Source organism: Pseudophryne corroboree, chromosome 9 (assembly GCF_028390025.1).
Source record: "Pseudophryne corroboree isolate aPseCor3 chromosome 9, aPseCor3.hap2, whole genome shotgun sequence".
NCBI classification, from domain to species: Eukaryota; Metazoa; Chordata; class Amphibia; order Anura; family Myobatrachidae; genus Pseudophryne; species Pseudophryne corroboree.
The window spans coordinates 463,534,114-463,598,828 of NC_086452.1; the positions used below are offsets into that span (position 1 = coordinate 463,534,114).

Below are 64,715 nucleotides of genomic sequence, written 5' to 3' on the forward strand. Positions count from 1 at the left end.
AATGCATGCACAATATTGGTGGCGTTGTCCGATATCACAAATCCCCAGGAGAGTCCAATTGGGGTAAGCCATTCTGCAATGATGTTCCTCAGTTTCCGTAAGAGGTTGTCAACTGTGTGCCTCTTACGGAAAGCGATGATACATAGCGTAGCCTGCCTAAGAACTAGTTGGCGTTTGTGAGATGCTGCTACTGGTGCAGTCATATAGTCCTTAGTCTTCCCTGTTCCACTTGTCCACATGTCCATGTTTAAGTGGACATTGGATACAACCGCATTTTGTAGGACGCTGGTGACTCTTTTTCTGACATCTGTGTACATTCTCGGTATCGCCTGCCTAGAGAAGTGGAACCTAGATGGGATTTGATACCGGGGACACAGTACCTCAAACAATTCTCTAAGTCCCACTGAACTAATGGTGGATACCGGACGCACGTCTAACACCAACATAGCTGTCAAGTCCTCAGTTATCCGCTTTGCAAAAGGATGACTGCTGTCATATTTCATCTTCCTCACAAAGGACTGTTGAACAGTCAATTGCTTACTGGAAGTGGTACAAGTGGTCTTCCGACTTCCCCTCTGGGATGATCGACTCCCAGCAGCAACAACAGCAGTGGTAGCAACAGCAGGCGTACCACTCAAGGATCCTACGGAGGAATCCCGGTTAGGAGAGGACTCCTCAGTCTTGACAGTGACATGGCCTGCAGGACTACTGACGTTCCTGACTGAGGAAGTTGATGTTGAGGGAGTTGGTGGTGTGGGTTGCAGGAGCTTGGGTACAGGAGGAAGAAGGGATTTAGGTGTCAGTGGACTGCTTACGCTCTTACCCAAAGTTTCACAACTTGACACTGACTTCAGATGAATGCGCAGCAGGTGACGTATAAGGGAGGATGTTCCTAGGTGGTTAACATCCTTACCCCTACTTATTACAAATTGACAGAGGCAACAGATGGCTTGACACCTGTTGTCCGGATTTGTGGAGAAATAATTCCACACCAAAGAGGTGGCTTTTTTGGTAGTTTGCCCAGGCATCACAATGGGCTTCTTCATCCCACGGACAACAGGTGTCTCCCCCGGTGCCTAACTTAAACAAACCACATCAGAATCCTCATCGTCAACTTCCTCATTAGCGCCAGCAACACCCATATCCTCATCCTGGTGTACTTCAACAGTGACATCTTCAATTTGAATATCAGGAACTGGATTGTGGGTGCTCATTCCAGCACTTGCAGGGGGCGTGCAAATGGTGGAAGGAGCCACCTCTTCCCGTCCAGTGTTGGGAAGGTCAGGCATTGCAACCGCCGACACATTTGGACTCTCCTTGGGGATTTGTGATACCATTTCAGAACGCACAGTTCTTTTCTGTGCTCTTTCCAGCTTAACTCTTTTAATTTTTCTAGCTGGAGGATGAGGGCTTCCATCATCATGTGACGCTGAACCACTAGCCATGAACATAGGCCAGGGCCTCAGCCGTTCCTTGCCACTCCGTGTCGTAAATGGCATATTGGCAAGTTTATGTTTCTCCTCAGACGATTAAAATTTCTTTTTTTTAGTTCTTTTTACTGAACTTTGGCTTTTTGGATTTTACATGCCCTCTACTATCACATTGGGCATCAGCCTTGGCAGACGACGTTGATGGCATTTCATCGTCTATATCATGGCTAGTGGCAGCAGCTTCAGCACTAGGAGGAAGTAGTTCTTGATCTTTCCCTATTTTATCCTCCAAATTTTTGTTCTCCATTATTTTTTGGGAGTTATATAAGACAATATGCGGCACAGGAATGACTGGAATAACTGATGGACAGGACACTACCACTGGTCTGATGCAGCACAACACAGCAACACTGTAAGGGACTTGTTGTTGTTGTTTTTGTTGTTGTTGTTGTTGTTGTTATTATTATATGGCAGCAGTGGACATATAGCAGCAGCGTATACCACTGTGACTGCCTCATCACTGGAATGACTGATGGACAGGACACTACCACTGGTCTGATGCAAAACAACACAACAACACTGTACGGGACTTGTGGTTGTTGTTGTTATTATTATTATAATACTGTAGCAGTGGACATATAGCAGCAGCGTATACCACTGTGACTGCCTCGTCACTGGAATGACTGATGGACAGGACACTACCACTGGTCTGATGCAGCACAACACAACACCACTTTATACAGCTACACTGGATACATGGCAGCAGAGGACACTAACACTGTGACTGGCTGGACTGATGCAGCACAATACACTGACTACACTGGACTGGACAGCACAACACAGCACCACTGTATACAGCTACACTGGATATATGGCAGCAGAGAACACCAACACTGTGACTGGCTGGACTGATGCAGCACAATACACTGACAACACTGGACTGGACTGAGCAGCACAACACAGCACAAGACTCGCGACCCCACCTTCCCGCCCCCACACAGACATTGAACACTGAGGACACGTCCTTTCAATACACTCTCCGAGACTGGAATGAAAATGGCCGCGACATGCAGCTACTTATATGGAATCCAAATCCCGCGGGAATCCGACAGCGGGATGATGACGTTTTGCCGTGTTCGGGTTTCCGAGTCAGGCGGGAAAACCCGAGCTTGGCTCGGAACCGAACTCGGAAGGCAAAGTCCGGTAGGGTTCGGTTCTCTGAAAACCGAACCCGCTCATCTCTAGAGATTACAGATGTTAGTTAAGGTTGGGATGAGCATCGGAGACAGAGCTTTACTTATTTGTGAGGGTAAAGGATCAAGGGGAGAGGTAGTAAAGAAGCAGGATTAATAGAGTGATGATACTTCATCTTCATTTGTGGGATCAAATGAAGAGAGAGTGCCAGAGGGTTCAAGTAAAGAACTGAGCAGGACACTGGCTGATGAAGACCATACCATTTCATCTCGGATCTTATCAATCTTCTCCTTGAAGTAGGAAGCAAGAGCTTGTGCCTTGATAGTGGCTGGTGGGGTAGGTGAGGGAGGATTCAGAAGTGATTTAAATGTATTAAAGAGTTGTTTGGGGTTTTAGGCTTGAGCAGAGATTAGAGTTTGGAAATATGTTGTTTGGCAGTGTCCAGGGAATTTCGATAAGAGTGGTAGATAGTCTTATATGTGAGGAAGTCACTTGAAATACGAGATTTTTACACCACGGATGTTCAAGTTTACGTGTGAGTTTTTGTAGATGTCTTGCTAATTTAGAGTGCCATGGTTGACATATAGGCCTACGTTAAGTGTGATGGGTAGCTGGAGCCACTTCATCAAGGGCTATTTCTAGAGTCTGGTTCGGGTGTGATACACCCATTTCAGGAGAGGTGAATGCAGAAATAGGTGAAAGCAGTTGTTGGAGTGAGGTGGCAAGTTCTTGAAGATTAATTGTGTTAATATTTCTGCGGGTTTGAGGAGGATTGGAGGACTTCAGCAACACAAATTTTGAATTAATGGAGGAGAGCATGCAGGTGATAAGATTGTGATCTAAGAGGGGGAAAGGAGAGTTAGTGAGTTCAGAAACGAAGCATAGTCTGGTGAATACTAGATCGAGGCAGTGGCCCTCCTGATGAGTAGAGGAGTCAGTCCATTGGGAGAGGCCGAGAGAGGAGGTTAGAGAGAGTAGTTTGGAGGCATGAGCAGCAGATTTTGGACAATCAATAGCAATATTGAAATCACCCATGATGATGGTGGAGATGTCAGAGGATAGGAAGTGAGGGAGCCAGGCAGAAAAATCTTCCAGAAATTGTTTGGGGTGCCCAGGTGGACGATAGCTGCAACACACACACAGAGAGAAAGGAGTGTAAACCCTGATGGAATGTACCTCAAATTATGTAAATGTGAGTGATGGAATCTGTGGTAGAGCAGTGTATGCGAAAGATTGGGAAAGTAATAATCCAACCCCACCTCCTTCATGGTTACCAGGCCTGGAGGTGTGTGTGAAGTGGAGACCACCATGTGACAGTGCTGCAGGCGAGGCCATGTCTGACTGTGTAAGCCATGTTTCTGTTATAGTCGGTGTCTAACCATATCCTTCCCGTCCCTCCACCCCAACCCTAACCCCCCTTCAGATGCCTAAACCTAAACTCCCACCCCACGAGCTTGTTGTATTGGGTGTAACAGTCATGTTGTAGACATTGGATGGTCACACCTCCTCCGTAATCAAGCATTTGGAAACTCTCCTGTAGAATACCTGCGGCTGATGGAAAAACAGTGGGCGGGATGACTCCCACACAGATGTGCATACACAGGTGTACACTCACATTAGCATAAGGAAGTAATCAGACCCACCACATTTGTATCTGTTTCAGTGACAATGGAGGAGATGGATCATATCTTGGAGAGAGAGATAAAGTACCAACTAGTCAGCTCCAAACTGCCATGTTACAGGTTGTGTTTGAAAAAATGAGTGTTAGCAGATTGGTTGGTACTTTTTCTCTCTCTCTCCACACTTTGATACATTTCACCCAATGCCATAATGTGATAATGCCATATTGTGAGACACAGGCAGTTGTGGCATGGGGTCTTACAAGTTGGCCGTCACAGCTCCTACCAAGAGGCCAGGAACTCTCCATCTGGAGATCCTTGCCTCGGCACGGCAAACCACTGTCCTATAGAAATAGCTGCCATTGCCGACCCCTCCCCACCACCAGACAGCTTCAGACGGTCAACCTCTTGATATGGGAGGGGCAAGACTCATAGTGCCCCACCCCCTTTCTACTATGTCATATAGGGTCATCAGTCCATCCAGAGAAGTATCAAGGGGGTTTCTAGGTAATCACAACCCCCCCCCAACCCCCACCCTACGTGCACTAGCGCCAGCCTACTGCTAAGCGTGTGCAGTGCCAGATTCTCACGAGAAGTCCTTCAGAAATGCAAGATACTCCTCTGTTATGTCGGGGAAATAAGTCGCAAGGACAGCGGCTATCGCTACCCCTGTCCCTGCGAGTTACATTTACTACATAGCAGGGATACCTCATGTAAAAACAGTGGAGGTAAGTATTTTATAGAATGAATACCTGTAGGGCAGGCATGTCCAAACTGCGACCCTCCAGCTGTTGTGAAACTACATATCCCAGCATGCCCTGACACAGTTTTGCTGTCAGAGAATGCTAAAGCTGTGTCAGGGCATGCTGGGATGTGTAGTTTCTCAACAGCTGGAGGGCCGCAGTTTGGACATGCCTGCTGTAGGGCATGCTTTATTGAAAACGTAGAGAATAGGATGGATGGTGGTCAAGCATAAGTGCTGTCCACGTTTTTTAAGGAGAATATTTTTAATTCTGTTCTGGTAACATATCTGGGGCCGGTGTTACCAGAACAAGGAGTACCACCTTGTTTGTTAAAAATTAGGTACTTCCAAAGGGATTACTTTAAGGATGCGCTGCCACTCATGGGCCAGTGCTTTGTGCATGCTCCACAAGCTAAAATGTGCCAGCCAGCCCCTGGCGGGGAATCAGCGAGAATACAAGTGGGCGATACTAGACAGGCACTCAGGTCATGTCACCCCTTCTGTGGCCGGAGAAGAGGTATTACATTTTATCATCAACTAGGTTAGTGGTCCCCAGTACAAATAGAATCTACACTAATCAACAGTAATACTAAAACCACCTACTATTGTGTAGGTTCCCCTTGTGCCACCACAACAGCTCTGACTAACGAGGCATGGACTCCACAAGACATCTGAAGGTGTCCTGTGGTATCTGGCACCAAATCCTGTAAGTAGCGAGGTATAGCCTGGCTCAGACTTGTTATTCCAGCACACCTCACAGACGCTCTGAGTGAGATCTGGGGAATGTGGAGGCCAAGTCATGGCCTTGATCTCATCGTCATGTTCCTCAGACCATTCCTAAGCAATGGTTGCAGTGTCAAAATACACTGGGATTAACCCCTGGTGTCCCCCAGCACACCAAGCTGTACCTGTACCAAAACAAGACTAGGAATTCAGACCTGATCACAGCAGCAAATTTGTTAGCTAATGGGCAAAACCATGTGCACTGCAGGTAGGGCAGATGTAACATGTGCAGAGAGAGTTAGATTTGGGTGGGGTGTGTTCAAACTGAAATCTAAATTGCAGTGTAAAAATACAGCAGCCAGTATTTACCCTGCACAGAAACAATATAACCCACCCAAATCTAACGCTCTGCACGTTACATCTGCCCCCCTGCACTGCACACGGTTTTGCCCATTAGCTAACAAATTTGCTGCTGTGATCAGGTGTGAATTAGGCCCTTAGTTACATACATTTGGAAATATTTGATAAAGCCACCTGGCCCCGACAAGGCTCCTCTGACGCTGTTGGTCCCTAACTCTCGGTCTGGGCCCGGGGTGCAGAACCCCACAAACCGGCAAAAGACCAGCTACCCCAGGGCAGCACAATGCGAGATGGTAAAGTGTTAGTATGTGTTAATAAAAGGAAAACAAAAATCTATATACAAAAATTAATATAATAGTGAAGGTGTAGTTAAAAGACCAGGAGGATTAATAAATGTGTTAAAGAGGGTATGTGTCAGGACGCATTATCCTGCTGAGGGAGGTCACTCCAATCAGAGAATACTGATGCCATAAAGGGGTGTAATTGGTCTGCAACAATGTATACTAGGTGATATGCGTCAAAGAAACGTCCACATGACTGGCAAGGCCCAAGGTTCCCCAGCAGAACATTGCGCAGAGCATCACACTGCCTCTTCCGGCTTGCCTCCTCTTTCCATAGTGCACACTGGTGCCATCTCTTCCCCAGGTAAATGACGCACACTCACCTGGCCGTCCACATGATGCGAAAGAAACTGATTCATCAGATCAGGCCTCCTTCTTCCATTGCTCCACGCAGAGACTGCCTTAAGCATAGGCAAACTAGGCAAATGCCTAGGGCATTTGGTATGCTTAGGGGCACCAGCAGCTTCTGCTGATTAAAATAAGAATTTACTTACCGATAATTCTATTTCTCGTAGTCCGTAGTGGATGCTGGGGACTCCGTCAGGACCATGGGGAATAGCGGGCTCCGCAGGAGACAGGGCACATCTAAAAAGCTTTTTAGGTCACATGGTGTGTACTGGCTCCTCCCCCTATGACCCTCCTCCAAGCCTCAGTTAGGTACTGTGCCCGGACGAGCGTACACAATAAGGAAGGATCTTGAATCCCGGGTAAGACTCATACCAGCCACACCAATCACACCGTACAACTTGTGATCTGAACCCAGTTAACAGTATGATAACAAAACGAAGTAGCCTCCGAAAAGATGGCTCACAACAATAGTAATAACCCGATTTTTGTAACAATAACTATGTACAAGCATTGCAGACAATCCGCACTTGGGATGGGCGCCCAGCATCCACTACGGACTACGAGAAATAGAATTATCGGTAAGTAAATTCTTATTTTCTCTAACGTCCTAGTGGATGCTGGGGACTCCGTCAGGACCATGGGGATTATACCAAAGCTCCCAAACGGGCGGGAGAGTGCGGATGACTCTGCAGCACCGAATGAGAGAACTCCAGGTCCTCCTTAGCCAGAGTATCAAAATTTGTAAAATTTTACAAACGTGTTCTCCCCTGACCACGTAGCTGCTCGGCAAAGTTGTAATGCCGAGACTCCTCGGGCAGCCGCCCAGGATGAGCCCACCTTCCTTGTGGAATGGGCATCTACATATTTCGTCTGTGGCAGGCCTGCCACAGAATGTGCAAGCTGAATTGTACTACAAATCCAGCGTGCAATAGACTGCTTAGAAGCATGAGCACCCAGCTTGTTGGGTGTAGACAGTATAAACAGCAAGTCAGACTTTCTGACTCCAGCCGTCCTAACTATATATATATATATATATTTTTAGGGCCCTGACCACGTCTAGTAACTTGGAGTCCTCCAAGTCCCTAGTAGCCGCAGGCACCACAAGAGGTTGTTTCAGGTGAAAACGCTGACACCCCTTCATGAAGAAACTGGAGACGAGTCCCAGTTCTGTCCTGTTCAAATGGAAAATTTTAATATGGGCTTTTGTAAGACAAAGCCGCCCATTCTGACAATCGCCTGGCCGAGGCCAGGGCTAACAACATGGTCACTTCCCATGTGAGATATTTGTCAACAGCATGGTCACTTTCCATGTGAGATATTTCAAATCCACAGATTTGAGCGGTTCAAACCAATATGATTTTAAGAAATCCCAACACTATGTTGAGATCTCACGGTGCCCCTAGGGGCACAAAAAAGCTGTATATGCAATACATCCTTTACAATCTGGACTTCAGGAACAGAAGTCAATTCTTTCTGGAAGAAAATCTACAGGGCCGAAATTTAAATGTTAATGAACCCCAATTTGAGGTCCAAAACACTCCTGTTTTCAGGAAGTGTAGAAATCGACCTAGTTGAATTTCCGTCGTGGAGCCTTCCTGGCCTCACCCACGCAACATATTTTCACCACATGTGGTGATGACGTTGTGCGGTCACCTCCTTCCTGGCTTTGACCAGGGTAGGTATGACCTCTTATGGAATGCCTTTTCCCCTCAGGATCCGGCATTCAACCGCCATGCCGTCAAACGCAGCCGCGGTAAGTCTTGGAATAGACATGGTACTTGCTGAATCAAGTCCCTTCTTAGCTCCCCAGGCCCTTAGTCCTCTGTGAGCATTTCTTGAAGTTCCGGGTACCAAGTCCCTCTTGGCCAATCCGGAGCCACTAGTATAGTTCATACTCCTCTATGTCTTATAATTCTCAATACCCTGGTTATGAGAAACAGAGGAGGGAACACATACACAGACTGGTACACCCACGGTGTTACCAGAACATCCACAGCTATCGCCTGAAGGTCTCATGACCTGGCAGAATACCTGTCCCGTTTTTGTTCGGGCGGGACGCCATCATGTCCACCTTTGGTCTTTGCCAACGGTCCACAATCATGTTGAAAAACTTCCCTATGAAGTTTCCACTCTCCCGGGTGGAGGTCATGCCTGCTGAGGAAGTCTGCTTCCCAGTCGTCCACTCCCGGAAAGAACACTGCTGACAGTGCTATCGCATGATTTTCCGCCTAGCGAAAAATCCTTGCAGTTTTCACTGCCCTCCTGCTTCTTGTGCCGCCCTTCTGTTTACGTGGGCGACTGCCGTGATGTTATCCCACTGGATCAATACCGGCTGACCTTGAAGCAGAGGTCTAGCTAAGTTTAGAGCATTATAAATTTGCTCTAAGCTTATTTATGCGGAGAGAATTCTCCAGACTTAATCACACTTCCCTGGAAATTTTTTCCCTGTGTGACTGTTCCCCAGCCTCTCAGGCTGGCCTCCGTGGTCACCGGCATCCAATCCTGAATGCCGAATCTGCGGCCCTCTAGAAGATGAGCACTCTGTAATCACCACAGGAGAGACACCCTTTTCCTTGGATATAGGGTTATCCGCTGATGCATCTGAGGATGCGATCCGGACCATTTGTCCAGCAGATCCCACTGAAGAGTTCTTGCGGGAAATCTGCCGAATGGAATTGCTTCGTAATAAGCCACCATTTTTACCAGGACTCTTGTGCAATGATGCACTGACACTTTTCCTGGTTTTAGGAGGATCCCGATTAGCTCGGATAACTCCCTGGTTTTCTCCACTGGGAGAAACACGTTTTTCTGGACTGTGTCCAGAATCTTCCCTAGGAACAGTAGACGTGTCGTCGGAAAAAGCTGCGATTTTGGAATATTTAGAATCCACTCGTGCTGTCGTAGAACTACTTAAGATAGTGCTACTCCGACCTCCAACTGTTCTCTGGACCTTGCCCTTATCAGGAAAGCGTCCATGTTTCTTTTAAGAAAAATCATCATTCCGGCCATTACCTTAGTAAAGACCCGGGGCGCCGTGGACCATCCAAACGGCAGCGTCTGAACTGATAGTGACAGTTCTGTACCAGGAACCTGAAGTACCCTTGGTGAGAAGGGCAAATTTGGACCTGTAGGTAAACGTCCCTGATATCCAGTGACATCATATCGTCCCCTTCTTCCTGGTTCGCTATCACTGCTCCGAGTGACTCCATCTTGATTTGAACGCTTGTATGTAAGTGTTCAAATATTTCAGATCTCACCGAGCCGGTTGGCTTCAGTACCACAATATAGTGTGGAATACTACCCCCTTCCTTGTTGTAAGAAGGGTACTTTGATTATCACCTGCTGGGAATACAGCCTGTGAATTGTGTGAGGGGGAGACGTCTCGAATTTCCAATGTACACCTGGGATATTACATGTAGGATCCCGGAGTTCCCTTGCGAGTGTTGCTGAAACTCTTGAGATGACCCCCTACCGCACCTGAGTCCGCTTGTACGGCCCCAGCGTTATGCTGCGGACTTGGCAGAAGCCGTGAGGAGCTTCTGTTCCTGGGAATGAGCTGCTTGCAGCAGTCTTCTTCCCTTTCCTCTCCCCCTGGGCAGATATGACTGGCCTTCGCCCGCCTGCCCGTATGGGGACGAAAGGACTGAGACTGAAAAGACTGTGTCCTTTTCTGCCAATATGTGACTCGGGGTAACAAAAGGTGGATTTTTCAGCTGTTGCCATGGCCACCAGGTCCAATGGACCGCCCCTTTATACGGCAATACTTCCATATGCCGTCTGGAATCTGCCTCACCTGACCACTGTCGTGTCTTCGTCTGGCAGATATGTACATCACATTTACTCTTGATGCCAGAATGCAAATATGCCTCTGCGCATCACACATATATAGAAATGCATCCTTAAAATGCTCTATAGACAATAAAATCCTGTCCCTGTCAAGGGTATCAAAATTTTCAGTCAGGAAATCCGACCAAGCCCCCTCAGCGCTGCACATCCAGGCTGAGGCGATTGCTGGTCGTAGTATAACACCAGTATGTGTGTATATACTGTTATGATATTTTCCAGCTTCCTATCAGCTGGCTCCTTGAGGGCGGCCGTATCTGGAAACGGTAACGCCATGTTTTTTATAAGCGTGTGAGCGCCTTGTCCACCCTAAGGTGTGTTTTCCAACTCGCCCTTACTACTGGCGGGAAAAAGGGTATACCGCCCATAACTTTCTGTCGGAGGAACCCCACGTATCATCACACACTTCATTTAATTTATCTGATTTAGGCAAAACTACAAGTAGTTTTTTCCCACCCTACAAAATACCCTTATTTGTGGTACTTGTGGTATCAGAAATACGTAACACCTCCTTCATTGCCCTTAACATGTAACTTGTGGCCCTAAAGGAAAAATACGTTTGTTTCTTCACCGTCGACACTGGGGTCAGTGTCCGTGTCAGTGTCTGTCGACCGACTGAGGTAAATGGGCGTTTTTACAAGCCCCTGACGGTGTCTGAGACGCCTGGACCGATACTAATTTGTCCGCCGGCTGTCTCATGTCGTCAACCGGCTTGCAGCGTGTTGACATTATCACGTAATTCCATAAGTAAGCCATCCATTCTGGTGTCGACTCCCTAGAGAGTGACATCACCATTACAGGCAATTTTCTCCGTCTCCTCACCAACATTTTCCTCATACATGTCGACACACACGTACCGACCTACAGCACACACATACAGGGAATGCTCTGATAGAGGACAGGACCCACTAGCCCTTTGGGGAGACAGAGGGAGAGTTTGCCAGCACACACCAAAAGCGCCATAATGTATATAACAACCCTAGAAGGTGTTGTTTCTATATATGGGCTCTTAATATATAATTATATCGCCAATTTATGCCCCCCTTCTCTTTAACCCTGTTTCTGTAGTGCAGGGGAGAGTGGGAGCCTTCCTCACCAGCGGAGCTGGTCAGGAAAATGGCGCTGAGTGCTGAGGAGAATAAGCTCCGCCCCTTTCACGGCGGGCTTTTCTCCCGGTTATTAGGAAAACTGGCCTGGGTTAAATACATACATATAGCCTTAATGGCTATATGTGATGTATTTATTTGCCAAATAGGTATTTATATTGCTGCCCAGGGCGCCCCCAGCAGCGCCCTGCACCCTCCGTGACCGTGTCAGTGAGCCGTGTAGCAACAATGGCGCACAGCTGCAGTGCTGTGCGCTACCTCTCTGAAGACTGTGAAGTCTTCTGCCGCCTGTTTCCGGACCTCCGTTCCGCCGTCTTTCTTCAGCGTCTGTAAGGGGGATCGGCGGCGCGGCTCCGGGACGAACCCCAGGCTGACCTGTGTTCCGACTCCCTCTGGAGCTCAGTGTCCAGTAGCCTAAAACTTCAATCCTCCTGCACGCAGGTGAGTTGCAAGTCTCTCCCCTAAGTCCCTCGTTGCAGTGATCCTGTCGCCAGCAGGAATCACTGATTAGAAACCTAAAAAAAAAAACTTTACTAAACAGCTCCTTAAGAGAGCCATCCAGTTTGCACCCTTCTCGGACGGGCACAAAAACCTAACTGAGGCTTGGAGGAGGGTCATAGGGGGAGGAGCCAGTACACACCATGTGACCTAAAAAGCTTTTTAGATGTGCCCTGTCTCCTGCGGAGCCCGCTATTCCCCATGGTCCTGACGGAGTCCCCAGCATCCACTAGGACGTTAGAGAAAATATGTGGCATGCCTATATTCTGTGTGTGGCTGTATCTGCATACGAAATGCTACGTTGCAGGGTATTCCTGGAAATCACTGTAATGTAGCATTTCATATGCAGATGCAGTCGCCCACAGAATATAGGCATGCTGCATATCATTTTAATCAGAAGCTGCTTGTGCATCCTAGCCACATCGCAATGCAAATAAGATGCATTTTCATAAACAAAAGGCGCCCGACGTTAGAGCTGCCAGCTGACTCATGCCAGGGATCTCCTGCAGAACTAGTGGTGGTGCTAGGGGGCACCAGCCAAAATCTTGCCTAGGGCATCATATTGGTTATGGCCGGCTCTGGCTCCACGGTCCAGTTCTGATGCTCACGTGCACATTGTACCCACTTTCTGTGGTGGACAGAGGTCAGCATGGCCACTAGGACCGGTACGCGGGTACACACCCCCATCCCCCGCAAGCTGCGATGCACTGTGTGTTCTGACACCTACCATCACCAGCATTATTTTTTTCAGCAGTTTGTGCTACGGTAGCGGTTCTGTGAGATAAGAGCAGACTGGATAGCCTTCTTTCCACACATGACCCTGTCGCCCAATCACCAGATGTCCCTCCTTGGATCACTCCCATACCCCCCTACAAGACCTGTCGCTTTGGAGATTGCTCTAACCCAGTTGTTTGCCATAACAATCTGGTCAAAGGGCCTAATTCAGACCTGATCGCAAAAGCAAAATCTTTCTCTAATGGGCAAAACCATGCGCACTGCAGGTGGGGCAGATAAAAACATGTGCAGAGAGAGTTAGATTTGGGTGAGTTATTTTGTTTCTGTGCAGGGTAAATACTGGCTGCTTTATTTTTACACTGCAATTTAGATTTGTAAGAACACACCCCACCCAAATCTAACTTTCTCTGCACGTTACATCTGCCCCACCTGCAGTGCAACATGGTTTTGCCCATTAGAGAAAGATTTTGCTTTCGCGATCAGGTCTGAATTAGGCCCAAAGTCACTCAGATCCTTGCGCTTGCGCATTTTATTCTACTTGGAACACATCAACTTTAAGAACGGACTGTTCATGACATGTTTAATATATCGCACCCCTGACGGCTGCCATTGTAGCAAGATAATCAGTGTTATTCATTTCACCTGTCACTGGTATTAATGTTATGTCTGATGACTTTATAACCATATCGCATCCTGTATTCCACATGTGCCTATTGAAGCGAAGGTCCCAGAAACTCATCACAGGGAACCTAGACGTGGTTATCCTGAGCCACAGGTGGTAGAGATACTGCCTGGTTTATACAAGTACCATTTCCTATTACACACGTCAAGTAGATAAAAAAAAATCCCATTACCTTTTCTTCTATATACTGCTCTCCAACTATAAACATTCTTAGCAGGTTTTGGACAATATTCCCGGGCTTATGGAAAGTTCCAGGCACCTGATGTTCCACACTCATAGAATGTGACGGCAGATAAGAACCACTTGGCCCATATCATCTGCCCCCTTTCTCTCTCTCTCTCCCCTAAACACACTGATGCAATCAGCTAGAGCAAAGGTTCTCAAACTCGGTCCTCGGGGGCCCACACAGTGCATGTTTTGCAGGTCTCCTCACAGAATCGCAAGTGAAATAATAAGAATTTACTCACCGGTAATTCTATTTCTCATAGTCCGTAGTGGATGCTGGGGACTCCGTAAGGACCATGGGGATTAGCGGCTCCGCAGGAGACTGGGCACAACTACAAAGAAAGCTTTTAGACTACTGGTGTGCACTGGCTCCTCCCACTAAGACCCTCCTCCAGACCTCAGTTAGGATACTGTGCCCGGAAGAGCTGACACAATTAGGAAGGATTTTGAATCCCGGGTAAGACTCATACCAGCCACACCAATCACACCGTATAACTCGTGATACTATACCCAGTTAACAGCATGATAACAACTGAGCCTCTCAACAGATAGCTCAACAATAACCCTTTAATTAAGCAATAACTATATACAAGTATTGCAGACAATCCGCACTTGGGATGGGCGCCCAGCATCCACTACGGACTATGAGAAATAGAATTACCGGTGAGTAAATTCTTATTTTCTCTAACGTCCTAAGTGGATGCTGGGGACTCCGTAAGGACCATGGGGATTATACCAAAGCTCCCAAACGGGCGGGAGAGTGCGGATGACTCTGCAGCACCGAATGAGAGAACTCCAGGTCCTCCTCAGCCAGGGTATCAAATTTGTAGAATTTAGCAAACGTGTTTGCCCCTGACCAAGTAGCAGCTCGGCAAAGTTGAAGAGCCGAGACCCCTCGGGCAGCCGCCCACTTTCCTCGTGGAATGGGCTTTTACTGATTTAGGATGCGGCAGTCCAGCCGCAGAATGTGCAAGCTGAATCGTACTACAGATCCAGCGAGCAATAGTCTGCTTAGAAGCAGGTGCACCCAACTTGTTGGTCGCATACAGGATAAAGAGCGAGTCAGTCTTTCTGACTCCAGCTGTCCTGGAAACATAAATAAATTTTTAGGGCCCTGACTACATCCAACAACTTGGAAGCCTCCAAGTCATTTGTAGCCGCAGGCACCACGATAGGTTGGTTCAGATGAAAAGCTGATACCACTTTGGGGAGAAACTGGGGACGAGTCCTCAATTCTGCCCTATCCATATGGACAATCAGATCAGGGCTTTTACATGACAAAGCCGCCAATTCTGCAACACGCCTGGCCGAAGCCAAGGCCAACAACATGACCACTTTCCACGCGAGATATTTTAAATCCACGGTTTTCAGTGGCTCAAACCAATGTGACTTTAGGAAATCCAACACCACGTTGAGATCCCAAGGTGCCACTGGAGGCACAAAAGGGGGCTGAATATGCAGCACTCCCTTAACAAAAGTCTGAACTTCAGGTAGTGAAGCCAATTCTCTCTGGAAGAAAATCGATAGAGCCAAAATCTGGACCTTAATGGAACCCAATTTAAAGCCCATAGTCACCCCTGACTGTAGGAAGTGCAGGAATCGGCCCAGCTGAAATTCTTCCGTTGGGGCCTTCCTGGCCTCACACCACGCAACATATTTTCGCCTTATGCGGTGATAATGGTTCGCGGTTACTTCTTTCCTGGCTTTTATCAGCGTAGGAAGGACTTCCTCCGGAATGCCCTTTTCCTTCAGGATCCGGTGTTCAACCGCCATGCCGTCAAACGCAGCCGCGTTAAGTCTTGGAACAGACAGGGCCCCTGCTGCAGCAGGTCCTGTCTGAGCGGTAGAGGCCATGGGTCCTCTGACATCATTTCTTGAAGTTCCGGATACCACGCTCTTCTTGGCCAATCCGGAACAATGAGTATAGTTCTTACTCCTCTTCTCCTTATTATCCTCAGTACCTTTGGTATGAGAGGAAGAGGAGGGAACACATAAACCGATCGTACACCCACGATGTTACCAGAGCGTCCACAGCTATCGCCTGCGGGTCTCTTGACCTGGCGCAATATTTTTCTAGCTTTTTGTTTAGGCGGGACGCCATCATGTCCACCTGTGGTTTTTCCCACTGGTTTACAATCATTTGAAAGACTTCTGGATGAAGTCCCCACTCTCCCGGGTGGAGGTCGTGCCTGCTGAGGAAGTCTGCTTCCCAGTTGTCCACTCCCGGAATGAACACTGCTGACAGTGCTAACACGTGATTTTCCGCCCATCGGAGAATCCTTGTGGCTTCTGCCATCGCCGTCCTGCTTCTCGTGCCGCCCTGTCGATTTACATGGGCGACTGCCGTGATGTTGTCTGACTGGATCAGTACCGGCTGGTTTTGAAGCAGGGGTTTTGCGTGACTTAGGGCATTGTAAATGGCCCTTAGTTCCAGAATATTTATGTGCAGGGAAGTCTCCTGACTTGACCAAAGTCCTTGGAAGTTTCTTCCCTGTGTGACTGCTCCCCAGCCTCGAAGGCTGGCATCCGTGGTCACCAGGACCCAGTCCTGTATGCCAAATCTGCGGCCCTCTTGAAGATGAGCACTCTGCAGCCACCACAGCAGACACCCATGTCCTTGGAGACAGGGTTATCAGACGATGCATCTGAAGATGTGATCCGGACCACTTGTCCAACAGGTCCCACTGAAAGGTTCTTGCATGAAACCTGCCGAATGGAATCGCTTCGTAGGAAGCTACCATTTTTCCCAGGATCCGCGTGCAGTGATGCACCGACACCTGTTTTGGTTTTAGAGGCCTCTGACTAGAGATGACAGCTCCTTGGCCTTCTCCTCCGGGAGAAACACTTTTCTCTGTTCTGTGTCCAGAACCATCCCTTGGAACAGCAGGCGTGTCGTAGGGACCAGCTGCGACTTTGGAATGTTTAGAATCCAGCCGTGCTGTTGCAGCACTTCCCGAGATAGTGCTACCCCTACCAATAACTGCTCTCTGGACCTCGCCTTTATCAGGAGATCGTCCAAGTACGGGATAATTAAAACTCCCTTCCTTCGAAGGAGTATCATCATTTCTGCCATTACCTTGGTAAAGACCCTCAGAGCCGTGGAGACCGAACGGCAACGTCTGGAATTGGTAATGACAATCTTGTACCACAAACCTGAGGTACTCCTGGTGAGGATGGTAAATGGGGACATGTAGGTAAGCATCCTTGATGTCCAGCGATACCATGTAATCTCCCTCGTCCAGGCTCGCAATAACCGCCCTGAGCGATTCCATCTTGAACTTGAATTTTTTTAATATATGTGTTCAAGGATTTCAAATTTAAAATGGGTCTCACCGAACCGTCCGGTTTCGGTACCACAAACATTGTGGAATAGTAACCCCTTCCTTGTTGAAGTAGGGGCACCTTTACTATCACTTGTTGTGAATACAGCTTTTGAATTGCCTGTAACACTGCCTCCCTGCCTGAGGGAGTGGTTGGCAAGGCAGATTTGAGGAAACGGCGGGGGGGAGACGTCTCGAATTCCAGTTTGTACCCCTGAGATACTATTTGAAGGATCCAGGGATCCACCCGTGAGCGAGCCCACTGCTTGCTGAAATGCTTGAGACGGGCCCCCACCGTACCTGGTTCTGCCAGTGGAGCACCAGCGTCATGCTGTGGACTTAGAGGAAGCGGGGGAGGACTTTTGCTCCTGGGAACTGGCTGTATGCTGCAGCTTTTTCCCTCTACCTCTGGGCAGAAAGGACGCGCCTTTAACCCGCTTGCCCCTATTGGGCCGAAAGGACTGTACCTGATAATACGGTGCTTTCTTAGGTTGTGAGGGAACATGGGGTAAAAATGTAGACTTCCCAGCTGTTGCTGTGGAAACAAGGTCCGAGAGACCATCCCCGAACAATTCCTCACCCTTATAAGGCAGAACTTCCATGTGTCGTTTGGAATCTGCATCACCTGTCCACTGCCGAGTCCATAACCCTCTCCTGGCAGAAATGGACATTGCACTAATTTTGGATGCCAGCCGGCAAATATCCCTCTGTGCATCCCTCATGTATAAAAGTGCGTCTTTTATATGCTCTACGTTCAGCAAAATAGTGTCCCTGTCTAGGGTATCTATATTTTCTGACAGGGAATCTGACCACGCAGCAGCCGCGCTGCACATCCAGGCTGAAGCTATAGCCGGTCTCAGTATCACACCTGTGTGTGTATATATAGATTTCAGGATAGCCTCCTGCTTTCTATCAGCAGATTCCTTCAGGGCGGCCGTATCCGGAGACGGTAGTGCCACCTTCTTCAACAAGCGTGTGAGCGCTTTATCCACCCTAGGGGATGTTTCCCAGCGTGACCTATCCTCTGGCGGGAAAGGGTACGCCATTAGTAACCTCTTAGAAATTACCAGCTTTTTATCAGGGGAAGCCCACGCTTCTTCACACACTTCATTTAACTCTTCAGATGGAGGAAAAGCTACTGGTAGTTTTTTCTCTCCAAACATTATACCCTTTTTTGTGGTACCGGGGGTAACATCAGAAATGTGCAACACATTTTTAATTGCCTCAATCATGTAACGTGTGGCCCTACTGGAAGTTACATTAGTCTCTTCGTCGTCGACACTGGAGTCAGTATCCGTGTCGACATCTGTGTCAACCATCTGAGGTAGCGGGCGTTTTAGAGCCCCTGATGGTTTTTGAGACGCCTGGGCAGGCACAGGCTGAGAAGCCGGCTGTCCCACATTAGGTATGTCGTCAAACCTTTTATGTAAGGAGTCGACACTATCACGTAATTCCTTCCACAGCACCATCCACTCAGGTGTCGACCCCGCAGGGGGTGACATCACATTTACAGGCATCTGCTCCGCCTCCACATAAGCCTCCTCATCAAACACGTCGACACAGCCGTACCGACACACCGCAAACACAGGGAATGCTCTGGCAGAGGACAGGACCCCACAAAGCCCTTTGGCGAGACAGAGAGAGAGTATGCCAGCACACACCAGAGCGCTATATAACACTGGGATCCCACTATCAATGAGTGTTTTCCCTATAGCTGCTTTTTTATATATATTACATATATATATATATATCTATACTGCGCCTAAATTTAGTGCCCCCCCTCTCTTTTTTACCCTTCTGTAGTTTCTCAGACTGCAGGGGAGAGCCAGGGAGCTTCCTTCCAGCGGAACGGTGAGGGAAAAATGGCGCCAGTGTGCTGAGGGAGAAGCCCCGCCCCCTTTTCGGCGGACTTTCTCCCGCTTTTTCTGTGATACTGGCAGGGGTAATTTTACATCTATATAGCCTCTGGGGCTATATATGATGTATAATTTGCCAGCCAAGGTGTTATCTATTGCCCTCAGGGCGCCCCCCCCCAGCGCCCTGCACCCATCAGTGACCGAAGTATGAGGTGTACATGAGGAGCAATTGCGCACAGCTGCAGTGCTGTGCGCTACCTTGGTGAAGACTGAAGTCTTCTGCCGCCGATATTCCGGACCTTCTTCGTGCTTCTGGCTCTGTAAGGGGGACGGCGGCGCGGCTCCGGGAACGAACACCAAGGTCGGGTCCTGCGGTCGATCCCTCTGGAGCTAATGGTGTCCAGTAGCCTAAGAAGCCCAAACTATCACCTGTTAGGTAGGTTCGCTTCTTCTCCCCTTAATCCCTCGCTGCAGTGAGTCTGTTGCCAGCAGATCTCACTGAAAATAAAAAACCTAAATATACTTTCTTTCTAGGTGCTCAGGAGAGCCCCTAGTGTGCATCCAGCTCGGCCGGGCACAAGAATCTAACTGAGGTCTGGAGGAGGGTCTTAGTGGGAGGAGCCAGTGCACACCAGTAGTCTAAAGCTTTCTTTATAGTTGTGCCCAGTCTCCTGCGGAGCCGCTAATCCCCATGGTCCTTACGGAGTCCCCAGCATCCACTTAGGACGTTAGAGAAAATTAGCTCCACCTGTGGACCTTTTAAAATGTGTCAGTGAGTAATTCATACACCTGTGCACCTGCTGGGTTACCTGCAAAACATGCACTGTGTGGGCTCCCGAGGACAGAGTTTGAGAACCCCTGAGCTAGAGGCTACGTGTAGTTTTCTTTAAAACAAAATGCACCATAGTCACACGCTTCCGGTGACTTTTGAGAAAGTCACGTGAAGCGTGAAAAGACACGCTAAGAACTCCGCCTACACATGCATCATCATATTCCAGCATCGATCTGCTGTTGCCCCGCTGGATACTTCCAGCTAAACGGGACTTAAGGGAGTGATGGGACCCGAGGACGCTCGGGTACTGGCATACAGTGGTAAGCGGGCGGCTGCGCAGACAGCTTCACACTAAAGTGCGCCTACATATACGCTGGAATTTATTATATTCAGCCTCCCGAATACCCCTAAGTGACTGTGCATTTAACGCCGGATTAACTAATGAGAGCAACTTAACGCTGCCAGACACTATTGCTCATGCACGGCCTGTGTTAGGAAATATACGTTTAACTAAACCACCTCTTCTAGGTTAATCAGCAGCTGCTTCATAAACCTGCATCCTCTGCAATACACATCATTCAAGCAAGATTGTAACTTATTTGGATACCCAACAATTGACTGCACTATACAAGTGCACTTTACTATTCATGAAGCAGGATCAACCTTTTGTTACTTGGTTTGAGCTGTGGATACGGTAATTACCATTTGATCCAATAACAGTAACATTTTGCCTTCCAATACCCCTGAATAGGTTCATGTTTAAATGTGTCATTAATTAAAGCTATTTGCTCTATTTAGGTGACAATGGTGGTCATTCCGAGTTGATCGCTCGCTAGCAGTTTTTTTAGCAGCCGTGCAAACGCTATGCCACCGCCCACTGGGAGTGTATTTTAAGCATAGCAGAAGTGCGAACGAAAGGATCGCAGAGCGGCTACAAAGATTTTTTTGTGCAGTTTCAGAGTAGCTCCAGACCTACTCAGCGCTTGTGATCACTTCAGTCTGTTCAGTTCCTGTTTTGACATCACAAACACGCCCTACGTTCGCCCAGCCACGCCTGCATTTTTCATGGCACGCCTGCGTTTTTCCGAACACTCCCTGAAAACGGTCAGTGCGACTGAAAAGCCACACTAGACCCTGTGTGAAACTACATCGTTTGTTGTCATAGTACGTCGGGCTTGCGCAGAAGTGCCGTTTTTTAGCCTCATCGCTGCACAGCGAACGAATGCAGCTAGCGATACTCGGAATGACCCCCAATATTCCCCTATTTTTATATACGTGTTTTATTTTTTATTGTCTTTTTATTGTATGTGCATTGAATAAATTATACAAATATTAGATTCATATACTTGTTGCAATTGCGCAGTTTTTTTACCCTTTTTAATAAAATGAACCCTAGCGTGTAAGTGTGTGCGTGTACATGTGTTTAGGGAAGACTAGATTGGCAAGGTGGTTCTAATTTGCCATCAAATTCTAGCATCTAATAACTGTAATATAACGGCACTTTTCGCTATTCTTTAGGGCAAATTGAGATTCGCCCTATTCAAAAGCAGGGCTGTTTTTATGCCTAGATGAAAAATTCGGCAGGAGCGAAAAACATGTGGATCAGCGAATCCACGTTTTCTCACCTACGCTGGCGAAAACGCAAGGCCGTGTTATCGCCAATTTTGAGGCATTTTTCACCAATGCCTTTTCACTTAAAAATAAGATTTTACTCACCGGTAAATCTATTTCTCGTAGTCCGTAGTGGATGCTGGGACTCCGTAAGGACCATGGGGAATAGCGGCTCCGCAGGAGACTGGGCACAACTAAAGAAAGCTTTAGGACTACCTGGTGTGCACTGGCTCCTCTCCCTATGACCCTCCTCCAGACGTCAGTTAGGATACTGTACCTGGAAGAGCTGACACAATAAGGAAGGATTTTGAATCCCGGGTAAGACTCATACCAGCCACACCGTACAACTCGTGATATTATACCCAGTTAACAGTATGACAACAACGGAGCCTCTGCACAGATGGCTCTCAATAATAACCCTTTAGTTAACAATAACTATGTACAAGTATTGCAGACAATCCGCACTTGGGATGGGCGCCCAGCATCCACTACGGACTACGAGAAATAGATTTACCGGTGAGTAAAATCTTATTTTCTCTGACGTCCCAAGTGGATGCTGGGACTCCGTAAGGACCATGGGGATTATACCAAAGCTCCCAAACGGGCGGGAGAGTGCGGATGACTCTGCAGCACCGAATGAGCAAACTCCAGGTCCTCCTCAGCCAGGGTGTCAAACTTGTAAAATCTTGCAAATGTGTTTGACCCCGACCAAGTAGCAGCTCGGCAAAGTTGTAAAGCCGAGATCCCCTCGGGCAGCCGCCCAAGAAGAGCCCACCTTCCTCGTGGAATGGGCTTTTACTGATCTAGGATGCGGCAGTCCCGCCGCAGAATGTGCAAGCTGAATTGTGCTACATATCCAGCGAGCAATAGTCTGCTTTGAATCAGGAGCACCCATCTTGTTTGGTGCGTAGAGGATAAACAGCGAGTCAGTTTTCCTGACTCCAGCCGTTCTGGAAACATAAATTTTCAGGGCCCTGACTACATCCAGCAACTTGGAATCCTCCAAGTCCCGAGTAGCCGCAGGCACCACAATAGGTTGGTTCATATGAAACGCTGAAACCACCTTAGGCAGAAATTGGGGACGAGTCCTCAATTCCGCCCTATCCATACGGAAAATCAGATAAGGGCTTTTACATGACAAAGCCGCCAACTCTGACACACGCCTGGCCGAAGCCAGGGCCAATAGCATGACCACTTTCCACGTGAGATATTTTAACTCCACGTTGAGATCCCAAGGTGCCACTGGAGGCACAAAAGGAGGCTGAATATGCAGCACTCCTTTAACAAAAGTCTGAACTTCCGGCAGGGAAGCCAGTTCTTTTTGGAAGAAAATCGACAGAGCCGAAATCTGGACCTTAATGGACCCCAATTTGAGGCCCATAGTCACCCCTGACTGTAGGAAGTGCAGGAATCGACCCAGTTGAAATTCCTCCGTTGGGGCCTTCCTGGCCTCACACCAAGCAACATATTTTCGCCATATGCGGTGATGATGTTTTGCGGTCACGTCCTTCCTGGCTTTGATCAGCGTAGGAATGACTTCCTCCGGAATGCCCTTTTCCTTCAGGATCCGGTGTTCAACCGCCATGCCGTCAACGCAGCCGCGGTAAGTCTTGGAACAGACAAGGCCCCTGCTGCAGCAGGTCTTGTCTGAGCGGTAGAGGTCATGGGTCCTCTGAGATCATTTCTTGAAGTTCTGGGTACCAAGCTCTTCTTGGCCAATCCGGAACAATGAGTATAGTTCTTACTCTTCTCCTTCTTATTATCCTCAGCACCCTTGGTATGAGAGGAAGAGGAGGAAACACATAAACCGACCGGTACAACCACGGTGTCACTAGCGCGTCCACTGCTATCGCCTGAGGGTACCTTGACCTGGCGCAATAGTTTTCTAGCTTTTTGTTGAGGCGGGACGCCATCATGCCCACCTGTGGCCATTCCCATCGGTTTGTATTCAGCCGAGAGACTTCTGGATGAAGTCCCCACTCTCCCGGGTGGAGGTCGTGTCTGCTGAGGAAGTCTGCTTCCCAGTTGTCCACTCCCGGAATAAACACTGCCGACAGTGCTAACACGTGATTTCCCATCGGAGAATCCTCGTGGCTTCTGCCATCGCCATCCTGCTTCTCGTGCCGCCCTGTCGGTTTACATGGGCAACCGCCGTGATGTTGTCTGACTGAATCAGTACTGGCTGACTTTGAAGCAGGGGTCTTGCCTGACTTAGGGCATTCTAATTGGCTCTTAGTTCCAGAATATTTATGTGTAGGGACATTTCCTGTCTTGACCATAGTCCCTGGAAATTTCTTCCCTGTGTGACTGCTCCCCAGCCTCGAAGGCTGGCGTCCGTGGTTACCAGGACCTAGTCCTGTATGCCGAATCTGCGGCCCTCCAGAAGATGAGCACTCTGCAGCCACCACAGTAGAGACACCCTGGTCCTTGCAGACAGGGTTATCCTCTGATGCATCTGAAGATGCGATCCGGACCACTTGTCCAACAGATCCCACTGAAAGATCCGTGCATGGAACCTTCCGAACGGAATTGCTTCGTAAGAAGCTACCATCTTTCACAGGACTCGCGTGCAGTGGTGCACCGACACTTGCTTTGGTCTTAGGAGGTCTCTGACTAGCGATGACAACTCCTTGTCCTTCTCCTCCGGGAGAAACACCCTTTTCTGTTCTGTGTCCAGAACCATCCCCAGGAACAATAGACGTGTTGCAGGAACCAGCTGCGACTTTGGAATATTCAGGATCCAGCCGTGCTGTTGTAGCACCTGCCGAGCAAGTGCTACCCCGATCAACAACTGTTCCTTGGACCTCGCCTTTATCAGGAGATCGTCCAAGTACGGGATAATTATAACTCCCTTTTTTCGCAGGAGTATCATCATCTCGGCCATTACCTTGGTAAACACCCTCGGTGCCGTGGACAGACCAAACGGCAGCGTCTGGAATTGGTAATGACAGTCCTGTACCACAAATCTGAGGTACTCCTGGTGAGGATGGTAAATGGGGACATGCAGGTAAGCATCCTTGATGTCCAGTGATACCATGTAATCCCCTTCCTCCAGGCTTGAGATAACCGCCCTGAGCGATTCCATCTTGAACTTGAACCGTTTTATATACGTGTTCAAAGATTTTAAATTTAAAATGGGTCTCACCGAACCGTCCGGTTTCGGTACCACAAACATTGTGGAATAGTAACCCCTTCCTTGTTGAAGGAGGGGTACCTTGACTATCACCTGCTGCGAATACAGCTTGTGAATTGCCTCTATCACAGCCTCCCTGTCCAAGGGAGACGTTGGCAAGGCAGATTTTAGGAAACGGTGAGGGGGAGACGTCTCGAATTCCAGCTTGTATCCCTGAGACACTACTTGTAGAATCCAGGAATCCACCTGTGAGCAAGCCCACTGATCGCTGAAGCACTTGAGACAGGCCCCCACCGCACCTGGCTCCGCCAGTGGAGCCCCAGCGTCATGCTGTGGACTTAGCGGAAGACTTTTGTTCTTGGGAACTGGCTGTATTTTGCAGCTTTTTCCCTCTACCTCTGCCTCTGGGCAGAAAGTACGCGCCTTTAACCCGCTTGCCTTTCTGGGGCCGAAAGGACTGTACCTGATAATACGTTGCTTTCTTTTGCTGTGAGGGGACATGGGGTAAAAATGACGATTTTCCAGCTGTCGCTGTGGAAACTAGGTCCGAGAGACCATCCCCAAATAACTCCTCACCCTTGTAAGGCAAAACTTCCATGTGCCTTTTAGAATCTGCATCCCCTGTCCACTGCCGGGTCCATAAACCCCTTCTGGCAGAAATGGACAGTGCATTTATTCTAGATGCCAGCCGGCAAATATCCCTCTGTGCATCTCTCATATACAGAACCGCGTCTTTTATATGCTCTATGGTTAGCAATATAGTGTCCCTGTCTAAGGTATCAATATTATCTGACAGGGAATCTGACCACGCAGCTGCAGCACTGCACATCCATGCTGAAGCAATAGCTGGTCGCAGTATAATGCCTGAGTGTGTATAAACAGACTTCAGGATAGCCTCCTGCTTTCTATCGGCAGGTTCCTTGAGGGCGGCCGTGTCCAGAGACGGCAGTGCCACCTTCTTTGATAGTCGTGTGAGCGCTTTATCCACCCTAGGGGGTGTCTCCCAGCGTAACCTGTCCTCTGGCGGGAAAGGGTACGCTATTAGTAACTTTTTAGAAATTACCAGTTTCTTATCAGGGGAAGCCCACGCTTCTTCACACACTTCATTTAATTTATCAGCTGGGGGAAAAACCACTGGTAGTTTTTTCTCCCCAAACATTATACCCTTTTTTGTGGTACCTGGGGTAACATCAGAAATGTGCAAGACATTTTTCATTGCCGCAATCATATAACGGGTGGCTCTATTGGAATGTACAGTAGTCTCCTCCTCGTCGACACTGGAGTCGGTATCCGTGTCTACGTCTGTGTCTGCCATCTGAGGTAGCGGGCGTTTTAGAGCCCCTGATGGCTTTTGAGACGCATGGGCAGGCACGAGCTGAGAAGCCGGCTGTCCCACATCTGTTATGTCGTCAAATCTCTTATGTAAAGAGTCGACACTGTCACGTAATTCCTTCCACATTACCATCCATTCAGGTGTCGGCCCCACAGGGGGTGACATTACATTTATCGGCACCTGCTCCGCCTCCACATAAGCCTCCTCATCAAACATGTCGACACAGCCGTACCTACACACCGCACACACACAGGAAATGCTCTGACTGAGGACAGGACCCCACAAAAGCCCTTTGGGGAGACAGAGAGAGAGTATGCCAGCACACACCAGAGCGCTATATAACACAGGGATTAACACTATAACTGAGTGATTTTTCCCCTATAGCTGCTTATATATATGTAATACTGCGCCTAAATTTAGTGCCCCCCCTCTCTTTTTAACCCTTTGAGCCTGAAAACTACAGGGGAGAGCCTGGGGAGCTGTCTTCCAGCTGCACTGTGAAGAGAAAATGGCGCCAGTGTGCTGAGGGAGAAGCCCCGCCCCTTTTTCAACTGACTTTCTCCCGCTTTTACTGGATCTCTGGCAGGGGTATTTTTACACCTATATAGCCTTCCTGACTATATATGGTGTAGATTTGCCAGCCAAGGTATATTATATTGCTGCTCAGGGCGCCCCCCGCCCCCCCCCCCAGCACCCATTAGTGACCGGAGTGTGAGGTGTGCATGAGGAGCAATGGCGCACAGCTGCAGTGCTGTGCGCTACCTTGTTGAAGACCGAAGTCTTCTGCCGACGATTTTCCGGACCAACTTCTTGCTTCTGGCTCTGTAAGGGGGACGGCGGCGCGGCTCCGGGACCGGACGATCGAGGTCGGGCCCTGTGTTCGATCCCTCTGGAGCTAATGGTGTCCAGTAGCCTAAGAAGCCCAAGCTAGCTGCAAGCAGGTAGGTTCGCTTCTTCTCCCCTTAGTCCCTCGTAGCAGTGAGTCTGTTGCCAGCAGATCTCACTGAAAATAAAAAAACCTAAACTATTACTTTCTTTCTAGGAGCTCAGGAGAGCCTCCTAGTGTGCATCCAGCTCGGCCAGGCACAAAATTCTAACTGACTTCTGGAGGAGGGTCATAGGGGGAGCAGCCAGTGCACACCAGGTAGTCCTAAAGCTTTCTTTAGTTGTGCCCAGTCTCCTGCGGAGCCGCTATTCCCCATGGTCCTTATGGAGTCCCAGCATCCACTTAGGACGTCAGAGAAAAAAAAAAAAAAAGGGCGAAAAGGCATTGGCAAAAAGGCCTTAAAACGGGCAAAAACGGACAGCAATTGCATAGGCAGGGGGGCGAATTCAATAGCTCTGCGATTACCGGAACTAACGGAATACCCCACAGTATGTAACGGAAAAAGTAATGCCCTGCTTGCAGCGCCATATACTCCCATCTTTATAAAGAATGGATTATACACTGGATTTGGTGTTGGAGAATTTAAACTAACCTGTCTTAAACGATTGGAACAGCAGTGCCATCTTGTGGCCGGCGTAGGTTACTGCAACACTTCCAATAACCACTCTGATGTAATTGTAACATCATAATTCCTAGTGAATGGTTATACATTTGTATATGTACACGGAGCAGTTTTGGTCTTTCCAAACACCATAAACACACAATATGAAAATGCATATACTTTTAATATAAGACTCTGTTTTTACATTTAAAAAAAAAAAATATTTAAAAAATAAAAACATGTAATCCCTGAATACTTAATGATTAGAACCCCTGACAGGGCAGGGAATTGACGCACTGCTAGGCACGAGTGGGAACATTCGTCCTCCCCCCTATTCATCCCACAGATGGTATAGTCCACAAAAAGACTCCGGTCACAGACCAGCATGTGACATCAGTTCTCCATTTCCTTCCTTAAATTATATAAAAAAAAATAAAAAAAAGTGCAATAATTTACCTCCAGGCTCTCTGAAAATTCTAAGGCAGCCCTGATTTGGATTCGCAAAGGAAGTATGAAAAGAGATGGCGTATCAAAAGAGGCCTTGTCGAAAAAAACATGGCAGAAACGTCATTATAGGCACTGAGCAGCTTCCAGCGAAACGTGATCCCTGCGTCGCATCAGGAGAGAGACAGCCTGACTTGAACAATTTGGCAACTTGTAATTGGGTGCCAGGCAGGAGAACATCCCACCCTGGGAAACCACGGAACATAAAAGGACAAAGAGCAGGACATGGCAGTGACATGACGCGTTTCACCACCAAATTAGAAAGGTAAACACAGTCATTAGTTATAGGCCAAGTGGTATCAGTAGAACATAACTTGAAGGGGTAATAACGTTTTGGAGAATGCAGCAGCTTCGGAAGAAGACACAAAACAGGTGTAAGTCCTCGCACGGTTCCTGAGCTGTGGGACCTTACAGTCCCTGACGTGGCACTCACAGGCACTTTGACCGATACTGGCTTGTTCCACGCCCAGTGACAGCAAGCGGCTGGCACCTGCAACACTCGGACACCCCCAGATATATTATCTGGATACCAGGACTCGGAGGAACTCCGGTATGGTCACCGATCACTGAGGCTATAGAAGCCCGACCATTTGATCAATCTGGCGCATGTAAACGCTCTTCAGCGGGAGAGAGTAGCGGCGCTCCGCAGGGACCCTGTAACACTGAACACAAGATAAAAAGGGTAGACGTAAATACAGCAGAAAGGACGGGCTATTTTTTGTCTTGTAAGAGGACCATACAGAATATTGTGACATTAATCTACCAGAACTATTTCATTTACTGAATGTGCAATCCCAAATTTTTGTAATTACCCCTAACAGAAAACTGGGACGGTTTATTCCAAAGAAAAGGGAGGTTACATTACTACAAATGTCGGATGCATACCACACACCTATTGGCTGCGATTGCTATTGGAACAATAAGTGATCAAATCCACATTCACAGATGCTTGAGATCTGTAAGAGGAAATGAGCATTCATGAAGAACTGCAAACACAATCATCGAGCCCTGGAGGCAGAGGGCACTTTAAATGGTAGCAGATTCGGGTGATGTTTGATACGCCCCCTGGCAGAGCGTATCTAACCAATTATGCACACAAGAAAACCTAAAAAATACAAATGATGTCCTTTAAGATACACTACAGCCCATTACACATCAAGTAATCACTGCTCGCCACTATGCATGAACATTGCTGTGCTCCATTGCCTAGTGATGTCCCTGTTTCTGAAGAGCCGTCTGCATTCAATGCCTCCACTGTACTACAGGGGGAGATGTATCACGTCTTGGAGAGCAATATAGTGGAGAATTGGCCATAGTAACCAATCAGCTTCTTACATTCCACAGACTGCGCTAGATAAATGACAGGAGCGGATTGGCTCCTTTGGGCAACTTCTCCACTTTATCGCCCTCCAAGTCTTGATCCCCCTGTGTATCTTGTTTTGCATCGCCAAGACCGCCTGCATCAGACACAGTGGCACTGCAGCCATGAAAATAGCGGCAATGAATTGAGACAATACCTGGAATATATGGACAAGAAGCTGTTCCCGACTACAACTTACATGAAAGCCCAGCGACGTCTTCTGTGACCACAGTAAACAAACACAAGCTGAGTGGTGACTTCAGCCATCGTTATAATCTACAGGTCACAGATGACTTGTATTATATAATAACGAGACTGCAAAAATAATTTTGTCATTGTTATATAGGAAGCACTACCAGTAAATAGATAGGGAAAGTACAGCCCAGCATATGAGGGGTGAGGAGCACTTCCCAATACAGAACTGAGAAATGACCGGATGTATTCCCCGATACACCGCACACACATGGCTGCCTCCTGCAGCAGGACAGTGAGAAGAGCAGCCCCCCACAACGTAATCATTCTGCACCAGCGACCCTGAAGACACAACCCCCGCTCACGGCTTACATTGCTGCTTAAGTTTGCGGCACGGAGTTTGTTCTGGGACAGCTTCTCTGCGGTGGCTTTACTGTCCGGTACAAAGATGTCCTTCCAGGCTTTGTTCCTGAAGCGGGGGTCAAGTGGGATCAGGTGGCCTTCAGTTGTAAAGAGATATTTGTTGCCCGTCAGGTGCACTGGGTTCTCCTCGTCAAAAAGCTGCAAGAGCAGAGAAAATCGATGGTGAGGGGTCTGTGGTGTAGGGGTAAGGGTATAAGCGCCACCACCTCCGTAGCGCAGCACCATTACGTAGGTGCACCAGAGGAGGAGCAGGCCAGTGAGTAAGGTTTTCCTCACCAAGTACAGATATTTGCACGTCTCGCTCAAGAAGAAACTTTCCATCCGATCCTCCTGGGATTTGTCGATCACGTGGTGGAGCGTTGCGTAACCACACCTGCAAGTAAGGCAAGTCAGACTCGCAGAGACGAGGAAGGTCAGAGAGAATGGGCGTGCTCACCCGCCACACTTACCGGGCCTTGGCGTGTTTCTCCAGGCTGCGCAGGATGTCCATTCCGACATGTAGGTAGAACGGGTTCTTAGTGGCCTTGGAGAAAGAGGGGGGACAAATCAGAACACAACATTTGGAAGGAAATTCGGACTGGATGGCGTAGGGGCAAGTTGGCTACAACACAGCAGAACTCAGCGTTTAACTATAAGAAGTTATATTATAATGGAATTCCATTAAGACGGACAAGAGCTGAAATAATATAAAATTTTATATTGTGCAGCACGGATGGTGTAATGGTTAGCATTACTGCCTCACAGCACTGAGGTTATGGGTTCGATTCCCACCATGGCACTAACTGTGTGGAGTTTGTATATTCTCCCCGTACTTGCGTGGGTTTCCTCCGGGTACTCCGGTTTCCTCCCACAATCCAAAAATATACTGGTAGGTTAATTGGCTCCCAACAAAATTAACACTAGCGTGAATGTGTCTGTGTGTACATGTGATAGGGAATATAGATTGTAAGCTCCGCTGGGGCAGGGACTGATGTGAATGGGCAAATATTCTCTGTACAGCGCTGCGGAATATGTGTGCGCTATATAAATAACTGGTAATAATAATTTCCCTATCCTGATCATCAGTAACATTAATAATAAATCTTCTCCACACTTCAATGAAACTCCAATTTGAAAAAACTCTTGCGCTATAGTTATATAATTACAAGATATGGCTGACAAGAATGACAAACTCCTGATAAATTAAAAATATATTTACTATTGTATAAATTAACATATAATAAAACAAGACCGGTCTTTAAAACATCAAAAAATAATAACAAATATGTATACTTTCTAATACATGGAGGTGGACTTAAGCATACTCTGTGCACAGACGTGTAAAAAAACAAGCTCTATAGCCATATGGCTTAATGAGGTCAAAGAATGTTTTGAATCAAGTGTGGCTGCTGGTAAGACCCATATATTAATTGTTCCCAATGGATAGTCACTTTGTATCAAAGATCTTTATGATGTGAAGATCCAACATGTAACAATAGAATGGATATGAGCTTTTTGTAACCGGAAACTTTACGTGAGATGTGAGCAAGTGGTATCAGCACAAATGCATCCCGACGACCACCGCAGTGGCTTGGAGCTGCGGGAAATAAAGGCACCTGCAATGGCGCCCGCTGTGATTTAACCTGCTCAGTCGCGATGCTCCACGAGTATCCACCTCTACGTGCCGTTTGCAGGCACCGGTCAGCGGCTCCTCTTTGTATGAAAACAAATTCCAGGCAGAAGAATGCTGCAGCCAGTTCGTGATATGGGTCTAACTTCAGCTGGGGTCCAACAGAATCAACTTCTGACGCGTTTCGCTCCTCCCACAGGGGCTTCCTCAAAGAATGAATATCTACAGTCCAGGGACCCTTTTTATATGGCTGGTATCAAATGCCATTGGTAAATTAGGTGATGAATTCACATCACCTGTTAATACACCTGCTTAGCCACCTCCTAGTCCAACCTCCTTAATTGAGACTCCTAACAGTCCTATTAACCCAATATGCAAAGGATATATACCTTGCTCAAATTAAATTAATTAAACTTCTGAATACAATCTTAGGGAAATAATTATACTCATATACATAAAAACAAATAAATATACTCATATACATAAAAAACAAGTTTCAGTGCCCGCTTTGTAAAAAATGTTTTATATATAATGCTTCAAAAATGCAAACTATAATGCATTTGAGCTTTCCTCTATTATAAAACATATAAATATTTTAGTCTACATGGTAAATCGAACCTACGACCTCCTGCTTCTTATCCCGTTACGTTACCACTCCTCTATCTCTTCCACCCAAATACGTTGCACTGTGTTAAAGCTTATATAGAAAAAATCCCTCATCAGTTAAACAATCACTATGACACACATTACTATGCTTGAATCACGGAAAATCTCGACACCAAATGTTTTATAAAGAGAAATGGCAACTCATTATATGTCAATAGTTATTTCAAATAAACTATTGAATTCTTCAATGAAAAATTAAAAAATTAAAAAATACTTAATATATCTACATAGGAATCTTCATACATAACGAATTAAACTTCCCTCTTGGGAATCGAACTCCCAACCCAATCGTTCAAGGTCTAGATTTCTACTAATCTCCCATCTTCCAGATGCCATTTCTAATGTAACTCAAGAATGATGTTAAACTCTGGTAATTGTACAATGACAACATCAGAAGAGGGAATAACACTGCCGACCATCTATAAATTATTAAGTGTTCAAACAATCAATTTTTACCGCACCAATGTGAACTACTAACCCTTCATACTACACTAAACCCACCTCTAAACCTCTGAACTTATTGCGTCTCCTACAATAACATAACTAATCATAATGATCATAATAAAAGGGGTGCATGGCCCCTTGTGTAATGTGTTAGGGGGGTAGGTGGGGGCGGAGTCATGTCAACATATAATGATGTTATATGAACACATTACACAGGGGGCCATGCACCCGGCAGTGTTATTCCCTCTTCTGATGTTGTCATTGTACAATTACCAGAGTTTAACATCATTCTTGAGTTACATTAGAAATGGCATCTGGAAGATGGGAGATTAGTAGAAATCTAGACCTTGAACGATTGGGTTGGGAGTTCGATTCCCAAGAGGGAAGTTTAATTCGTTATGTATTAAGATTCCTATGTAGATATATTAAGTATTTTTTTATTTTTTATTGAAGAATTCAATAGTTTATTTGAAATAACTATTGACATATAATGAGTTGCCATTTCTCTTTATAAAACATTTGGTGTCGAGATTTTCCGTGATTCAAGCATAGTAATGTGTGTCATAGTGATTGTTTAACTGATGAGGGATTTTTTCTATATAAGCTTTAACACAGTGCAACGTATTTGGGTGGAAGAGATAGAGGAGTGGTAACGTAACGGGATAAGAAGCAGGAGGTCGTAGGTTCGATTTACCATGTAGACTAAAATATTTATATGTTTTATAATAGAGGAAAGCTCAAATGCATTATAGTTTGCATTTTTGAAGCATTATATATAAAACATTTTTTACAAAGCGGGCACTGAAACTTGTTTTTTATGTATATGAGTATATTTATTTGTTTTTATGTATATGAGTATAATTATTTCCCTAAGATTGTATTCAGAAGTTTAATTAATTTAATTTGAGCAAGGTATATATCCTTTGCATATTGGGTTAATAGGACTGTTAGGAGTCTCAATTAAGGAGGTTGGACTAGGAGGTGGCTAAGCAGGTGTATTAACAGGTGATGTGAATTCATCACCCAATTTACCAATGGCATTTGATACCAGCCATATAAAAAGGGTCCCTGGACTGTAGATATTCATTCTTTGAGGAAGCCCCTGTGGGAGGAGTGAAACGCGTCAGAAGTTGATTCTGTTGGACCCCAGCTGAAGTTAGACCCATATCACGAACTGGCTGCAGCATTCTTCTGCCTGGAATTTGTTTTCATACAAAGAGGAGCCGCTGACCGGTGCCTGCAAACGGCACGTAGAGGTGGATACTCGTGGAGCATCGCGACTGAGCAGGTTAAATCACAGCGGGCGCCATTGCAGGTGCCTTTATTTCCCGCAGCTCCAAGCCACTGCGGTGGTCGTCGGGATGCATTTGTGCTGATACCACTTGCTCACATCTCACGTAAAGTTTCCGGTTACAAAAAGCTCATATCCATTCTATTGTTACATGTTGGATCTTCATAAAGATCTTTGATACAAAGTGACTATCCATTGGGAACAATTAATATATGGGTCTTACCAGCAGCCACACTTGATTCAAAACATTATTTGACCTCATTAAGCCATATAGCTATAGAGCTTGTTTTTTTTACACGTCTGTGCACAGAGTATGCTTAAGTCCACCTTCATGTATTAGAAAGTATACATATTTGTTATTATTTTTTGATGTTTTAAAGACCGGTCTTGTTTTATTATATGTTAATTTATACAATAGTAAATATATTTTGAATTTATCAGGAGTTTGTCATTCTTGTCAGCCATATCTTGTAATTATATAACTATAGCGCAAGAGTTTTTTCAAATTGGAGTTTTGTGGTTAATTGCACTTGGGTGGTCCAGTGTAATTTATTTGCCCTGTGAACCCCAGGTCATTAACTTTATGCAGCTGAGTTTTACTATATTCAAAATGTTTTTTAACAGAAAATACTATTAGCGCCCGATATAAAGAGGTTTTTTCCACACTTCAATGAAGTCTGAATAGTGGAATCTGTAACCGCTCTTATACAAGGCTTTGTTCACTTGTCCATCAGTCATATTACAGGGGATTCACTACACAACATATGTGGTTACAGTGATAAGGGCATCTCACCATCACAGTGCACTAGGGAACCTTACGTGAACCATTAAAGATTCATGAGACTCAAACGCCCCCGTTCGCGCAGCACCACCCCCGCAACGCTCCGTCTCCACCCTGGAAACGGTGCGTTGCCCTCCCAACCCTCCGCCTCTGCCCGATTGACAGGCAGAGGCGACTGCATTTTCTGCGCCCCCCACAGAAAGTGCGGGCGCATGTGCTGGCGGGCCGATCATAATAATTCCGGTTGGATCGCAATTCGCAATCCAACCTGAATTCGCTCCACAATGCGGATATTCAAGCAGCCGACTGTGTGTGATGGTTGCACTGCGCACCCCCAAGGTACCTTAGCGTTGGCGCTCGCAGCGACAGACAGTCAGGGACCATTTGGGGCCAGACAACGAAAGGCAAATAAGGTGTTAGCATGCATAAAACAGATTATGGAGACAAGGGATGAGTGTGTAATCCTGCCACTGTATAAATCATTGGTGCAACCACACCTGGAATATCGTGTACAGTTCTGGGCACCGCACTATAAAAAAAGATCTCTCTGAACTGGAAAGGGCACAGAGGAGAGATACGACATTGGTAAAAGAGGCTAGAGGTGCTGGATTGTGGGGAAAGGCTTACTCGGTTACGCATGTTTACACTGGAAAAGAAGCGATAGGATTAAAATGTATAAACATATAAAAGGAAAATACATGCAGCTATTAAGCAATTTATTTATTGAGATCTCTCTACACAGGACACCCCCTCTGAGGTTAGAGTAGAGGAAATTTCATACACAGCGGAGGAAAGGGTTCTTCACAGTAAAGGCAGTACGGATTTGGAATTTGCTGCCTGAGAAAGTAGCAACAGCGGACTCGGTCAATTTGTTTAAAAATAAGAATTTACTTACCGATAATTCTATTTCTCATAGTCCGTAGTGGATGCTGGGAACTCCGTAAGGACCATGGGGAATAGCGGCTCCGCAGGAGACTGGGCACATCTAAAGAAAGCTTTAGGACTATCTGGTGTGCACTGGCTCCTCCCCCTATGATCCTCCTCCAAGCCTCAGTTAGGATACTGTGCCCGGACGAGCGTACACAATAAGGAAGGATTTTGAATCCCGGGTAAGACTCATACCAGCCACACCAATCACACCGTACAACTTGTGATCTGAACCCAGTTAACAGCATGATAACAGAGGAGCCTCTAGAAAAGATGGCTCACTACAGCAATAACCCGATTTTTTGGTAACAATAACTATGTACCAGTATTGCAGACAATCCGCACTTGGGATGGGCGCCCAGCATCCACTACGGACTATGAGAAATAGAATTATCGGTAAGTAAATTCTTATTTTCTCTAACGTCCTAAGTGGATGCTGGGGACTCCGTAAGGACCATGGGGATTATACCAAAGCTCCCAAACGGGCGGGAGAGTGCGGATGACTCTGCAGCACCAAATGAGAGAACTCCAGGTCCTCCTCAGCCAGGATATCAATTTTGTAGAATTTTACAAACGTATTTGCTCCTAACCAAGTAGCTGCTCGGCAAAGTTGTAAAGCCGAGACCCCTCGGGCAGCCGCCCAAGATGAGCCCACCTTCCTTGTGGAGTGGGCATTTACAGATTTTTGGCTGTGGCAGGCCTGCCACAGAATGTGCAAGCTGAATTGTACTACAAATCCAACGAGCAATAGTCTGCTTAGAAGCAGGAGCACCCAGCTTGTTGGGTGCATACAGGATAAACAGCGAGTCAGATTTCCTGACTCCAGCCGTCCTGGAAACATATATTTTCAGGGCACTGACAACGTCTAGCAACTTGGAGTCCTCCAAGTCCCTAGTAGCCGCAGGCATCACAAATAGGTTGGTTCAGGTGAAACGCTGAAAACACCTTAGGGAGAAAATGAGGACGAGTCCTCAATTCCGCCCTGTCCGAATGGAAAATCAGATAAGGGCTTTTTCAGGATAAAGCCGCCAATACTGACACGCGCCTGGCCCAGGCCAGGGCCAACAGCATGACCACTTTCCATGTGAGATATTTTAACTCCACAGATTTAAGTGGTTCAAACCAATGTGACTTTTGGAACCCAAAACTACAGTGAGATCCCAAAGTGCCACTGGAGGCACAAAAGGAGGCTGTATATGCAGTACCCCTTTTACGAACGTCTGAACTTCAAGGACTGAAGCTAGTTCTTTTTGGAAGAAAATTGACAGGACCCCTATTTCAGGCCCATAGACACTCCTGTTTGCAGGAAATGTAGGAATCGACCCAGTTGAATTTCCTCCGTCGGGCCTACTGGCCTCGCACCACGCAACATATTTTAGCCAAATGCGGTGATAATGTTTTTCGGTTACATCCTTCCTGGCTTTGATCAGGATAGGGATGACTTCATCCGGAATGCCGTTTTTCCTTCAGGATCCGGCGTTCAACCGCCATGCCGTCAAACGCAGCCGCGGTAAGTCTTGGAACAGACAGGGTCCTTGCTGGAGCAGGTCCCTTCTTAGAGGTAGAGGCCACGGATCCTCCGTGAGCATCTCTTGAAGTTCCGGTTACCAAGTCCTTCTTGGCCAATCCGGAGCCACGAATATAGTGCTTACTCCTCTCCATCTTATCAATCTCAGTACCTTGGGTATGAGAGGCAGAGGAGGGAACACATACACTGACTGGTACACCCACGGTGTTACCAGAGCGTCTACAGCTATTGCCTGAGGGTCCCTTGACCTGGCGCAATACCTGTCGAGTTTTTCCCAACGGTTTATAAACAAGTGGAAGACTTCTGGGTGAAGTCCCCACTCTCCCGGGTGGAGGTCGTGCTGAGGAAGTCTGCTTCCCAGTTGTCCACTCCCGGAATGAATACTGCTGACAGTGCTATCACATGATTTTCCGCCCAGCGAAGAATCCTTGCAGCTTCTGCCATTGCCCTCCTGCTTCTTGTGCCACCCTGTCTGTTTACGTGGGTGACTGCCGTGATGTTGTCCGACTGGATCAACACCGGCTGACCTTGAAGCAGAGGTCTTGCTAAGCTTAGAGCATTGTAAATGTCCCTTAGCTTCAGGATATTTTTGTGAAGTGATGTCTCCAGGCTTGACCATAAGCACTGGATATTCCTTCCCTGTGTGACTGCTCCCCAGCCTCGCAGGCTGGCATCCGTGGTCACCAGGACCCAGTCCTGAATGCCGAATCTGCGGCCCTCTAGAAGATGAGCACTCTGCAACCACCACAGGAGGGACACCCTTGTCCTTGGTGACAGGGTTATCCGCTGATGCATCTGAAGATGCGACCCAGACCATTTGTCCAGCAGGTCCCACTGGAAAGTTCTTGCGTGGAATCTGCCGAATGGGATTGCTTCGTAGGAAGCCACCATTTTACCCAGAACCCTTGTGCATTGATGCCCTGAGACTTGGCTCAGTTTTAGGAGGTTCCTGACTAGCTCGGATAACTCCCAGGCTTTCTCCTCCGGGAGAAACACCTTTTTCTGGACTGTGTCCAGGATCATCCCTAGGAACAGAAGATAAGTTGTCGGAACCAGCTGCGATTTTGGAATATTGAGAATCCAATCGTGCTGCCGCAACACTACCTGAGATAGTGCTACACCGACCTCCAACTGTTCCCTGGATCTTACCCTTATCAGTAAGTAAGGGATAACTAAAATTCCCTTCCTTCGAAGGAATATCATTATTTCGGCCATTACCTTGGTAAAGACCCGGGGTGCCGTGGACCATCCATACGGCAGCGTCTGAACTGATAGTGACAGTTCTGTACCATAAACCTGAGGTACCCTTGGTGAGAAGGGTAAATTTTGACATGAAGGTAAGCATCCCTGATGTCCCGAGACATCATGTAGTCCCCTTCTTCCAGGTTCGCAATCACTGCTCTGAGTGACTCAATATTGAATTTGAACCTCTGTATGTAAGTGTTCAAAGATTTTAGATTTAGAATCGGTCTCACCGAGCCGTCCGGCTTCGGTACCACAACAGTGTGGAATAATACCCCGTTCCCTGTTGCAGGAGGGGTATCTTGATTATCACCTGCTGGGAATACAGCTTGTGAATGGCTTCCAAAACTGTCTCCCTGTCAGAAGGAGACATCGGTAAAGCCGACTTTAGGAAACGGCGAGGGGGAGACGTCTCGAATTCTAATTTGTACCCCTGAGATATCACCTGAAGGATCCAGGGGTCTACTTGCGAGTGAGCCCACTGCGCGCTGAAATTCATTGAGACGGGCCCCCCACATGCCTGATTCTGCTTGTAAAGCCCAACGTATACTGAGGGCTTGGCAGAGGCGGGAGAGGGTTTCTGTTCCTGGGAACTGGCTGATTTCTGCAGCCTTTTTCCTCTCCCTCTGTCACGGGGCAGAAATGAGGAACCTTTTGCCCGCTTGTCCATGAAAAGACTGCGCCTGATAATACGGCGTCTTCTCATGTTGAGAGGCGACCTGGGGTACAAACGTGGATTACCCAGCTGTTGCCGTGGCCACCAGGTCTGAAAGAGCGACCCCAAATAACTCCTCCCCTTAATAAGGCAATACTTCCAAATGCCGTTTGGAATACGCATCACCTGACCACTGACGTGTCCATAACCCTCTACTGGTAGAAATGGACAACGCACTTAGACTTGATGCCAGTCGGCAAATATTCCGCTGTGCATCACGCATGTATAGAAATGCATCTTTTAAATGCTCTATAGGCAAAAATATACTGTCCCTATCTAGGGTATCAATATTTTCAGTCAGGGAATCCGACCACGCCAACCCAGCACTGCACATCCAGGCTGAGGCGATTGCTGGTCGCAAAATAACACCAGTATGTGTGTAAATACATTTTAGGATACCCTCCTGCTTTCTATCAGCAGGATCCTTAAGGGTGGCCATCTCAGGAGAGGGTAGAGCCCTTACAAGCGTGTGAGCGCTTTATCCACCCTAGGGGGTGTTTCCCAACGCACCCTAACCTCTGGCGGGAAAGGATATAATGCCAATAACATTATAGAAATTATCAGTTGTTATCGGGGGAAACCCACGCATCATCACACACCTCATTTAATTTCTCAGATTCAGGAAAACTACAGGTAGTTTTTCCTCACCGAACATAATACCCCTTTTTGGTGGTACTCGTATTATCAGAAATGTGTAAAACATTTTTCATTGCCTCAATCATGTAACGTGTGGCCCTACTGGAAGTCACATTTGTCTCTTCACCGTCGACACTGGAGTCAGTATCTGTGTCGGCGTCTATATCTGCCATCTGAGGTAACGGGCGCTTTAGAGCCCCTGACGGCCTATGAGACGTCTGGACAGGCACAAGCTGAGTAGCCGGCTGTCTCATGTCAACCACTGTCTTTTATACAGAGCTGACACTGTCACGTAATTTCCAACAGTTCATCCACTCAGGTGTCGACCCCCTAGGGGGTGACATCACTATTACAGGCAATCTGCTCCGTCTCCACATCATTTTCCTCCTCATACATGTCGACACAAAAGTACCGACATACAGCACACACACAGGGAATGCTCTGATAGAGGACAGGACCCCACTAGCCCTTTGGGGAGACAGAGGGAGAGTTTGCCAGCACACACCAGAGCGCTATATATATACAGGGATAACCTTATATAAGTGTTTTTCCCCTTATAGCTGCTGTATAGTTAATACTGCGCCTAATTAGTGCCCCCCTCTTTTTTAACCCTTTCTGTAGTGTAGTGACTGCAGGGGAGAGCCAGGGAGCTTCCCTCCAACGGAGCTGTGAGGGAAAATGGCGCCAGTGTGCTGAGGAGATAGGCTCCGCCCCTTATTCGCTGACTTTTCTCCTGCTTTTTTATGGATTCTGGCAGGGGTTAAATGCATCCATATAGCCCAGGAGCTATATGTGATGCATTTTTTGCCATTCAAGGTGTTTTTATTGCGTCTCAGGGCGCCCCCCCCCCCAGCGCCCTGCACCCTCAGTGACCGGAGTGTGAAGTGTGCTGAGAGCAATGGCGCACAGCTGCAGTGCTGTGCGCTACCTTGTTGAAGACAGGACGTCTTCTGCCGCCGATTTTCCGGACCTCTTCTGCCTTCTGGCTCTGTAAGGGGGCCGGCGGCGCGGCTCTGGGACCCATCCAAGCTGGGCCTGTGATCGTCCCTCTGGAGCAAATGTCCAGTAGCCTAAGAAGCCCAATCCACTCTGCACGCAGGTGAGTTCGCTTCTTCTCCCCTTAGTCCCTCGATGCAGTGAGCCTGTTGCCAGCAGGTCTCACTGAAAATAAAAAACCTAAACTAAAACTTTCACTAAGAAGCTCAGGAGAGCCCCTAGTGTGCACCCTTCTCGTTCGGGCACAGAGATCTAACTGAGGCTTGGAGGAGGATCATAGGGGGAGGAGCCAGTGCACACCAGATAGTCCTAAAGCTTTCTTTAGATGTGCCCAGTCTCCTGCGGAGCCGCTATTCCCCATGGTCCTTACGGAGTCCCCAGCATCCACTTAGGACGTTAGAGAAAATAGGTTAGATAACATTTTTACTGAAAAAGGAATCCAAGGATATAGCATGTAAAACGAAGGTACTTTAGTAACAACAGGGATTCCAGCTGTCATTTAGACTATGCACATAATATCCGAGTCATTATAGTTACATAAATAATACCCCCTTCCTCTGTGGCAGAACCCCCCCCCCCCCCTTTTTATCTTGTGCCCCTCTTCTCCTGGGACAACTAAGCAAAAGAGAATTATAGGAGCAGCAGGAAAGACTCACCTGATACAAGAGGTAGGTGGACTCCACCAGTTCTGGTCTGAGTGGGTAGAAGGAGACATCTGGCGCCTGCAGCTGCCAGTTGTACCTCTCGGGCAGGGCGCCGTACCTCTTCCAGATCGCGTAATAGAAGGCGTGGAGACAGATGGCGTCCTCAATGTCTCCTTTCAGGACCTGCATGGAGAAACCGGGTCTTACTACAGGGCAGTTCTATAGGAACCGTATAACCACGTGGGGTGGGGTGGCATGGTACCTGGAGGCCAGGAAAGAAAGCCTGGAGAGAATCTATCCACGTGTTCATGATCTGCCCATTAAACATGTTGACATTGACATACAGCGGTGGATCCCCCTCGCCTTCATTGCACGCTTCCCGTCTGCGCAATAAGAAGAAAATCATTATCAGCGTTGGTATATAGCGGCAGTAACATACATATGCGTGCGCTATTGGCGATAAATGACGACGGTAGACACCATGTAAAGTCCCATTAGTGCAGTGCCTAGAAATGAGGTCACTATTCTCTACCAATGATAGTTACATCTGAGAAATGCATACATCTCTGTAGATCTATCATTGGTAGCGAAACGCGTCAGTACACAGACAAGGATTGTTACTCCAGAAAATTGAACGGTTATAATTTACGGACACTACTCTAATGTTTGCACTAACAAATGACTGTGTGGCATTCTAGATCGGTGATTAGAGACCACTGGATCTTTTTGGTGAATAAGGATTATTGGATTGATTGTGTGATATGCCACTTTAGTAGCCTGGATATGGCTTAGCCTTACTGAGTGTTATGCCTGGCATCACTACAGTAATCTTTCACCAGGCTGCCAAAGAGTGCAGAAATCGATAACGAGCTTTGCCACGAGATTTATATTCTTCAAAGTGGACACAAACACATTTTTATCTGGTGGGCATTTGGAGAATGTATACAGATCCTCTAAATATTGGACTTTAACCTGGTCTGCAAAGCATCACGGGAGTGGAACCAGTCTGGCTTCTCACTTAACCTCGGTGCGACTTACACTTGTGGCCAAATAGGGCACGTACGCTATTCTTTGAATATATAATCCGGTGAATTTACAGGAGTATATATAATTTATGATACTTAAAGTCATAGCGGGAAATCCAATTAGCCACACTATCACCCGTGCAGGCCAATTCAATCAGCAGGGGGTTTACCCCACATATTAAACTACAGAGGTGGACTTTTCCTTGCAGTTTAAGTCGACCATAGAAATAACCCTCTCGTGTTTAACACGCGTGCAGGTTATTGGTTTTATTGAATGGTTCCGGGAGTGAAACTCAGAGTGCACCATGGTTTATTTCTTGCATATAAATTGAATATCAAAATTTTTTTCTTGCATGTCACGAGTGGGTGGAAATTCATGGAAAATCAGGAAATAGGGTAAAAATGGAAACACATTACCCCCTCCCCGCCATTACTTTTTTTTCATGCTCTCAATTTAGGCAATAATCTGGGTGGGGGGAAAAAAAAGGGTCTTCAAATTACCCCAAAATAAATGTTTATGCACTCCAAATTTAAAGTAGTCATTTAAATAAGACACCGCTTTTTGTTGTGTTTTTAAACAAAAGTGGCCTCTAATTACCCCAAATTACCATTTCTTTCCGCTTTTTTTTTATTTTAATTTTTTTACTTTGTTTTGTTTGAAACGAAAAAAAGTTTTGTTTGTTTTTTTTAAATGCATATACCAGCCAATTAAAGCACATTAATAGTGCTAAATATTTTTCTATGGAACAGTAATATACAGTACATCCACATTACCCGCGGGTGCTGCCAAACAAAAATTTTGCAACCAATTTTTTCCTATTGGATAACGCGGAATTTGGGAGCACACACGGCCGCAGAAATTGAAAAATGGTCACAATAACCACATTAGTTTCTGTGCCGAAAATTATGAGGCCAACTGAATATGCCCCTTATTATTCCTACATAATACGTATGGTAAATATTGATGTGTTACAAAGTTTTAATGTATTTTCTGCTAGATGAGAGTGGAAGTGATAACACAGTTAATAATAAGGGAACACGGGTATGAATAACGGAGACATATAGGGTAAGCCGCACTGAGAATTGTATTTACATACACAGTAAGCACAGGCTCAGCCTACGTTGGGTGCCATGTACTATTTCAGTGTATCGATAGAGGGAAAAGAGTTTTATCAGAGTTTGCACACGACCATCAGATTCTGTACGTTCCATACATGTACCCAGCAGTCACACGTGTGGAATTCTGATGCACACACAAGCACAGGATATGACGTGACTGTACATAGCTACTGTATGTGAGGCTCTATATGGTAACCGCGTACATATAATGCAGGAAACAGAATTAGAGCCACAGTACATGCAGAGTATAGAGAAACTATTCCAGCTACTAGTATAGGAATAATGAAGCATCTTCTGCCGGAACAACAAACGAAAGTGACTAATTAACAGCTAGACATCAGATACAGCCTGTGGTACATTGTATATTCTCAGGTGTGCAATTATCCTTGTACCCAACAATTGACATTGCTCGTTAACCACGTCTGCACAATACGTCAGCTTTTCCTTGGACAGGATCCATATCTCAGAGCAAACAAGTCCTCACACCTCCTAAACCTGCACACAGGATACGTCCACACGACATAAACCTGGTTATGACGCAACAACGGGGAAGGACACATCCAACAGGTAACTGCACAGACCTGTACAATGTAGGATCACTGCGGCTGTCCCCACAGCTCATAACTCAGCCAGGAACACACTGACTGACGTTTAAAGAACACACAATTAGCTGTCACGAGGGGGCCTAACACACACATTACCCAAACCCATAGAGGCCTATACAATAAAACCTCATGCAGAAGATGAGTGACTAGGGGTCTCCAGCTGGCAGAGTTACACTGTCCTGTCTCTGCCGGCGTGCAGCTTTCCATTGTACTGGCTGATATCCCCTATAGTTCCATTGTCCTGTCTCTGCCGGCGTGCAGCTTTCCATTGTACTGGCTGATATCCCCTATAGTTCCACTGTCCTGTCTCTGCCTGCGTGCAGCTTTCCATGGTACTGGCTGATATCCCCTATAGTTCCACTGTCCTGTCTCTGGCGGCGTGCAGCTTTCCATGGTACTGGCTGATATCCCCTATAGTTCCACTGTCCTGTCTCTGGCAGCTTTCCATGGTACTGGCTGATATCCCCTATAGTTCCACTGTCCTGTCTCTGGCATTGTGCAGCTTTCCATGGTACTGGCTGATATCCCCTATAGTTCCACTGTCCTGTCTCTGGCGGCGTGCAGCTTTCCATGGTACTGGCCGATATCCCCTATAGTTCCACTGTCCTGTCTCTGGCGGCGTGTAGCTTTCCATGGTACCGGCCGATATCCCCTATAGTTGCACTGTCCTGTCTCTGGCGGTGTACAGCTTTCCATGGTACTGGCTGATATCCCCTATAGTTCCACTGTCCTGTCTCTGGCGGCGTGCAGCTTTCCATGGTACTGGCTGATATCCCCTATAGTTCCACTGTCCTGTCTCTGGCGGCGTGTAGCTTTCCATGGTACCGGCCGATATCCCCTATAGTTGCACTGTCCTGTCTCTGGCGGTGTACAGCTTTCCATGGTACTGGCTGATATCCCCTATAGTTCCACTGTCCTGTCTCTGGCAGCGTGCAGCTTTTCATGGTGCTGGCTGATATCCCCTATAGCTCCACTGTCCTGTCTCTGGCGGCGTGCAGCTTGTCATGGTACTGGCTGATATCCCCTATAGTTCCATTGTCCTGTCTCTGCCGGCATGCAGCTTTCCATGATACTGGCTGATATCCCCTATAGTTCCACTGTCCTGTCTCTGCCGGCGTGCAGCTTTCCATGGTGCCGGCTGATATCCCCTATAGTTCTACTGTCCTGTCTCTGCCGGCATGCAGCTTTCCATGGTACTGGCTGATATCCCCTATAGTTCCATTGTCCTGTCTCTGGCGGCGTGCAGCTTTCCATGGTACTGGCTGATATCCCCTATAGCTCCACTGTCCTGTCTCTAGCAGCGTGCAGCTTTCCATGGTACCGGCTGATATCCCCTATAGTTCCACTGTCCTGTCTCTGGCATCGTGCAGCTTTCCATGGTGCTGGCTGATATCCCCTATAGCTCCACTGTCCTGTCTCTCGCGGCGTGCAGCTTTCCATGGTACTGGCTGATATCCCCTATAGTTCCATTGTCCTGTCTCTGGCGGCGTGCAGCTTTCCATGGTACCGGCTGATATCCCCTATAGTTGCACTGTCCTGTCTCTGGCGGCGTGCAGCTTTCCATGGTGCTGGCTGATATCCCCTATAGTTCCATTGTCCTGTCTCTGGCGGCGTGCAGCTTTCCATGGTACCGGCTGATATCCCCTATAGCTGCACTGGCTGATATCCCCTATAGTTCCATTGTCCTGTCTCTGGCGGAGTGCAGCTTTCCATGGTACTGGCTGATATCCCCTATAGCTCCACTGTCCTGTCTCTAGCAGCGTGCAGCTTTCCATGGTACTGGCTCATATCCCCTATAGTTCCATTGTCCTGTCTCTGGCGGCGTGCAGCTTTCCATGGTACTGGCTGATATCCCCTATAGCTCCACTGTCCTGTCTCTAGCAGCGTGCAGCTTTCCATGGTACCGGCTGATATCCCCTATAGTTCCACTGTCCTGTCTCTGGCATTGTGCAGCTTTCCATGGTGCTGGCTGATATCCCCTATAGTTCCATTGTCCTGTCTCTGGCGGCGTGCAGCTTTCCATGGTACCGGCTGATATCCCCTATAGTTCCATTGTCCTGTCTCTGGCGGCGTGCAGCTTTCCATGGTACCGGCTGATATCCCCTATAGTTGCACTGTCCTGTCTCTGGCAGCGTGCAGCTTTCCATGGTACCAGCTGATATCCCCTATAGTTCCACTGTCCTGTGTCTGGCGGCGTGCAGCTTTCCATGGTACCGGCTGATATCCCCTATAGTTCCATTGTCCAGTCTCTGGCAGCGTGCAGCTTTCCATGGTACTGGCTGATATCCCCTATAGTTCCACTGTCCTGTCTCTGGCGGCGTGCAGCTTTCCATGGTACCGGCTGATATCCCCTATAGCTCCACTGTCCTGTCTGTGGCGGCGTGCAGCTTTCCATGGTACCGGCTGATATCCCCTATAGCTCCACTGTCCTGTCTCTGGCGGCGTGCAGCTTTCCATGATACTGGCTGATATCCCCTATAGTTGCACTGTCCTGTCTCTGGCGGCGTGCAGCTTTCCATGGTACCGGCTGATATCCCCTATAGCTCCACTGTCCTGTCTGTGGCGGCGTGCAGCTTTCCATGGTACCGGCTGATATCCCCTATAGCTCCACTGTCCTGTCTCTGGCGGCGTGCAGCTTTCCATGATACTGGCTGATATCCCCTATAGTTGCACTGTCCTGTCTCTGGCAGCGTGCAGCTTTCCATGGTACTGGCCGATATCCCCTATAGTTTCATTGTCCTGTCTCTGGCGGCGTGCGGCTTTCCATGGTACTGGCTGATATCGCCTATAACAATCTGAGTGTAAACTATGTACAACTCAGATCATGAAACTTTGTTATTAGCAGACAAATATCCCTGCACTGTTTTCGCACCCCGTGGCCCCCGGTAAACTTACCCTCTCCGCAGGTGGCTCTGAATGCTCTTATAGGCCTCATTAAACATGTGCAGATCTTCCTCTTCTCCAAACAAGATGTAGGACTTCAGCAAGTACTCATAGAAAGAGTCCAGGCCCGCTCCGAGCCCACTCTGCTTCCCAACCCACTGTCCTGTCTGGATATCCACCACGTTACCTGTGTGCAAACAGCAGTAAGAGAGATGGTGAGTAACAGCGGAAAAAGCATGGACCAGGGTTCAGGCTCCATCCCCCCCAAATCATTCCTACCCAGGAGACCGGTGTTATTGTTCCGCAGACCCCACAGGGCTCGTACAGCACGGCGGGCCATCCATTCAAACGTGGAGTCTCCGAGAAGCCGGCTGAGGATGCCAAACTCTACCAGCAGCGAGCCGGCACCGGCCGTACACGTCTCATTCAGGCTGTCAGGCGGCACGCCCTTCTTCAGGTTTACCTGCAGAGATGAGAACAGAAGCTTAGAACGGCCACCACGGATGTGGTACTCTTACATTAAATAGGGGAGATTTATCAAGGCTTGGAGAGAACGGTCCAGCCAATCAGCTCCTAATTGTCATGTTACAGGCGATGTTTGAAAAATGACAGTTAGGAGCTGCTTGGTTGGCGCTTTAACTCTCTCCAAGGTTTGATACATCTCCCACAATGAGATGTGTGTGGATTCTACTCAACAGGAAACTGGCAGCTCAAGGACTGTCGGATCCAAACAGGTCACTAACATTACGACTCAATAACCGCCAGGCCGGAATAAGATGGTCAGCCATATTGAGATTGATTTGCCAATGTAAGCACATGTATATATTTACTTTCTTATGTCCACTAAATGGCTTTTCATGTTGCCGGTGGCAACACTTATACTGCAGGGCAAATTTGGTACAGACGAGTCCACACTTGCTGCTTCAGCTGCACCAAATAGCCCCTCTTGGCGTGCCAGATACCGCGCAACGCGACGTGGCTGTGCAGTCTCCAAATGTGCATCTTATTTGCAGAATTAACCCTTAGTATACCAAAGGGGGTCTTCTGAGGACCCCAGAATGCTATTGCTTGTGATCCTGCCGTATCTATAACAACTATTTTACTCCCGATTTTTCTGTGTGTCCCGGATTAAGATAAATACTGTGTAACTAGACTTATAATATGTTCTTTCAAAAAAACGAACATAATAAAAAAACACTATACTACATTACAAATGCAGAACGTTTTATATGTGAGAAACACAGGAAACCAACCAACGCTGTGACATGTGCTATGGATTGTAGCGATGGCAACACATGAATAGTGATGTATTGTTACCGTAGTAAAATGATAAAACCTTTTTACAAGAATACACAGTATCCAATCGGATGTAAAAATGTATACACTAATGAAGAAGAATATACGGCTTTTATTGGCTAACTACTCTTCAAATAAATAAACAAAATATTCTATGCTGTCGTACCCTTACTAGAACGAATCCCTTCAGAAACAAAAAAAAAACACAATTTTAGTAATTTACCGCATCAGTTGAGAATTTAGACAAAAAACTGTGGGGTCCTCTGAAGACCCCAGCTTGGTAAAGTACGTTGACGAGGTAGGCTTGGTATATTACGGGTTAAACACAAAGAAGCCACCAAACTACATTGATAGCGTAGACTGATCAATCTGGTGTGGGACATTTGTACATCGGTGTGCAACTGAGTCAGAAAGGGCTCAAGCGCAAGTGTTTCATGCCGTCCTGGTACGGGAAAGTAATTACCCAGACTGCACTTCTGTTAAGGCAGAGGTAACCTACATCCTGTACTGCCTTACATTTATGCGGTAATACCGGTCACCGGCAACCAGATGGTACTAAAACAGTATTCCCCTCAACAGTGCACAGCAAATCGCGGTTACTATTATCGTCTTATCTCATGTGACATACTCTCGGGTACGGCATCCCTGTTCTGGTGTTCTCAAAGGCAGGAAGAAGTCGGACAGCCAGGTCATGCGCCATCTGTAAGAGTTCATTATCGTAACCATAAACAGTCATGTTGCCAAACGGCTGCTCGGCGTCCGTCAGAATGATGTGCGCAGACAGCAGACTACCCAAAATCCTGAAAAAAAGGACAGAGGTGACCGGTTACACGACACCAATACACGCTTACGTGCCCAAGCCCCAAATTGCGAGACGTCCGCGGTTCTAGGACAGTTACCGGATGTTTGCCTCAAACACTTGCACGGTGGAATCTTTGTCAAAAGAAACCGTGTCGATCACCAGACGCACGGCTTTCTGAAACTCTGTGGCATTACCCATAACCTGCAGAGAGAAAACACATCACAGCTAGCTCAGTAAGCCTCCTGTACCTCCTCCGATTCATCCCACCACCCAACATTTCCAGGTCCCAATGTCTGGAATACATATGATGAATGGAACCTACAGGACAGACTTTCCAGGCTGGCAATGCCATGTAAAGACTCGTACCAAGAGCACAAACTCTGCTCAAAAACAGGGGCTAGGACACTGCCTATACCTTTAAGAGGTGCTTACGAAATTGAAGACATTGGAGGGTATCACTAGGAGCCGAAGTTTTCTATTCTTTAATGTCCCCCGTACTAGATAGAAGTTTGTCTCTACTGTGTCCGTTTCTTAATACAGTGAGAAACCAGGGTTGGCCATGAACTAGGCATGCTTAGAACTGTAGTCCTACAGCAGCTGAAAGGCCAGAGGGTGCTGGAGGAGACGAACCGATGATAAATCCGATAATTACGGCTTATGAGCGCACTGTGAACCAGACTCTACTAGACATCTGGACACCGACACGTAGTAATAGACAGCGTTAAACAAGCCAAAAGTCAAGGACTGAACACACGAACGTCTGATCTACGGACTACAACGTCGCTTAGTACGTTTGCTTATAGATCAGTCGCAAAAAAAAAAAAAAAAAAAGACTTCTTCTCCAAACGCAGAGATTCTACAGACACGGAACTCACTGCAAGGAATTTGTTTTTATTTCCACATCCACGTAATCAGTACTTAGGGGTGGGATGTAACTCATCTGTGGGCAAACAAACCTGGAACCGAGACTTCCTTTCTAATAACAGGGTGAGCGATGCACGCTTTCAGTTTCGTGTCGTCTGGTTCCCCAGAGAGTGCGGCAGCTGGCTCGTGTGACACGCTGGCTGCACCTGCTGTTCTTCAGGCAGGAAGGTTATATGTGTAAGGCCAGCTCATCACACAGCATGCCAGCTGCTGGTCTGCCACAAGGGCGCTGGCAGGTCTATGTACTTCAGGTGCTGCTCGGCTAGAGATCAGCTTCCTATGCTGTTGCATGGAGTAGGAGCCAAGTAACCGTTGCGTCTCTGTGCGTGGAACAATGTCCCAGCAGGAGCGGTGTTTAGGCCCCTGTGATTACAGTAAGGAAGACAGTATACAGATCAGCTAGTAACTCACCGCTAACGTGTCCAGGGCGTCAATCAGGGTGAGAGAATAGTTCCCGAGCACATCATTGATGTTAAGATTTGAACTGAAACAACACAGTCAGAGGAATTAACGCGGCCCCCAGGCTCGTCCAGGCTACAGAGGAGCCGCTGCTGCACATGTTACAGATCATGTGGAAACTATCATGTAATACGCTTCAGGTTTTTTCTAACTGCTAATAAAAAATGATATGAAGCTGAACGGGCACCTGGGAACATGTACTGCCGCACTTCCTCTCGCCGGATCCCCGGGGGGCGCCCCGTGTAATACACAACCGCCAAACTACGTGGTTGTACAGGGTGTGAAAGCGGAGTTTCTGGGAGAACTCTGGAGGCTGCATATAGCAGCGCCCATACCCCCCGGCTGCGGGTAGGAGCCCCCTTAGGAACGCACGCCCCTCCCTGGCACTGAAGCTTTAAGTTCAGTTTATATTATAATGCTGTAAAATGTAAAAATAACCTTTTTATAAGGTAACCATGGTTAAATGATAAACTATATGGAGATCTGAGGATATTAGCTATAAACAGGCGCAGGATGTACCCCTTCATAGAGACTAGATCCAGTACCCGAATACTGAGGGCGATTAGGCTGTTTCTGGGAGGGAAACGAGGGTTACAGACGGAAAACTATAAAACTGATCATAAAAAAGTAACCCAAGATATCGACAGTAGCTTGTATATGTAATGATGTGCGGAAAAGCGCAACAGTCTGTCCTGCAGATTACCTCATAATATGTGTTATATGTGATGTGATCCCACGCAGCGCAGCCACCTGTACACACATGTAGGAGGACCGCAAGGGAGAGGCACAGGGTCACGGGGGGAGCTGTAGTATACAGGTGACGGATGGCTCTGTACAGCATTATGTTATAACGGGGGTGAAGGAGGAAGGGGCAGTACAGTATATAGGGGTTCAGGAGGAGGAAGGGGCAGTACAGCATATAGACGTTCAGGAGGAGGAAGGGGCAGTACAGTATATAGGCGTTCAGGAGGAGGAAGGGGCAGTACAGTATATAGGCGTTCAGGAGGAGGAAGGGGCAGTACAGCATATAGACGTTCAGGAGGAGGAAGGGCAGTACAGCATATAGACGTTCAGGAGGAGGAAGGGGCAGTACAGCATATAGACGTTCAGGAGGAGGAAGGGGCAGTACAGCATATAGACGTTCAGGAGGAGGAAGGGGCAGTACAGCATATAGGCGTTCAGGAGGAGGAAGGGGCAGTACAGCATATAGGCGTTCAGGAGGAGGAAGGGGCAGTACAGCATGTAGGCGTTCAGGAGGAGGAAGGGGCAGTACAGCATATAGACGTTCAGGAGGAGGAAGGGGCAGTACAGCATATAGACGTTCAGGAGGAGGAAGGGGCAGTACAGCATATAGACGTTCAGGAGGAGGAAGGGGCAGTACAGCATATAGGCGTTCAGGAGGAGGAAGGGGCAGTACAGCATATAGGCGTTCAGGAGGAGGAAGGGGCAGTACAGTATATAGGCGTTCAGGAGGAGGAAGGGGCAGTACAGTATATAGGCGTTCAGGAGGAGGAAGGGGCAGTACAGTATATAGGCGTTCAGGAGGAGGAATGGGCAGTACAGTATATAGGCGTTCAGGAGGGGGAAGGGGCAGTACAGTATATAGGCATTCAGGAGGAGGAAAGGGCAGTACAGTATATAGGCGTTCAGGAGGGGGAAGGGGCAGTACAGTATATAGGCGTTCAGGAGGAGGAAGGGGCAGTACAGTATATAGGGGTTCAGGAGGAGGAAGGGGCAGTACAGTATGTAGGGGTTCAGGAGGAGGAAGGGGCAGTACAGTATATAGGGGTTCAGGAGGAGGAAGGGGAAGTACAGTATATAGGCATTCAGGAGGAGGAAGGGGCAGTACAGCATATAGACGTTCAGGAGGAGGAAGGGGCAGTACAGCATATAGACGTTCAGGAGGAGGAAGGGGCAGTACAGCATATAGACGTTCAGGAGGGGGAAGGGGCAGTACAGTATGTAGACGTTCAGGAGGAGGAAGGGGCAGTACAGCATATAGACGTTCAGGAGGAGGAAGGGGCAGTACAGCATATAGGCATTCAGGAGGAGGAAGGGGCAGTACAGCATATAGGCATTCAGGAGGAGGAAGGGGCAGTACAGCATATAGGCATTCAGGAGGAGGAAGGGGCAGTACAGCATACGTTCAGGAGGAGGAAGGGGCAGTACAGCATATAGACGTTCAGGAGGAGGAAGGGGCAGTACAGCATATAGGCGTTCAGGAGGAGGAAGGGGCAGTACAGCATATAGGCGTTCAGGAGGAGGAAGGGGCAGTACAGTATGTAGACGTTCAGGAGGAGGAAGGGACAGTACAGTATATAGGCGTTCAGGAGGAGGAAGGGGCAGTACAGTATATAGGCGTTCAGGAGGAGGAAAGGACAGTACAGTATATAGGCGTTCAGGAGGAGGAAGGGACAGTACAGTATATAGGCGTTCAGGAGGAGGAAAGGACAGTACAGTATATAGGCGTTCAGGAGGAGGAAGGGACAGTACAGTATATAGGCGTTCAGGAGGAGGAAGGGGCAGTACAGTATGTAGGCGTTAAGGAGGAGGAAAGAGCAGTACAAAATACAGAAGTGAAGGAAGAGCCAGCACAAAATAAACAGGCGAGGGCAGAACAAAATTGGGAGGAGGGGGGGGGGGGGGGGGGGGGGGGGAGTACAAGATAAGGGATGAATGACGGAAGTTATAGAATATAGGGAGGTATAGACAGGGCCGGTTCGAAGGCCCTCTGCGCCCAGGGCAGGAAATGGGGGTGTGGTTTAATACAGGGGACGTGGTCAGTTACGCCCCCTGTACAGTGGTAGCGCCGCTTAAATGCTGAGAGATGCGCGATGACGTCATCGCGCACCGCACAGCAAAAGGTCCTCTCTACGAAGGGAAACTAGACACGTAGCGTCTAGTTCCCTTCGTGGAGAGGACTTTGCTGTGGTCATCGCGCACCGCTCAGCAAAGGTCCTCTCCACGAAGGGAAACTAGACACATAGCATCTAGTTCCCTTCACAGGGGACACAGCGGGCAGCGGAGGGCACAGCAGTGGCGGATCTTGCCATGGTGCGGCGCCCTCCCGGGCAAAAGTCCTGCTTGCCCATGGCAAGATCCGCTACTGGGTATACAACTGATGGAGTGAGAGACAGGATGGTAGAGGATATAGTGAGTCAGGGAGTGTATATGTTGGGGTGAGTGCAGGATAGTATGGGACAAGGGGTGTTAGGGAGTGTATATGTTGGGGTGAGTGCAGGATAGTATGGGACACGGGGTGTTAGGAAGTGTATATCTTGGAGTGAGGGTAAGGACAGTAGAGGACATATGTTGTCAGGGAGTTTATATGTGGGAGTGAGTATAGGGTGTTGGGGTGAGGCACAGAAAAGCATATAGGACATAGGGTGTCAGTGTACATGTTGTGATAAATACAGGACAATATATAACATAGGTTGTCAGGGACATTATATGTTGTGGTGAATATAGGGTTTTGGGGCGAGTACAATGTAGGATATAGGGTGTCAGGGAGATTATAAATTGGGGTGAGTATAGGACAGTATAGGATACAGGGTGCCAGGAAGATTATAAATTGGGGTGAGTATAGGACAGTATAGGACATATGGTGTCAATGAGAGCATATATTGGGGTGAGCACAGGACGCTGGGGTGAGGGACAGGGTGAGCACAGGACGCTGGGGTGAGGGACAGGGTGTATAGGGTGTGAGGGGGAGTACATACGACGGGGTGGGGGACAGGGTACATACAACGAGGTGGGGGACAGGGTATATAGGGGGAGACGGACAGGGTATATAGGGGGAGACGGACAGGGTATATAGGGGGAGACGGACAGGGTATATAGGGGGAGACGGACAGGGTATATAGGGGGAGACGGACAGGGTATATAGGGGGAGACGGACAGGGTATATATACGACGGGTATGGGGTGTTAGAGGGGAGAATATATGACGGGGTGAGGGACAGGGTGTAAGGGGGAGTATATATGATGGGGTTAGGGACAGGGTGTACAGGGTGAGAGGGGCAGTATATATGACGGGGTGAGGGACAGGGTGTATAGGGTGTGAGGGGAGTATATATGAATGGGTGAGGGACAGGGTGTACAGGGTGTGACGGGAAGTATATATTACGGGGTGAGGGGCAGTATATATGACGGGTGAGGGACAGGGTGTATAGGGTGTGAGGGGGGGTATACATGACGGGGTGAGGGACAGGGTGTACAGTGTGTAAGGGGCGGTATATATGACGGGGTGAGGGACAGGGTGTGAGGGGGAGTATATATGATGGGGTGAGGGACAGGGTGCATAGGGTGTGAGGGGGGGTACATACGACGGGGTGCGGCACAGGGTGCATAAGGGGTGGGGCACAGGGTGCATAAGGGGTGGGGCACAGGGTGCATAAGGGGTGGGGCACAGGGTGCATAAGGGGAGACGGACAGGGTGCATAAGGGGTGGGGCACAGGGTGCATAAGGGGTGGGGCACAGGGTGCATAAGGGGTGGGGCACAGGGTGCATAAGGGGAGACGGACAGGGTGCATAAGGGGAGACGGACAGGGTGCATAAGGGGAGACGGACAGGGTGCATAAGGGGAGACGGACAGGGTGCATAAGGGGAGACGGACAGGGTGCATAAGGGGAGACGGACAGGGTGCATAAGGGGAGACAGACAGGGTGCATAAGGGGAGACAGACAGGGTGCATAAGGGGAGACAGACAGGGTGCATAAGGGGAGACAGACAGGGTGCATAAGGGGAGACAGACAGGGTGCATAAGGGGAGACAGACAGGGTGCATAAGGGGAGACAGACAGGGTGCATAAGGGGAGACAGACAGGGTGCATAAGGGGAGACAGACAGGGTGCATAAGGGGAGACAGACAGGGTGCATAAGGGGAGACAGACAGGGTGCATAAGGGGAGACAGACAGGGTGCATAAGGGGAGACAGACAGGGTGCATAAGGGGAGACAGACAGGGTGCATAAGGGGAGACAGACAGGGTGCATAAGGGGAGACAGACAGGGTGCATAAGGGGAGACAGACAGGGTGCATAAGGGGAGACAGACAGGGTGCATAAGGGGAGACAGACAGGGTGCATAAGGGGAGACAGACAGGGTGCATAAGGGGAGACAGACAGGGTGCATAAGGGGAGACAGACAGGGTGCATAAGGGGAGACAGACAGGGTGCATAAGGGGAGACAGACAGGGTGCATAAGGGGAGACAGACAGGGTGCATAAGGGGAGACAGACAGGGTGCATAAGGGGAGACAGACAGGGTGCATAAGGGGAGACAGACAGGGTGCATAAGGGGAGACAGACAGGGTGCATAAGGGGAGACAGACAGGGTGCATAAGGGGAGACAGACAGGGTGCATAAGGGGAGACAGACAGGGTGCATAAGGGGAGACAGACAGGGTGCATAAGGGGAGACAGACAGGGTGCATAAGGGGAGACAGACAGGGTGCATAAGGGGAGACAGACAGGGTGCATAAGGGGAGACAGACAGGGTGCATAAGGGGAGACAGACAGGGTGCATAAGGGGAGACAGACAGGGTGCATAAGGGGAGACAGACAGGGTGCATAAGGGGAGACAGACAGGGTGCATAAGGGGAGACAGACAGGGTGCATAAGGGGAGACGGACAGGGTGCATAAGGGGAGACGGACAGGGTGCATAAGGGGAGACGGACAGGGTGCATAAGGGGAGACGGACAGGGTGCATAAGGGGAGACGGACAGGGTGCATAAGGGGAGACGGACAGGGTACATAAGGGGAGACGGACAGGGTATATACGACGGGGTAAGGTATGGGGTGTTAGAGGGGAGTATATATGACGGGGTGAGGGACAGGGTGTATAGGGTGAGTATACATGACGAGGGGTGAGGAACAGGGTATATAGGAGGTGAGGGACAGGGTATATAGGGGGTGAGGGACAGGGTATATATGACAGGACAGGGTCAGGGTATATAGGGGGTGAAGGACAGGGTATATGGGGTGTTAGAGGGGAGTATATATGACGGGGTGAGGGACAGGGTATATAGGGTGTGAGGGGGAGTATATATGACGGGGTGAGGGACAGGACGGGGTCAGGGTATATAGGGGGTGAGGGACAGGGTATATGGGGTGTGAGGGGGGAGTACATATGACGGGGTGTGGGACAGGGTGTATAGGGTGTGAGGGGGAGTATATATAACGAGGTGAGGGACAGGACGGGGTCAGGGTATATAGGGGGTAAGGGACAGGGTGTGAGGGGGAGTATATATGACGGGGTGAGGGACAGGACGGGGTCAGGGTATATAGGGGGTGAGGGACAGGGTATATGGGGTGTGAGGGGGGAGTACATATGACGGGGTGAGGGACAGGGTGTATAGGGTGTGAGGGGGAGTATATATGACGAGGTGAGGGACAGGGTATATATGACGGGTGAGGTATGGGGTGTTAGAGGGGAGTATATATGACGGGGTGAGGGACAGGGTATATAGGGGGTGAGGGACAAGGGGTGTGGGGGAGTATATATGACGGGGTAAGGGACAGGGTGTACAGGGTGTGAGGGAGAGTATATATGACGGGGTGAGGGACAGGGTGTATAGGGTGAGTATACATGACGAGGGGTGAGGAACAGGGTATATAGGAGGTGAGGGACAGGGTATATAGGGGGTGAGGGGGAGTATATATGACAGGACGGGGTCAGGGTATATAGGGGGTGAAGGACAGGGTATATGGGGTGTTAGAGGGGAGTATATATGACGGGGTGAGGGACAGGGTATATAGGGTGTGAGGGGGAGTATATATGACGGGGTGAGGGACAGGACGGGGTCAGGGTATATAGGGGGTGAGGGACAGGGTATATGGGGTGTGAGGGGGGAGTACATATGATGGGGTGTGGGACAGGGTGTGAGGGGGAGTATATATAACGAGGTGAGGGACAGGACGGGGTCAGGGTATATAGGGGGTGAGGGACAGGGTGTGAGGGGGAGTATATATGACGGGGTGAGGGACAGGACGGGGTCAGGGTATATAGGGGGTGAGGGACAGGGTATATGGGGTGTGAGGGGGGAGTACATATGACGGGGTGAGGGACAGGGTATATAGGGTGTGAGGGGGAGTATATATGACGGGGTGAGGGACAGGGTGTACGGGGTGTGAGGGAGAGTATATATGACGGGGTGAGGGACAGGGTGTATAGGGTGAGTATACATGACAGGGTGAATGACAGGGTATATAGGGTGTGAGGGACAGGGTATATATGACGGGGTGAGGTATGGGGTGTTAGAGGGTAGTATATATGACGGGGTCAGGTATGGGGTGTTAGAGGGGAGTATATATGACGGGGTGAGGGACAGGGTATATAGGGGGTGAGGGACAATGGGTGTGGGGGAGTATATATGACGGGGTAAGGGACAGGGTGTACAGGGTGTGAGGGAGAGTATATATGACGGGGTGAGGGACAGGGTGTATAGGGTGAGTATACATGACGAGGGGTGAGGAACAGGGTATATAGGAGGTGAGGGACAGGGTATATAGGGGGTGAGGGGGAGTATATATGACAGGACGGGGTCAGGGTATATAGGGGGTGAAGGACAGGGTATATGGGGTGTTAGAGGGGAGTATATATGACGGGGTGAGGGACAGGGTATATAGGGTGTGAGGGGGAGTATATATGACGGGGTGAGGGACAGGACGGGGTCAGGGTATATAGGGGGTGAGGGACAGGGTATATGGGGTGTGAGGGGGGAGTACATATGACGGGGTGTGGGACAGGGTGTATAGGGTGTGAGGGGGGAGTATATATAACGAGGTGAGGGACAGGACGGGGTCAGGGTATATAGGGGGTAAGGGACAGGGTGTGAGGGGGAGTATATATGACGGGGTGAGGGACAGGACGGGGTCAGGGTATATAGGGGGTGAGGGACAGGGTATATGGGGTGTGAGGGGGGAGTACATATGACGGGGTGTGGGACAGGGTGTATAGGGTGTGAGGGGGGAGTATATATAACGAGGTGAGGGACAGGACGGGGTCAGGGTATATAGGGGGTAAGGGACAGGGTGTGAGGGGGAGTATATATGACGGGGTGAGGGACAGGACGGGGTCAGGGTATATAGGGGGTGAGGGACAGGGTATATGGGGTGTGAGGGGGGAGTACGACGGGGTGTGGGACAGGGTGTATAGGGTGTGAGGGGGGAGTATATATAACGAGGTGAGGGACAGGACAGGGTCAGGGTATATAGGGGGTAAGGGACAGGGTGTGAGGGGGAGTATATATGACGGGGTGAGGGACAGGACGGGGTCAGGGTATATAGGGGGTGAGGGACAGGGTATATGGGGTGTGAGGGGGGAGTACGACGGGGTGTGGGACAGGGTGTATAGGGTGTGAGGGGGGAGTATATATAACGAGGTGAGGGACAGGACGGGGTCAGGGTATATAGGGGGTAAGGGACAGGGTGTGAGGGGGAGTATATATGACGGGGTGAGGGACAGGACGGGGTCAGGGTATATAGGGGGTGAGGGACAGGGTATATGGGGTGTGAGGGGGGAGTACGACGGGGTGTGGGACAGGGTGTATAGGGTGTGAGGGGGAGTATATATAACGAGGTGAGGGACAGGACGGGGTCAGGGTATATAGGGGGTGAGGGACAGGGTGTGAGGGGGAGTATATATGACGGGGTGAGGGACAGGACGGGGTCAGGGTATATAGGGGGTGAGGGACAGGGTATATGGGGTGTGAGGGGGGAGTACATATGACGGGGTGTGGGACAGGGTGTATAGGGTGTGAGGGGGAGTATATATAACGAGGTGAGGGACAGGACGGGGTCAGGGTATATAGGGGGTGAGGGACAGGGTGTGAGGGGGAGTATATATGACGGGGTGAGGGACAGGACGGGGTCAGGGTATATAGGGGGTGAGGGACAGGGTATATGGGGTGTGAGGGGGGAGTACATATGACGGGGTGAGGGACAGGGTGTATAGGGTGTGAGGGGGAGTATATATGACGGGGTGAGGGACAGGGTGTATAGGGTGTGAGGGGGAGTATATATGACGGGGTGAGGGACAGGGTGTATAGGGTGTGAGGGGGAGTATATATGACGAGGTGAGGGACAGGGTATATATGACGAGGTGAGGGACAGGACGGGGTCAGGGACGGTATACACACGTCAGGGTCCCCGGGGCCACACATCACCCCCCGGCAGCCACTCACGGGTCCCCGGTGTCCGGCCCCCGGCCCCGGCACAGGATGGGGTTGAGCTCGTCCTCCGGAAAGGCGTAGTGCATGTAGTTGTCGTAGCCGAAGGAGAACATGCCCCGGGCCATCTCCCGCATCTCCTTCCGCAGCCCGGCCGGGAAGGAGCTGTACCGGCGCCCGTAGTCGTCCCCCAGGTGGAAGCGTCCATAGGTGGCCCGGCACACCGCCGCCACTGCCGGCCCCGCCGCCACCAGCACCACCCCGGGAGAGATCAGGCTCCTCAGAGCGTGGAGACCGAGCCGGAGCAGCAACAGCCCGAGCAGCAGCCACCAGCCCCGCCGCCGCATCCCTGACTCTCCTCCTTCCGCCCGGAGCCGCCCCGCATCGTCCCGGACAGACTGCGGACACGCCCATTCCTTGCAGCCCACGCTGATTGGATGAGGCGCAGGACACGGGGTCACCTCTGGCAAATCACTATCCAGCACGTCACTGGGACTTAGTAAGCAGCGTCACGTGTCCATAGAAACGCTTCCTGGACTCTCCCCGACGTCATCGCTTAGCGTACAGGCCCCGCCCTCTGCCTTGTTTACATCCATTAGACCATGTGACCAGGCAACCATTCGAGGATGCAGGCGGCTGCAAGGGCGCCCACTGCTTGTGGGGCGCCTAAATCACAGAATCATTCTAGTGTTACTCCCCCCTATTTTGCTGGTTTTGGTTCTAATGCGTCATCCGGTTTTGGATTTGGTTTTGTATGCTCTCCAAAAATAAAATAAAATTACATAATTTGGACCTTTTTTGTTCCTGGATTATTGTTGACCTTAACAACATTAATTTCCAGTGATGTTTGACCACCTCACAGCTCACAATAATGTTTTCATCCAGTTTAGGCCAAAGGCTGCAGCGAGTGGGTTGATTACTAAGCGACAGAGCAGCGGCACAAACACACAACAGTTTAAAGCACATCTAAGAAACATTGCCACAACACAGTGGCAGAAATGAAAATTGGTGCAAGGTGGAATTGTCCTTGAACGAAGTTGCACTGGAGTACAGTGCACAGAACAGTACAAACAGATCAGACAATATATTTGTAACTTTTTTTTTTGTCACTGGCAGCTGGGTTCAAACTGCGTGGAGTCACAAGGCTTTGAACAAAGCACACTAGGGTAAGGTGCACCAAACAGTACAAACGATAGAAGAATATATTTATTTTTCACTTCGCAGCTCATCTCACATTGGAGCGGTGGTGCTAGTGTTACTGATGAGCTGCAGCCACCTCCCCCTTCCTCAGGTCCTGCTGGCACCATGGTCCTCCTCCATTTACAGCCCACCCCTCCTGGTACTCACACACGCTATATCTGTTGGACAGCATTCATCCCCTCCTCAGGTCCCAGTGGCTTCCTTTTTCAGCAGTGTATGGGATGTCATGCTGTCACTGCTGCTGAAATGAGGAGGAGCAGGCTCTGTGCATCTTGAAGACAAAATGAGAGGCAGCTGGAGGGACAAGAGAGGTGGGGAAGCTGCTGGAGGTACACAGGTGGTGAACTACTGGAGGGACAGAGGCAGAGATGTGTATAAGGGGCACTACTGTGGTCATTATGTGTAAGGGGCACTACAACTGTGGGAATTGTGTATATGGGGCACTACTGTGTGGATTAACATGTATAAAGGGTACCATTATGTAGTACAATATGAACAAAGGGCACTACTGAGTGACATAACCTGAATAAGGGGCATTACTAGGTGGTGTAATATGAATCAGGGGCGCTACATGCGGTGTAATGTAAATAAGATTGTGCTACTGTGTGGTTTAATTTGAGTTGGGGGTCCTATTATGTGACCACGCTGCTTCTTTCTGAGATCAATTTCCCTTTATAAAGTATGAGAAGTAGGGAACTAATTTATAGTTTGCAGGGGGGATGCCAGAAACACTAGCCCTGGCGTGCGTGCGTGCGTGCGTGTGTGAAGGGGGGGGGGGAGGTTAGGTGGCCGAGTAAATGAGTTCCACCACCTCTCCAGGACCACTTTAAGCCCTGCTTACAATAATCTTTTTTTTTTTTTTTTTTACATTTTTTTGCAATGGACAATGACAATACACTCTGTAGTGCTGCTTGTGAACACTTAGCCACTTTAGATGGACACAGCCCAGCTAATTTAACCAGCATAGTACAGTACACAGCAGCATACCCCTTGTATACACTGATTATATACACAGCTACAGTTACACTGACTATATAATACAGCTCAGCCAATACAGTAGTAACAGCAGAGTACAGCACACACACAGCAGCGTGTCCCTGTCTAGTTACACTGACTATAGAATGCAGCTCAGCTAATAACATAGTAACAGCAGAGAATAGTGCAGCACACAGCAGCATGCCCCTGTATACAGTTACACTGACTATATTACACAGCTCAGCCAGTAAAGTAGTAACAGCAGGGTACGGTGCAGAACACAGCAGCGTGCCCCTGTATAGTTATACTGACTATAGCTCATCCAATACAGTAGTAACCGCAGAGTACAGTGCAGCACACAGCAGCATGCCCCTGTATACAGTTACACTGACTATATAACACTGCTCAGCCAATATAGTATTAACAGCAGAGTACAGTGCAGCACACAGCAGCATGTCCCTGTCTAGTTACACTGACTATATAATGCTGCTCAGCCAATACAGTAGTAACAGCAGAGTACAGTGCAGCACACAGCAGCGTGCCCCTGTATACAGTTACACTGACTATATAAACACTGCTCAGCCAATACAGTAGTAACAGCAGAGTACAGTGCAGCACACAGCAGCGTGTCCCTGTATACAGTTACACTGACTATATAACACTGCTCAGCCAATACAGTAGTAACAGCAGAGAATAGTGCAGCGTGTCCCTCTATACCAGGCATGTCCAAACTGTGGCCCTCCAGCTGTTGTGAAACTACACATCCCAGCATGCCCTGACACAGTTTTGCTGTCAGAGAATGCTTAAGCTGTGTCAGGGCATGCTGGGATGTGTAGTTTCTCAACAGCTGGAGGGCCGCAGTTTGGACATGCCTGCTCTATACAGATAAACTGACTATATAACACTGCTCAGCCAATACAGTAGTATCAGCAGAGTACAGCATAGCACACAGCAGCGTGCCCCTGAATACAGTTACACTGACTATATAACACACCTCAGCCAATACAGTAGTAACCGCAGAGTATAGTGCAGCACACAGCAGCGTGCCCCTGTATAGTTACACTGACTATATAGACAGTGCAGCCAATACAGTAGTAACAGCAGAGTACAGCATAACACACAGCAGCGTGTTCCTCTATACAGTTACACTGACTATGTTACACAGCTCAGCTAATAAAGTAGTAACCGCAGAGTACAGCACAGCACACAGCAGCGTGTCTGAGCAGAGATAAATGGCGCATAGTCCCAGCCACTGCGCCCTTACATAGAATCCAAAACCCTTAAAAATCAGACGCTTTGCCTTCATGGGGAATCCGAGCCTGGTGAGAAAACCCGAGCCGCGTCTTGGATTGACTGAGATCCCGGAATATTGGAGCAGTTCAGATTCCAGTTAAGCCGAACCGCTCATCTCTAATAGAAACATAGAATTTGATGGCGGATAAGATCCACTTGGCACATCTAGTCTGCCCTAAATACATGTACATAGACACACTAGGGTCAATTTTTGTTGGGAGCCAATTAACCTACTGCACAGGTTCTCAAACTCGGTCCTCAGGACCCCACACAGTGCATGTTTTGCAGGTAACCCAGCAGGTGCACAGGTGTATTCTTACTCACTGACACATTTCAAAAGGTCCACAGGTGGAGCTAATTATTTCACTTGTGATTCTGTGAGACCTGCAAAACATGCACTGTGTGGGGTCCTGAGGGCCGAGTTTGGGAACCTGTGACCTAACGCATGTTTGGATTGTGGGAGGAAACCGGAGTACCCAGGGAAAACCCACGCAAGTACGGGGAGAATATACAAACTCCACACAGGCCATGTTGGGAATCGAAACCAATACATCAGTGCTGTGAGGCAGTAACGCTAACCATTACACCATCCGTACTGCCCATCCAGCATGTGGGATCCAGAGACTGGGGCCCTAAGATCCAGCCTATGTGATCCTGAGACTGGGGCCCTAAGCAGAGTAGTGGCCCTAACATCCAGCCTATGTGATCCTGAGACTGGGGCCCTAATCAGAGCATTGGCCCTAACATCCAGCCCATGTGATCCTGAGACTGGGGCCCTAATCAGAGCAGTGGCCCTAACATCCAGCCCATGTGATCCTGAGACTGGGGCCCTAAGCAGAGTAGTGGCCCTAACATCCAGCCTATGTGATCCTGAGACTGGGGCCCTAATCAGAGCATTGGCCCTAACATCCAGCCCATGTGATCCTGAGACTGGGGCCCTAATCAGAGCAGTGGCCCTAACATCCAGCCTATGTGATCCTGAGACTGGGGCCCTAATCAGAGCATTGGCCCTAACATCCAGCCCATGTGATCCTGAGACTGGGGCCCTAATCAGAGCAGTGGCCCTAACATCCAGCCTGTGGGATCCAGAGACTGGGGCCCTAAGCAGAGTAGTGGCCCTAACATCCAGCCTATGTGATCCTGAGACTGGGGCCCTAATCAGAGAAGTGGCCCTAACATCCAGCCTGTGGAATACAGAGACTGGGGCCCTAAGCACACAGTGCATTCTCCAATCTATATTCTTATTGTGAGGATACTGTAGGTAGGCCTTCTGCATCACCCCTGGAATTTCTGGTATCTCGATAGGAGTTAAATGAATCATCTTAACACAAAATGTTAGTTAAAACACGGTCCCTCACTAGAAGTTACACAGCTCTATACCACACCAGAATCTTGGTATCATTTCCATGTGCAATCCCAGCAGCGGTGCCCCTCCCTACTCCTCTACCCACGTGGTAGGGACTGACTGTTCTCAGCATCTTTGGTGGGTACTGACAGAAGCAAATTCCATGCAGTCTGCACAATCAGCCAACTAGTGCTGGAACCAGTCAATGGAGAAACCCTTCGGTGCTATGCACTCATATTTTTAAAGTAAAATAGAATTATTTTTAACATTTCCTCAACACACACTAGCATATTTTCCAGTTGATTAAT

General features: G+C 48.5%; 1 protein-coding gene across 2 annotated transcripts; it reads right to left on the reverse strand.

The window, feature by feature from the left end:
* Positions 1 to 27,523: 27,523 nt before the first annotated feature.
* Positions 27,524 to 60,067, reverse strand: EDEM1 (ER degradation enhancing alpha-mannosidase like protein 1). Of its 2 annotated transcripts, XM_063941285.1 has the most exons (12): positions 59,610 to 60,027; positions 50,382 to 50,454; positions 49,144 to 49,247; positions 48,873 to 49,044; positions 47,228 to 47,411; positions 46,961 to 47,135; positions 41,579 to 41,699; positions 41,329 to 41,499; positions 30,287 to 30,360; positions 30,114 to 30,210; positions 29,787 to 29,975; positions 27,524 to 28,524 (listed from the first exon to the last, which is right to left on the reverse strand). In XM_063941285.1, the coding sequence occupies exons 1-12, from the start codon at positions 59,939 to 59,941 to the stop codon at positions 28,435 to 28,437; spliced, it is 1,782 nt and encodes a 593-aa protein (XP_063797355.1). In that variant the 5' UTR covers positions 59,942 to 60,027; the 3' UTR covers positions 27,524 to 28,434. The 2 variants fall into 2 exon arrangements, with proteins under 2 accessions (XP_063797355.1, XP_063797356.1); XM_063941286.1 differs by lacking the exon at positions 50,382 to 50,454 and having other exon boundaries at positions 59,610 to 60,067.
* Positions 60,068 to 64,715: the final 4,648 nt, after the last annotated feature.

Bases quoted from the DNA above. Each gene is read 5' to 3' on its own strand.
- EDEM1 (XM_063941285.1), bottom strand. From the start codon at position 59,941: ATGCGGCGGCGGGGCTGGTGGCTGCTGCTCGGGCTGTTGCTGCTCCGG. The intron at 50,455-59,609 runs GTGAGTGGCTGC...GTGTTGTTTCAG, and splicing joins GGGCCGGACACCGGGGACCC to TTCAAATCTTAACATCAATG. The intron at 47,136-47,227 runs GTAGGAATGATT...GTTTGCACACAG, and splicing joins CAATAACACCGGTCTCCTGG to GTAACGTGGTGGATATCCAG.